Raw genomic sequence first — 60,948 nt, 5'->3', positions numbered from 1 at the left:
TGCACATATGTAGCAGACTGACCTTCCTATTTATTACAGAAAGAAAAAACTTTCATCAATGTAGAATTGCTTCCACCAAAAATACATTGACCCCAGTCCTCCATCGACATTCCTAAAAGGGCCGTGCACTTGTCCCTTGCGTTATAGTTTGAATCCTATAATAACACAACACTTCCATGGCATTTAAGACCCTTAATTTACGCCACATCTTTTAGGGTCATGGTGATCTCAAAAGAATCAATTTGGAATGTGTTTGTCTTATGATTTCACTTATTTACTAGGTGAGTCATGGTGTTCCAGCACGTTTCAAAATAATACTGGTCCAGAAGGCCGCCTAAATGCATATTTCATAATCGGTCCTTTTCATATTTACTCAACTGTCTATACCACGACAGAACTACAAGCCACTGACACCGCCCTCCTAGCTTTTCACCTGGTGCTCTACTTCTCTTCTGGCCTCCCTGTAACACAAAACAACATATTATTTATATAAATTATAAATTAGTCTCATTTGTACTTCTACACGTCATTGTACACAATAATCACTATAAATAATAATCGTTGCACATACGCTATCACAGTAATCGCTATACATAGTAATCACTATGACAGTAATCGCTATACAGAATCATACCTATAACAGTAAATCACAGTAATCGCTATACATAATAATCACTATCACAGTAATCACTATACATAATAATACATATCACAGTAAATCGTTCACAGTAATCACTATCACATTAATCGCTATACATAATAATTGCTATAACAAGAATACCTATCACAGTAAATCATGACATAATGATTGATTTGCGTACTTTTGTCACACTTTTCTCCTCTTCATCCCCTCCCTCCATCCTCTACCTTTCTTGTTACTCCGCCGCCTCCCTTTGCTTTTCCACTTCTTTCTTCCTTTGCCTCCCTCCTCTGCTTTTCAATTTCTTCCTTCCTTTCTATTTTCTTCTCTTCCTCTTCCAACTTTTTCCTTTCCCTTTCCTTCTTTTTCTCTTCCTGCTTTTTCCTTTCTTTTTCCTTCTCTTCCTCCTCCTCCTTCTTCCTTTTTCTTTCCTCATCTTCCTCGTCCTCATTCTCTTTCCTTCTCTTCCTTGTCCTCATTCTCCTTTATTTGCCTTTCCTTCTCTTCCTCATCTTGATGCTTCTTCATTTGCCTTTTCTCTTCCATCTTTATCATTTGCCTCTTTTCTCATTCATCTCCTTCTTCTTTAATTGCCTTTCCCTCTCTTCCTCCTTTTCTTTATTCTTTTTTTGCCTTTTTCTCTCCTCCGCCTCCTTCATTTGCCTTATATTTCTTTACTTTTCAAAATATTACTGCTTCATCATTTGCCTTTCCTTCTCTTCTTCCTCCTCCTTCTTCTTCAATTGCCTTTCACTCTCCTCCTCCTCCTTATTCTTTTTTTGCCTTTCCCTCTCTTCTTCCTCCTTCATTTGCCTTTTCTTCCTTTGCTTTTCACTCTCCTCCTCCTTCCTTTGCTTTTCCTTCTCCTCCACCTTCTTCCTTTGCCTTTGCTTTTCATTCTCCTCCTCCTTCTTCCTTTGCTTTTCCTTTTCTTCATCATCCTTCTTCTTCTTCTTCATCTTTAGTTCTTTCTCATTTTTCCTTTGCTCTTCAAGATGGATAATCCTCTGCATAATATAATTCTAACACTTTGTTCATGTTTTTATCATTCTCAATCTTCATTATATTTTGGTACCTTTCATAGCGCTCATATAGATGAGAGTGACAGATAACTTCTCTAATAATCATTCCATAAAACGGCGGGGGAGTTATTGTCTGACGAGCTTTAGACTTTACTAACTTGCACAACACATAAATTTAACCGCATCATTATATATTACAACCACCACCCCAAGTATATAATAATACAAATTATCCCATTCGTTAAATAATCACCAACATTACAAATCATCGCAATATTTGGCTTCATAAGTAAACATCATTTTAAGATTTAGCAAACTTAAGTACAAATCGATGTAACTTCATAAATACACTTCGCTAGTCCTTTAAATATATAAATCGTTGTTACTTGAAACTTACAAATCATTATATAAATCATAACCTTCACAAGTACATATCGTTGTAACGTTTGACTTCATACGTAAACATTGTTGTACGATTTATCAAACTTAAGTACAAATCATGGTAGTTTCATTAAATCATTATTGTTTCAAATGTATAAATCGTTGCTGCATCGAACGTACAAATCACTACTGATTTAAATGCATAATTCGTTGTAGAAATTTAGCCTTCATAAGTATATATCGTTGAAATGTTTGGCCTTTATAAGAACAAATCATGCTAACTGTTTTTCGACGCCCAAAAGATGGATATGTACAAATCGATTTGTTTCAGTATGAAAATATGTGTTATTTAGCATGAAGACGATCACCCAGTTGTAAGATTTAGCATTCAGAATTACAAATCGATTTATTTGCATAACGAAACCTTGATAATTCGATAATGGAGAAGAAACACCCAGAAGGTAGGCGCAGTCGATGGTGGCAATGATGCTGCCACTGTGCAGACGATGGCAAATGATGCTCCGACGACAACAGACGATGACAAATGGTGCTCCGGCGGCAGCGGATGACGACAAAGGGTGCTCCGGTGACAGCAGACGACGATAAAGGGTGCTCCAGTGCAGACGGCGACAAAGGATGCTCCGACGGTAGCAGACGATGGTAAAGGAGGGTCCGGTGGCAGCAAACGACGACAAAGAGTGCATCGTCAAAGGGAGTTCCTGTTACAACAGATGGTGCAAAAGTTTACTATTTAGGGCAAAAACGAAACATTTGGACTTTGAAGAGTTAACATCATTCTCGAACCGACGTTTCACTTTTCTAGATGAAGGATCTCGAACCGTCGTTTCTCTTTTTTGAATGGAGGATATTTTTGTCATTTTCTATAACCATCGTTTCACGACAAGAATGTTTTGAACCAGCGTTTCACTTTTCTAGATGGAGGATCTCGCACCGTCATTTCACTTTTTTAGATAAACATTTTTGTCCTTTTCTCGAACCGTCGTTTCATTTTTCTCGAACCATCGTTTCATGACAAGAATGACGAGAAAGGGTACTTAAGTCTTTGCAACCACACCAGATTCCGATACTAAGTGACACTGACACACACGGGAATACAATCCCCATGAGCTTTTATACATGGTGCTCACTGGGACCCGAAAACGCACTATAGCAAACAATGCGTCTTTCAAGGGAAACATATAACCTGCTTAGCTATATATATAAATAAAGTGAGAAAGTTTTTTAAAAAATGCAAACAAGACAATGGGCAAGAACAAGAACCACTTAGAAAATGTTATAGTTTTTGTAGTCTTATATTTTTATATGATTGTGCTTAGGCATGCACAACGAACCGAGCTGACTCGGGCTCGGCTAAGTTAAGTTCGGCCAAAGGCGTTTCTTTAAATGAGACGAGCTTTGACAGCCTACTGAGCTCGGGTAGGTTGGATAAGGCTCGATATCTGTACATGGTAATAATATAAAATATATACCCCCTTTACCCCTTCAGAGTTTCAGTTTAGGGTTTTTCGTTTTTTCCTTTCGATCTCCCCCTCGCTCCCTTCGTCATCAGTCGGCAGTCGCACCTTCGTGGCTTCGTCGCCTTCTTGGCGGCCTCGCCAGTCTTCCCTCGCACTTGGAGTTTACAATCGCCCCTCACCGCCTCACCCCCTTCTCCTTCCTCGCGGTCGCGGCCTCGCCAGTCGGGATTCCCTCTCCCTCCCACCTTCCTTCCTTCTCGTTTCGCCTCCAACTCCCTACTTCTTTTTTCCTTGTTCGTACCACACTCCGACGCGACGATGATGAGAAGGCCGAAGGGAATGAGCAGCGCACGGAGACTTTGATACCGGAGGGCCATGCGGTTGGTGGCACATACGTCGATGTCGACGGCTTTGAACAAGAAGAAGGTGCAGAAGAAGGAGAAGGAGAAGATGGTGGTGTTGAAAGAAGTAGAAGAGAAACACCCTCATCTGGAGCCCAAGGGACAAGGGGAGGGAGAGTCGTGTGGCGATGGCAGCATCCCTGGTATCCTGGAGTCTGTGGATCGCCTCCGCAGCCTCTCTTCCGTCCTCTCGACATTCATCCTCAGATGGGACGAGTTTCAGAAGCACCTGGACCTTATCGGCAGCAGCCTAGAGGGTTGGTCAAAACACACCGTCTCCGATTTCTCGAAGAATCAAAACCAGCCGCCCGAGCAATCGGAAGAGCGACCTATTGCTGCTGCTGAACTGGGTGCCCTCGCCCAAAACATGGATGCCCGAGGGTTCCGCAAGCACGTCAGCACCCATCTCTTGGACAAACCCGAGTTGGGTAGAGAAGTTGCTCTGTCTCTCAAGTCTGCTCCCGATCCCGCACGTCTCGTTTTGGAGTGCATGAGAGAGGTATGCCGCCACGGGAGCAAGGCACAAAGCAAGATGCCTCATCTTACCTTCGTGCAAAGGGCCTGCATCCTCATCCTGCAGATGTTCATCCAATCTGGCCTGGATGCCAAGCAGCAGCAGCCTCCCCTCATCCAACAGGAAGCTCAGAAGATTGCGGCCACTTGGAAGGATCGACTGGTGAACGAAGGTGGGCTGGGTAAGGCTCACCAGGAGGATGCTTTGGGTCTACTGCTTTTCCTTTCCGCCTTTGGTGTTCGGGAGCAGTTTGGGACGGATGACCTTTACGGCCTTATCTGCTCGAGCGACCTATCTAAAAACGCCCGGCTGCTTCGTTCATCGGCATTCCTCACAGAAAAGATCCCGGGTAACGTTTCCATCAATCCCATTTTTCTGCATACTTGTTCATTGCCCATGATTCCGTTGCTACTCCCGTGGGGGAGGGGGAGGGGGATGGGGAGGGGAGAAACTGCTATCTGTGCTGCGTAAGACAAGTTCTCTATCCATTAATCTAAATTCACTGATAAAACCTTTACTCTATAAACGTTTGTTCACCTTCGATTGGCTACTCACCTTTGCGTACCCTTTCTTCCTGCTTATTCGATCTGCATCATGTCTTTGTACTGTTGTTTCTTCATCTCTCTATGGTAACATGTGTACCACACCATTTGGATAGTCGTCCTTTTATTCCTTCTTTATCTGAACCAGGTTTTAGAATTTGCTAACATATTCATTCCTGAGTCGGTTGTTACTCCATATGACCACATTAGGATATGCATTAAATACCTTATTTTATCCCTCCCTTGTTGTTCGCGTTACGCGAGAGTCGTGCATGTCTTACCCCTATGCCATAAAGTTCTCCTTCAACTTGAGAGACACCAATTCATCATAGGTATCAGAATCCATCGCATACAAGCTGCGCTAGTCTTGTCCTCACACTCACAACAACAACAACGCCTTCATCCCAAACAATTGGGGTCGGAGATATGAACCAAAAAGAAGATCATTTTGGGTCCTCCACATGAATCCTTCTCCTCCAATCATTTCTATCCAATGTCATGTCCTCGGTGAGGTTCAAAGCATTCATATCCTTTCTTATCATCTCCATCCAAGTCTTCTTAGGCCTACCCCGACCTCTTTTAGCTAATAGATTTTCCCATTTCTCCATCCTTCTAACCGGAGCATCATTAGGCCTTCGCCGAATATGTTAAGGTGAAATTTGTGCTATCTGTGTTGATTTCCATTTTTATGTAATAATTCACTGACATAATAGTTCATCATCATGTGGATTTTTTGACTAGTGAGTGCGTTCAAGCACACATACATCTATCTAATGTTACAGAACCGCATGCATAAACTGAAATTATTGAAGTCTGATAATCGGCTTATTTAGTCTGGTTATTCTTATAGAAAATATACTCAGGAAGCAAGTATGTTGACTGTACATGTTAGAGTATAATGTCAGAGTGTATGCATGCATGTATTTTTTTTGGAAAATAATTGCAAGCACATTAGTAAATGTTCCATGAAGGCACGACACCAATATGGATACCCGTTGCAGACGGTTCATTTGTCACATTTTCATGTAAGTGGTTGGTGTGCATCTTCAAAAATAATGACAAATTTGTCGTTAATTCTTTTGCAGGCTTTCTGGGAACATTGTAAAAAATGCAGTGTGCATATTATAGTAGTGATACTATTCTCCTTCATTCATCTAGGTTTCATTTTATACATGTATGCTGTCTTTAATTAATGTGGCAATTCCTCCTGACCTACTTAATAGATCGTAGGTAGGTGAAACTTAAAGTAATCCTTAAGTCTCTAATCTAAATCCCACCGAAGTTGGTCCCACCAACCAACCCCTGGCTCATTTGAGTCCTTTTGTAATGCTATGTTTGGGAACTAACAGTCAGAGGCAGTTTATGCTGTCTTTAATTAATGTGGCAATACCTCCTGACCTACTTAATAGATCGTAGGTAGAGGAAACTTAAAGTAATCCTTAAGTCTCTAATCTAAATCCCACCGAAGTTGGTCCCACCAATCAACCCCTGGCTCATTTGAGTCCTTTTGTAAAGCTATGTTTGGGAACTAACAGTCGGAGGCAGTTTATGCATTTGGAAAAGTAGTAGCTGCTGGTTAATGGATTTGGCAGCTGCCAGTACCACTTCTAAAAGGTGCTACTTACCAAGTCCACTTTTGAGTGCAAATACAAATGGGGAACCATTTCACTTCCTTTCTGACTTCCATAAACTTCCTTTTGAACATCATTCTCTCAAACAATTGTGACCATAGTAGTTTGACGATATTCAAGCCCAAATTCTCGATTCCCATCCCAGCTACCAGTTCCCAAATTAAGCCTAATAGTTTCTGAAATAGTATGGAGTTTCCATCTAATTTAGAGCACCAAACTAAATAAATTTCTCAAAGAAAAGGTTTGACTTCATGACAAGTTGTTTCTACTATCTATTTAAGCCAGATATAGGCCTTATTATGACAACTTATGCTAGTTTTCCTATAAATCCAGGGAAATTGTCATGATTTTGCCCCAGAATTTCCAAATACTGGATCTTTTTGATGAGGTTGCAATCTGCTTATGGGAGAACTCATTATTCTTGAGGTTGTACTTCATGTTGGTCATGGCAGAATTTCTGTAGCCATTGTAGCCCCAAAGCAAATCATGCACAAAGACAGAGAGATATGGGTCTCACATTCCAAAATGGACATCTTGATATTAATCAATTATGAAAGTTGTGTTGTCTGAAAAGACACACAAGCTTGAGAAACCTTCCGCCATCTATGGCATGCCAACATGAAGCACAAGGTGGTTTATATTCAAAGAATCCCTAGGACAATCTTTTTTCCAATGAGGAACTGAGAAACCACCCCCGGAGTAAGAGACCTGGCCGTGCTGGACTATGCCTTTCAAACCTACCGACAGTTCTCCGATGGTGTAAGACCTTAGCACACCCCTCACCCTCAATGAGTCGCCTTGCTTCAGCTAATGTGCAAGTCTGACACCCTTATGATTTGAACCTAGACCATCTGTCTAGTGGCCTAGGCCTCCCATTATGCCAAACCCCTTTGAGGCATCCTTAGGACAATCTTGCTTATGCAATTTCACTGATGTAGGGCCTTCTATGAAATGAGTGGGATAAACCAATTAGACTGATGGCATTAATGCATTCTAATGGTTTCTATACGAGTCTTCACACATTAGAAAGAGCACACCAAATGGTAGGGGTGATCTTTGTTGCTAGATGTAATACATGTATCATTGTTGGTGTGCTACCCCTCTCTCTTGTACATTTTATTATTTATATAGGGTATTCTTATGCTTTTTCATTCTTTGTTGTAAAGTCACAGTTTTTGTTTGTTAGTGAGTAGGGGAGCCGGTTCCCTTAACCTTTCTTGTTTAGAGCGAATGAAGTTTCTTATTTTGAGTTCCTCTTCTAACTTTCTTGTGCCTTCTTCTCTTGTGATATGGCATCAGAGCCGTATTCACATTGAAGAGAGCTCGTGGGGACAAGATTGGGAAGCTTAGACTTCATTCTTGGTGCTTCAGAACACTACATGTTGTTCATCTTGAGTGGCTGATGTCAATACTTCCAGGTCATGTTTTGATTCTGCGTTTGTTGATATGGGGATTTGATAGAGGAGATTTTTAGAAGTTAACCCAATCAAGAATCGTGTACCATCAGTGCAATATTGGATTTACAGTGACTTTTCAAATATTTTCTGTTATTGGCCTCAAATACAGACCAGATTTGTGAAATCTGTTTGAATCAATGGTTTTTATGAGGGAAAACTGCACTGATTCTAGTCGTATTTGGGTAGAGACGCTGTTGATCATCATTTGGGAATGGAATCTTGCGATTTGATTGAGTTCTTGTGAGTTTTCAGGAGCATACTTCTGATTGTAACAGTGTGTTAATGCTGTCTACTGGAGTTGTGAGCTGATGATACGATGATATGGCTGTGCATTGTGATATTTGTTGTCTGATATTAGTCTTTGGCTATGAGTAATGTGTGCTATTATGTATTGTGGTCTCCTTGTACGGATTTGTAGTGTCTTTGAGCATTGATTTTCTATCAGCTATTGTTTTGAGAAACATTACATTTTGTGAGCATATTTTCTTGTGGACAAAAGTCTGTAGATAGCATATGTGTTCTCTTTGTTGCTGTGCTTCAGTTCTTGTGCAGGGCTTATACTGCAGTTGGGAGTTTGGTGAGTAATGAGAAAAAAAAAGTGCTCAGATCATTCCCACCAAGTTGGATGGGACAATAGAAATTACTCATATGGGGCTGAGTTTGTAAAGACTGTGGCCAAGGGGTATGGCTATGTGGGGTACCTAGATATTACCTAATTTAAATTAAAGAAGGCTGATTTAAACTATGATGTTGGCATCATGGAGTGGAGAAGGACAATGCCAAAGTGAAGTCATAGCTCTTGGGTTTTGTGGAGGAAAACATTGCAGTCAATATTATGAAGTATTAAACAGCCAATGATGCATGGAGATAGTTGAAACAAGTTTATGCGCAATCCAATTTTGGTTCGAAGCCATCAATTGGAACAAGAGCTTAAGGCATTGAGACAAGGAAATGGTTCAATTTAAGTGTTCTTTACCAGATTTCAGGAGTTCTCTGATGCTTTTTCCTTGATGGTGCCTTTCACTAAGTGCACCAAGTGTGATGAGTCCATAGAATGTAAGAATCATGATAGTGATGCAAGTGACTAGTAGCAGTGGCTTTCTGATGGCACTTCCTCTTGAGTTTCATAGCATTGTCCGCAGTATCCTATGTCACAAACATTTCATTTAGTATGCGTATACATGACACTTCATGGACACAGTCAAACTAGTTTCATACGCAGTCAATATTGTGCCATTAACTTTGTCTATTTCCTTTTATGATCTTATTTACTTATTTTGTATTCACCTGAGTTCTTTTTCTTTTAAAATTTGTCATCAATTATATCACGTTCCATTTTCAACCTAGTTTCATTGTTCTATGTTCCTAGCCATAGTGATTTAAGATTGTTTTTTATACACATACATACATCTATGTGAGTGTACAGTCGTGTCCTCATATCCTAATTTTTTAAAAATTATTGTGTCGTACTAAAAGTATCTGCTTCATGCACTGATCCCACATTTGTATCTATGTGACATAGGCGATATCCTTTATCGCCCATTTCTCCCTACACTAATTCAAACATTTGGCAGAGTTTCTTAGCTGACTCAACATTCAGTTTTTGATGGGACAGTACTTGTTGCCTCAGCTGGACGTGCAGGAGGCAGAGGAGATATGAGTTCTGTTTAGTGCCACTATTGTAGAGGATACAAACACATGAAGAACTCATACCCAGTGCTGAAGAAAAAAAGGGTGGAATGTATGTGGCTTCCACTAGAGAATAGATGATTGTAAGCCCAAAGATGTGCAACTTGATAGCAGTGGTAGTGGTGCTCCGTCTATTTCATCTTCTATAGTGATCCTTTCTGAGCATTATTGGTGGTTAGCTTCAGATCCCAGAGCAGATGCAATAGCAGATTCACCAGTTTCAGCTTTTGGCTCATTCTGTCACTTTTTCCTCTTTTGTTCCTATTTTCTCCTTTGGTACTACCTTTGCAGGTATCCCTGATAGTTCTCTTGGGTGGTTGATAGACTCAAGAGCATCATGTCACATGCTAGCTCATGAGTCTGTCTTGACCAATTGTCGTCCCTGCAATGGTATTTTTGCACTGGGGATGAGTCATCCAATTTTGTTTTAAAAGTTGGCTCCATTACTTCTAGTTAGTATCTCTAAAGTAAACTAAATATATCTCAAGTAGATCATGTGCATTCTCTTGATTTGAATCTTATTTTTGTTGGTGAAATTACTAAACTTAATTGCAATGTTACATTTTTTCCTGTTGATTGTGTTGTGTAGGATTAAATGTCATGGAAGAGGATTAGGATTGACCATAGGCGAGGAGATTTGTATTACCTAGATTGGTTGTGTACGAGTTTATATAGGAAATCTGAAGTCAGTCTAGGAGGAGTCAATTTTGTGGCACTAGACCGAGTCATATTTTCAGCTCTAGGTTGCTACATTTGGTATCTTCGGCTCTTCGTTCTAGTACAAGGAGGAGAGCACACTATTTAGAGGGCAAAACTCTAATATTTTATTGAAAATCACTAACTGATACATGTGATTTGACCCTCTTTATTGAGTCTATTCAAACAAATCAAAATAATGCCTAAAGTACCTCTAGCATTATAAGAAATAACAAAAAAGGCAACACTAAAGGTAGTATGTACAATATAATACACAACAAATAAAGTAATTTCAACTATGTCCCTAAGGCATGACCGACATTATTTTCCTACTCCCCCTTAAACTCGAGATCAATGTTGTGAAAAACATTGAGGCGTAGCAAGACTTTCCACCAAAAACTGAAGCGAGGCGGAAGCCTATAGGCGTAAAGCTTAAGCCTCATTTTTTTAAACTTAAAAAATATCTAAAAATATAAATTAATAAAAAATGCTTTATTCATGAAGTAACAACCAATAAGAAATAAAAAATATCAAATAAATGCCAAAAAAATGAAAATAACATGTAAAGTAACATTAATGCAATAACTTGATCTATATAAGTATCTAACAAGTAAAATATGAGCATTCAATGAAAAATTAAATAACAAAATCAATAACAATTAAATTCCTCAACATCATGTGATCAACATATGATGCATATTAACACAAACTAAAAGTCACAAATCACATTAACAATCTTTATATACAAAATTACAAACCTACACATACACAATAGATTACATGTACATACACAATCTTTATGTGAAGTTATGTACATGTACAAACCTACATATACACAATAAATTATTTGCATATCCACCTATCAAACATTTATTTTAAAATAATGACACAAACTAACATTCACAATTTGATATACACAATCTTTACAAAAACCAACACATACAGAGTCAATTACACGTACACACGTAATCATAAGTACAACCAATTAATTGCAAAAAGGAAGATGACCAGAGGAAGGAAAATAAGAAGAAAGGAAGAGGAAAGAAGAAGCGGCAACAAAGGAAGGGAAGAAGAAGAAGAAAAGGAGAGGAGGGAAGAAAAAGAAGAAGAATAGAGGAAGAAGGACAAAGAAAGAATGAGGAGGGAAGAAGTAAAAAAAGGAGGAAAGAAGAAGACTAAGTAGAGGAAGGGAAGAAGAAAAAGGAGGAGGGAAGAAAAAGAAGAAAAAAGAGAAAAGAAGGAGAAGAAAAAAGGAGGAAAGAAGAAGAAGAAGAAGAAGAAGAAGAAGAAGAGAAAGGGAAAAAGAAAGAGGAGGAAAAAAAAAGAACAAAGGAAGAAGAAGAAGAAAAAAAGAGGAAAGAAGAAGAAGAAACGACATCAGAGGAAGGGAAGAAGAAAAAAGAGGGATGAAGAGACAAAGGAGAGAGAAAGAGAGAAAAGTTTGTACCTACCGTCCGTGGTGAAGAGGGTGGGGTTGGGGAGCAAAAGGGAGGAGACGGGTGGCCTACCCTAACATTGAGCCTCCCTCCCCCCTTTTGTTTCATTTTTCATTTTTTTATTTAATATTGAGGCGTGCTCCTCACCCTGAGGCGCGCCTTTCCATGAGGCATGCACTTCAAGGCCTATGAGGCACACTCATTAGGCATAGTTGCACCTTAGGTCTGTGCCACAAGGCAAAAAGCCCCTCACCTTGAGGTGAAGCACAGTTTTTGCGCCTTGAGGCACGCTTTCAACAACACTGCTCGAGATGGTACAACTTTGGAGATAAAAGTGCAAAATTGATCCATTGGTTGTGCCTTAGTAAACACATCGACAATTTGACAAGCCGCTTGAACATAGACTAAAGAGATGGTGGATTCAAGATACTCCTGTCCCACAAGATAACAAACAATCTCTCTATGTTTTGTATTCTCATGAAACTATGGATCCTTTGCTATATAAATGGTATTCTGCTTATCACAAGGCAAAATCGTAGGCACTGACTGAAAAAGTCTATTTCTCTGTGTATTGCCTGTGTATTCTTTACTTGTATTTGTTATTTTGTATTCCAGGTCTGGATAATATATCATACCCAACCCATACTATAAACGAAGGATATATATACATGTTTTAGGTCACAATTTCATTATTGGAAATCGTGACAATCACAACTTCTCCTTTCTCTTTCATCTCTCTTTTCATGTGTGACAGATCCTAGTGAAATCTAATATGGTATCAGAGCAGAGATCCATCTAGGGCTTCAAAGCTGCTTCCTGAAGGTCTGACCTGAAAGATCGACCTGCATCCAATCAAGAGGTTTTCTTCTTCCACACTTTTTTTCCATCTTCTTTCTTTCATTTACTCCTTTTCTACTATTTTTCATGCTTGAGTATTCAGATTTGACGTGAATCTGCGTTAGACCTGAAAGGTTCCATTTCTTCTTTCTATTCTCGTCTCATGATTTGTCTTGAATAATCATATCTGATTATGTACATGCGTCAGATCTGAAATATTCAATCCTTGCGCCAGATTTCAAATTTTCTTGATCGTGCATATTCTCTTTCTCGCACTTCTTCATTCTGTCAGATCTGATCGTGAATACTCTTGGTCTCACAATTCCTATTTTTGCCAGATCATCCATCAGTATCTGATCTGGAATACCATATTTCTTGATTGCTGAATCACGCAAATCGTTGGGCCTACAAATCGTTATGTCTACACATCGTTGTATCTACAAATCGTTATGCCTACAAATCGCTGTGTCCATAAATCGCTGTGCCTACAAATCATTGTGCCTGTAAATCGTCGTGCCTACAAATTGTTGTGCCTACAAATCGTTGTGCATGAAATACACCTGATGTCAAATTCCATATTCACGAACCTCTTTGTTCCTGAACCATCATAGTTTCCATCTGCGATTTATTAAAGTCTGTTCAGCGTGAGCTGTTCTGCTCCCTTTCCTGCATCTATCACAATCGTAAAAAGAGGCAAGAAGGGACGATCAACAATTTTCTAAACAGTGGGCTGTGCATCTCGTGAATACCTTGTTAACTTTTAAGCTATAGACTCCCATTCTTCCCACTTTGGTCTCTCTTCGAGTTTTCTCACTCAGGTTGTTTCTGAAAAATTGACTACCTCAAACTTATTGATTTGGAAAAAACAGATCATTCCTTTTATAAGGAGTCAAGGTCTCTTAGGTCATCTGGATGGAACCGTTTCAACTCCATTGGAATTCGTTGCGCGAGAAGAGAATGATGATAAAGCGGCAATCTCAATTTTGTATGTCAAAAATGCAGAATATCTCAACTGGGAAAAGAAAGATCAGTCAATGGTCGCGTCAATGGTCGCGTACATTACCTCTACACTCTCTCAAGAGGTACTTATTGCAATTCTTGATAATTGCACAACCATGCAACTTTGGGAGAGACTAGTTCAGACATATTCACAAGTTTCTCAAGCAATAATGGTTTTTCCCAAGAGAGAATTTCAGCTATTGAAAAAAGACTCCATGTGTGGAGGAAGAGTACTTTGGTGCCTTTATATAAGAATAAGGGTGATATACAAGATTGCACAAACTATCGTGGTATAAAACTCATGAGTCATACTATGAAACTTTGGGAGAGGGTGATTGAGTCTAGGTTGAGGAAGGTTGTCATGATATCGGAGAATCAATTTGGTTTTATGCCTGGAAGATCAACTATGGAAGCTATACATCTTCTTAGACAACTTATTGAAAGATATAGAGAGAGGAACAAAGATTTGCATATGGTTTTTATTGATTTAGAGAAGGCATACGATAGAGTACCTAGGGACGTTCTCTGGTGGACAATGATGAAGAAAGGTGTTTCTCTCAAGTACATTAGTATAATTAAAGATATGTATGAAGGAGTAGTAACCAATGTCCGCACTTGTGGAGGGGTGACAACCAATTTTCCGATAACGGTTGGGTTACATCAAGGATCTTCTTTAAGCCCTTTCCTATTTGCGATTGTGATGGATGAGCTTACGAGATCAATTCAAGAAAATGTACCGTGGTGTATGTTGTTTGCTGATGATATTGTTTTGATTGATGAGTCTAGAGCTGGGGTTAATGCTAAGTTAGAATTATGGAGACAGACATTGGAAGCTAGAGGTTTTAAGTTGAGTAAGAGTAAGACTGAATATATGGAATGTCGGTTTAGTAAGCAACGAAGTAGTGATGGGAGTGTAGTGAAGCTTGGTGAGCAAGATATACCGGTGAATGATTATTTCAAATATTTGGGATCCATCATTCAAAAGTATGGAGAAATTGATGGAGATGTAAATCATAGGATAAAGGTTGGGTGGATGAAATGGAAAAGTGCTACTGGAGTGCTGTGCGATCGTAGAATGCCATTGCGGTTGAAGGGAAAGTTTTATAGGACGACTATTAGACCCGCTTTACTATATGGTACGGAATGTTGGGCTGCCAAGAGACATCATATTCAAAAAATGAGTGTAGCTGAGATGCGGATGCTTAGATGGATGTGTGGAAATACAATAAAAGATAAGATTCGGAACGAAGAGATACGTAAGAAGGTAGGTGTTGCACCCATTGAAAATAAGATGCGAGAGAATCGTTTACGGTGGTTTGGACATATTCGGCGAAGGCCTAATGATGCTCCAGTTAGAAGGTTGGAGAAATGGGAAAATATATTAGTTAAAAGAGGTCGGGGTAGGCCTAGGAAGACTTGGATGGAGATGATAGGAAAGGATATGAATGCTTTGAACCTCACCGAGGACATGGCGTTGGATAGAAATGATTGGAGGAAAAGGATTCATGTGGAAGACCCAAAATGAATTTCTTTTTTGGTTCATATCGCTGACCCCAATTGTTTTGGGATGAAGGCGTAGTTGTTGTTGTTGTTGTTGTTGAAAAAAGACTCCATGTCTATCATGGAATATCTAAACAAGATGAAGACCATCATAGATCAACTTGCGGTTATAGGATGTGCTGTGTGCGACAATGATATGGTGCAACAAACCTTGAGTGGATTGGGATCAGAATACAACATGATTGTTACTTCATTATTGTATTTGCCTGCTCTTCCCACCTTTGATGAGCTTCGGGCTAAATTAATTCAGTATGAAATGACCCTGAAAAGCTTTTCTGAGGATAGTCACACTCATACGAATACCCAAGAGGTCTTTGCCACAGGAATGACTTATGGTCGAGGACGAGGGTGAGGAGGACAAGGCAAAATGGACACAGGGAACGTGGATTACTTCCTACACCCACCATTACTCAGGGATCAAGACCCATTCTCACATGCTTCTTTTGCAACAAAAAGGGCGCATATCAAGGCGAATTGTTGGCATAATCATGAAAATAAAGAAAAGTCCCATCATGCAACATCCAAAAGGAAGTCCAGTAGTACCAAAGACAGTGGAGAGATTAAAGAGTTGTTAATATCTGTCTTGTCGGGGTTGAATCTAAAGCAAAATGAACAAAGAACTTGGTTCGTTGACTCTGGGCAGCAACTCACGTGATCAGTGATGCAGGTAAACTTTTTCAAACCTATTCTTTATTTTGGAAAAAGTAAGATTGTCACTGGAGATGGATCTTCCCACCTTGTTACTTACATTGGAAAGTCTATCATCCCCATGTCACATTCTACTATTGAACTCTCCAATGTCCTTTATGCTCTCAATATCAAGAAAAATATTGTCTCTGTTTCTAAACTTGTTGATGATAATGATGCTTCAGTCAAATTTACTCCCTTCTCTGTGCAGGTCGAGGACCTTCGCACGAGTGAAACATTTGCTGAAGGAAAGAGACTAGGCAATATGTATGTCTTTCAAGAAGACCCATGTCATTCGGCCTGTCCTGCTCACCCGAATTTGAAGTCTCCATTAGAGTTATGTCTTTCTGAAAATGTTTTTAGTATTTATGAATGTAATAAGCCTTCTGTATGGCACGGTCGTTTAGGACATTATGAGAGCCATTTTATTGAGAAACTTGTTTCTAATAATCTCATTCCAAAAGAAAGTCTCAATGTGGAAGAGAGAAGTCAAAAGTGTTCCAATTGTCTTTTATGCAAGAATCATGTATTACCCTTTCGTTCCATTAATAAGAGAGCTTCAAAGCCTTTTGAGATAATATGTTCTGATGTATGGGGGCCTGCTCCAGTCATCTCTGGATCTGGAAGCAAGTAGTATCTAATTTTTGTTGACAGTTACTCTCGATACACCTGGATATACTTCATGAAAAATAAGTCTGAAGTTTTTCTTTTGTTTCAGAACTTCCTGTCCTTAGTAAAAAAATCAATTCTCCGAGTCCATTCAATTTTTCCAATGTGATGGAGGCGGGGAGTTCACATCCAGTGACTTCATTTCTTTTCTTCAAAATAATGGGATAGGAAGAAGAGTGTCATGCCCACTCACGCCACAATAGAATGGAATTGTTGAGCGCAAACATAGACATATTGTTGAAAGTGCGATCAGTATGCTTCATGCCAGTCATTTTCTCATCAATCTGTGGATAAAAGCTTTTCATTCTGCTGTACATGTGATAAATAGACTGCCTATGGTTGTTTTATAAAACAAGTCTCCTTATCACTGCCTTCTTGGAATTCATCCTGATTATCATGACTTACGTGTTTTTGGATGTGTTTGTTATATCCATATTGATCAGTACTTCAAAATCAAGTTTCAGAATAAGGCTCAGAAGTGTAGATTTGTGGAATATGCGGTGAGTACAAAGGATACATATGTTATGATCCCATGACATCTCGAAAAATGTTTTTGACGAGCTGAACTTCAATCATAAAATTGACACAGGTGACATGTCCTCTACCTTCGTTGAAGTTTATTACCTTTGGCTGAATTTAAAGCTCTTTGATAGTTCGAATGAAGAATGCCATTCAGACTGTGTGCAACACGAAGAAGAGAGTCTCAAGATCGTTGGTACATCGGAATCACAGAGCTGTGAAGCACCACCACCATTGGAATCGGGAAGGTATAAGGGCATTTCCTACACCAGACAAAGAACGGCTGCTTCAGGACTCCTAAATCGGGCTCAAGAGGCTGCACCTACCTCATCACACACCCTTGACGTCAGGAGGTCCAGTCGCATGCGGCATCCTATTGATAGGTGGGTTAGCTACAACAATTTCTCCATGGATTTTCAACTCTTTTTGATTGCTCTCAACAAGGAGGATGAACCTATTATGTACTACCAGGCAGACACTTCTAAGAAATGGGTACAAGCCATGAATGATGAAATGCAAGCCTTTCATGAATGTGGAACCTGGGAAATTGTTCCCAGACTGCCTGACAGAAATATGGTAGGATGTAAATGGGTCTACAAAATAAAATATAAACCAGATGGGACCATTGAACGATACAAGACAAGACTCGTAGCAAAGGGTTTTACATAAGTAGGACAAGACTATGATGAGACCTTTAGTCTAGTGGTGAGAATGAGAACAATTCAAATCATTCTTTCCTTAGCTGTTGAACATAGATGAACACTGAGTCAACTTGATGTTAAGAATGCATTTTTGCATGGAGATTTCAAGAAGAAAGTTTATTTACATGGAACAATCACCAGGATACTATGAGGAAGATTGTAAGACAAATGTATGCAGACTAAAAAGGGCTATCTATGGTCTAAAGCAAGCATCTCGCTCTTGGTTTGACAACTTCTCTCTTGAGATTCAGAAGCATGACTTTGCTCACTCCCTACTAGATTACTCATTGTTCATCTTTAGAGGGCAAAATGTGATCACCTTATTGCTAATTTATGTTGATGACATTGTCATCACAGAAAACTCTGAGGATCATATCAAAGAAGCAAAGAAACTACTGAGTCATAGATTTAAAATGAAAGACCTTGGAGCCCTGCGTTATTTTCTTGGAGTTGAAGTTGATAGCCGTGCTGATGGGTTGACTCTCACCCAACACAAGTATACGATGGACGTTCTAACCAAAGCAGGTACGAAGGATTGTAAACCTCTAGGGACTCCAAGTATTCTTCACAAAAAACTGAGTGCCCTTGATGGAGACTTGTGTGAGGATCCCACCAGGTACCACAACCTAATAGGGATGTTACAATATCTCACATTCACTCGACTTGATATTGTTTATTCAGTCAATCAGGTGTCCCAGTTCATGCATGAACCGCGTATTGGGCATATGGAGGTTGTTAAAAGGATACTTAGATATCTGAAATGCATAGTTGGGGATGGATTGATATACTCTCCAAAACCATCTGGCAAGGACATGCGTGAGATTACTATATATTGTGATAGATCCAGATGAACGAAGGTCTACATCGGGATATTGCATTTTCATCGGAAGAAACTTAGTATCCTGGAGCAGTAAAAAAACAAAAGGCCATTGCTAGATCAAGTACTGAGGCTGAGTACAGATCCATGGCTGCCGCTACTGCTGAAGTCACATGGGTCCGACATTTGCTAACTGAAGTGGGAGAAGTGATATCTCGGTCTATCTTGCTGTGCGACAGTCAAAGTGCTCTCAACATGTCATTCAATCCGGTTCATCACAGTCGTGCCAAGCACATTGAAATAGATCAACCTTTTGTGAGACAAAAGGTTGAAGAAAAGGAGATTGGACCCGAATTTGTTAACACTGAAAGACAAGTTGCAGATATATTCACAAAAGGCTTGACCAAGGATCGTTTTTGGACACTTAAAGGCCAGTTGTTCATGGTTCAAAACCATGATCAACTTGAGGAGGGGGGGGGGTGAAAAAGTCTATTTGTCGTGTATTGTCTGTATATTCTTTACTTGTATTTGTTATTTTGTATTCCGGGTCTGGATAATATATCATACCCGACCCATACTCTAAACGAAGGATATATATATACATGTTTTAGGTCACAATTTCATTATTGGAAATCGTGACAGCTGCAACTCCTCCTTTCTCTTTTCACGCGTGACAAATCCTAGTGAAATCTAACACTGACAAGGTAACACCCATATCTTGAAGTTGTCGTAACCAAACAATCTCAGCTATAGTTTGCGCCATTGCTCGATACTTAGCTTCTATTGTAGACAATGCATCCCTTTGTTGTTTCTTACTTTTCCAATCTTACTCTTCCAAGCGATCAAGGAGCTTCCAAGAAAAATGGAAAAACTAGTAATGGGATGAGTCCTAATACATCCCCAAAATCAGAATCACAATATGCACTTAGCTCGACTGAAGATGATGACGAAAAGAACACATAATGCATAGTGTCTCTAATATAACGAATAATCCTCAATATTGTTGCAAAGTGAACTGTACACAGCAGTTTGCCATAATTACTAAACTTTGGTAAATTTCCATGGCTTGACTTATTGGTCTACACAATGAACCCTAACTTAGCCCCATCTATGAACCATGTATTTAAAAGAACATACATCCATATCATAGTTAATATTGCTTCATTGAAAGCAACAATTACCTTACCAAATCAATGCAACCATAAAAGCAACTAGATTAATAATCAGATGGACAATGTCATAATAATTTTGTTTGTTAGCTGAAATAACCAGCTTCAACATGATAGTAAGAAAAATTCTAATATCATTATAGATATTAACTAGGCATTACCTCAGTTTCACAAGCTTATTTAGCCACATGGACTTAATCAAATATCAAGGTAATCACATCTTAGAATTACTAGCTAGTTAGAACACCACAAGAGGCCTTATATATTTTTGAAAAAAATTGAAGTGCATTTAAACTGCATTTGTAGCGTATCTTAAGATGCACTCTGTATCATAGTGTATCGTAAGATACAAGGGTGTATAGTACGATACACACCCTTATTGAGATACATGTGTGTATTGTATCGGAACACCCCATAGTAACGATACACATCGTACCATAACATACGATGCAGACAACCTTGGAACCATCTGTATCATACATGAGTCTATCAAAAAATGTGACACTATCAGAACCTATGATCTACAAGTGTATTTTTGAAGTGGTATGCTCTCTTTGTCTGTTTCAATATGATTTTCTTCAAGAGGGACGGGAACAAGTAATGAACATGTTGAATCATCACTTTTCTCCCTAGTAGAAGCAAAATAAGGGAGATGCTAAAAAAAGCTGATAGGCCTAGAGGTGAATGACTTCTTTGACACTTTATCATAACAATGATATGCTTTTTGACTGTTTGGATAACCAATAAAGCAACACTTAGCAAACTTGGGTGACAATTTGCCCCTTTCATGTTCAAGCAACAACACATAACAAGTATAACCAAAGACTCACATGGTCGTATAGTCAGGGACATGACCATATAACATAAAAATGGTGTCTTCAACTAGAGCTTTAGAAGGCATGCAATTAATTTGGTATACAGCAACACAAGCCGCTTGATCCCAAAATATCCTAGGGACGACCAAAAAACAAAAGTGCCCACGTTGTTTCAAGAATGTGCCTATTCGTGCGTTTAGCTACTTCATTTTGCTCTGGAGTATAAGGACATGATTTCTGATGTATTATTCCTTTTTCAACTAAAAACTGTTGTACTAATATACTCACCACCTGAATCAAAGCACAAAATTTTCAACTGAGTCGAGAATTGAGTCTCAACCATAGCATAAAATTGTTTGAAAATGTAAAAAAAACTCATTATGCCTTTTCATGAAGTAAATCCAAATGAATCTTATGAAATCATCAGTAAAAAACTGGGGAAGGCCCCCATAAGTCAGAATTCACAACATATACTGAAGTCTAGAATTAGACACATGACCTAGACGCTGATGCCACAACACTGACAAGTCTAAGGCTGCAGTACCACACCCAGAAATAGCCTGTGACTGAAGTCTCAAATCTAATGAATCAAGATAATACAGATGTCCTCTTCTATGTCCAGCCCCAAGTGTCCTCTCAGACTGCCGATCCTGTGCAGCACAATCATTAGGAGAAAATATGGCATCACAGTTATGATGAGTTATTTCTCTAACATAAATCAAGTTCATAGTAAGATGGAACATGTTATACGTCAGAGATATGCAAATGATGTTTAGAATGAAACTGCGATGGGATAGATCCCACCTGAAAGACACAGTGGCACCATTCGAACCATGACAAGGAATACAATTGGTTAATATATATTCATTTGCTTTCATATGACATGATGCTCCTGAATCTATCAACCAACTAGAGTAAAGTTTGGATATACCTGCGGGGCAGTACAAGATAAAGGTGGGGACATATGAGCAACTGTTTGAGCAAAGGAATGATGGGTCTGCTCTAACTCCTGAGTATACACATCAACCTTTGCATTGTTGGATATAGCCGCACTAGATTGAGATGATCTAAAGCCACCCTCTTCTTATCTAGCTTAGGACAAATGAACTTCATGTGACCAAAGGTTTTGTAATAATTGAACCTCGTTACACTCCAGCTTCTACCTTTCTCGATCATCCTTGACAGTCACACAGGTCCAACTAACAACCCAAGAATTCAAACACAAGATATAGTTTTTTTTTCAGATGCACACTTGAACAATTCCACAAAATCAGAGTCAGCCAACAAGGAACTCCTTAACGCTGACCTTTAGGGCTGATATCTAATCACACAAACAGATCATCAAACACATAATATGCAGAAAAATATCAGCCCATCCTACAAGTGTTGGACAACAGCCTACTTCAAACCCCATTATAGTTTTCATCATCCGCGTCAAAGAAAATCAGTAACCATCACTTGGGCATTTTATCAAACACTTTACATATGCCAGATAACCAACCAAGTTTAATTTCAATCCTTCATCTCAATCAAAGGGGATTCCAACAAACCCTTACCACTCAATCAGAACAAACAACTCTTACAATTTGCTTTCACTTCCAAGTATCAACCAAGTTCAGTAATGTTGCTCAAATTGAAGGCCTCAACTCATATAAAAACTTCACAAAATAGACTGCTGCCTCTTCGTCTTCTGCAAAGAAGGCCTCAATATCCAACACAGTCGATAGGGTGCTGTACACATGCCAAATCCTTACCAAACAACAGTCACAAACAACACAAAACAACTAGTGATCTGAAAATCACTTTTAATGACGAATATAGGCTGCTGCCAGTCTATTCCCAACAAAAACTTTACTAAAACGCAGCCAAAACTGATCAAATACCCAGGACAAGTTATTCAAATTTCCATTTCAAAAAGGACCCTAGAGGAATAAACTCAAGGTGAATAAATCCTCAAATCTAATAAAAAGTTGAGAAATCCCAAATCTGGTCAGAAAGGTCAAGAAAAACCTTAAATTCTTGGAAAAATCACAACTCCCTCCATACTGCTCTGAAAACTTTGGGATTTTGCTCTAAAATCTTCTAAAACAAAGTACTAGTGGATGCCAAATGTATCAAAACCAAAACTTGAACCCAAATTCCAGTTGTTATTTTATAGGGTGACACCAAGTGGGCCCCACGTTTCACACTGTAGCTGCCTTGTATCTCATCAAGGAGAGCTCCCTTTGCCTTCAAATGAAACTTCCTTCTCTCCTGTTAATGCTTACCTTGCTCTGATACCATCTTCGGTCTGGTACAAGGAGAGCACAGAATTTGGAGGGTAATTAAAAAGCACTGACAAACACATGAGATTCGACCCTCTTTGTTGAGTCTCTACAAACAAATCAAAACAATATCTAAAGTACCCCTAGCATTATAAGAAATAACAAAAAGACAACACACAACAAATAAAGTAAGTCCGACTATGTGCCCAAGGCATGACTAACATATTATTCACATTTGGTGAGTTTAGAAGGGTGCAAGATGTTTTTGTCAAGTCATCTACATGAGTATGAGAGTTGTAGGTTGGGGTCATGTTTGCCATTTGGGTCTATATCGTAGTTGGAAGCATGAAAAAAGAACACCGTCTTCTTGGCAGTGTTAGTCTTGAATTTACAAGTCTCTCTTGGAATCCCCGAGGGAAAAGAAAAGATCCCTTGAATCCACAAGGGCTTCCTTAAGTCCACAAGGACAAGGAAAGGGAATAGCTCAAAGGATTCCTTGAATCCACAACAGAAGAAGCAAATAGCTCAATAGAACTCTCAATTCATTAGGATAAGTTGATTACAATAGCAAATAAGACCTTTATTTATAGGGTCCCAAAACACCCGAAGCCTAAACTTGTTAAGAATTCTAAGAGACTTATCCATATCTAAGATAACTCTGGAAACTAAAATCCTACTTAAATTCACCTACCTTCTAGATTCTTGAACTTATGTGGAGTTATAGAATAGTTGCCAACACGCATCCATTTAATCAATTAGGCTGAGTTGGCTCTCTTGTGTGCCTGACCATGTGGGTGTAATAAGACTCGATTTAGTACTCAAATCAACCCATCAAACATCTCAGATTACCCTGAATAGTCAACCTAAGGAGAAAGAAGAGGAAGGGTGGGGAGGGGGAGGTGGCTATATCGATTAGCGTAGCGTAACTGTTGTGTGTGCTGTGCCTCTTACGATGATCTTATATGTGTCACAGGGGGTGGAGTGGCTACATGAGTCACTGAGCAGACTAGTCCTGTCACCCCATAGTATGGGTTAAATTACACATTTGTTGTCAGCATTTGTAGGCCATGCCATCATGTAGACTAAGTCATGGTTAGGGGAGTTGGCTATTTGTGGACTTATGCTAGATCTTGACACATAGTGGAATGCAGCTCTGGCTATGAGAGCCATGGGATTTGTCATGTCCCGGAAAACTCAGAGATCAAATGATAATGTCAAAACATTGCTAACCAAAAGCAGTGTATCAAGCTCTTGCTCAAGCATATGAAATTACTAAAGTATTCTTGACTGCAAAGGCTGAATTGGAATAACATAACGACTATGCTCCATGTAAGCTAATCTAATTGTAGTTTAGCTTTGGCAGTTTCTTGCCCAAGACTGGGGAAAGTCGATAAATATCTACAGGACAAGGGAAGCAAGATGGGTTATGAATAGTTGAATTTTCTCAAGCTTGCCATGAACACTATAAAACCCAACTGGGTTATGCATGTTGCGTTCCCCTCAACAATCATTTAGCTGATAGTAGGCGAGTCTGTTAACCATGGGTAGAAACTTATTTTTTGCTCTGTTTAGTGTTTCTGTATGGTGGAGGGATGCGAGATGTCCCGTTTCTCATCTTTGGAATCTGGGTTCTTTGTTTTTGGCTATCGTTTCACTGCATTGCAATGGTCAACCTAAGGAGAAAGAAGAGGAAGGGTGGGGAGGGGGAGGTGGCTATATCGATTAGCGTAGCCTAACTGTCGTGTGTGCTGTGCCTCTTACGATGATCTTATATGTGTCACAGGGGGTGGAGTGGCTACATGAGTCACTGAGCAGACTAGTCCTGTCACCCCATAGTATGGGTTAAATTACACATTTGTTGTCAGCATTTGTAGGCCATGCCATCATGTAGACTAAGTCATGGTTAGGGGAGTTGGCTATTTGTGGACTTATGCTAGATCTTGACACATAGTGGAATGCAGCTCTGGCTATGAGAGCCATGGGATTTGTCATGTCCCGGAAAACTCAGAGATCAAATGATAATGTCAAAACATTGCTAACCAAAAGCAGTGTATCAAGCTCTTGCTCAAGCATATGAAATTACTAAAGTATTCTTGACTGCAAAGGCTGAATTGGAATAACATAACGACTATGCTACATGTAAGCTAATCTAATTGTAGTTTAGCTTTGGCAGTTTCTTTCCCAAGACTGGGGAAAGTCGATAAATATCTACAGGACAAGGGAAGCAAGATGGGTTATGAATAGTTGAATTTTCTCAAGCTTGCCATGAACACTATAAAACCCAACTGGGTTATGCATGTTGCGTTCCCCTCAACAATCATTTAGCTGATAGTAGGCGAGTCTGTTAACCATGGGTAGAAACTTATTTTTTGCTCTGTTTAGTGTTTCTGTATGGTGGAGGGATGCGAGATGTCCCGTTTCTCATCTTTGGAATCTGGGTTCTTTGTTTTTTGCTATCGTTTCACTGCATTGCAATGGTCAACCTAAGGAGAAAGAAGAGGAAGGGTGGGGAGGGGAAGGTGGCTATATCGATTAGCGTACCCTAACTGTCGTGTGTGCTGTGCCTCTTACGATGATCTTATATGTGTCACAGGGGGTGGAGTGGCTACATGAGTCACTGAGCAGACTAGTCCTGTCACCCCATAGTATGGGTTAAATTACACATTTGTTGTCAGCATTTGTAGGCCATGCCATCATGTAGACTAAGTCATGGTTAGGGGAGTTGGCTATTTGTGGACTTATGCTAGATCTTGACACATAGTGGAATGCAGCTCTGGCTATGAGAGCCATGGGATTTGTCATGTCCCGGAAAACTCAGAGATCAAATGATAATGTCAAAACATTGCTAACCAAAAGCAGTGTATCAAGCTCTTGCTCAAGCATATGAAATTACTAAAGTATTCTTGACTGCAAAGGCTGAATTGGAATAACATAACGACTATGCTCCATGTAAGCTAATCTAATTGTAGTTTAGCTTTGGCAGTTTCTTGCCCAAGACTGGGGAAAGTCGATAAATATCTACAGGACAAGGGAAGCAAGATGGGTTATGAATAGTTGAATTTTCTCAAGCTTGCCATGAACACTATAAAACCCAACTGGGTTATGCATGTTGCGTTCCCCTCAACAATCATTTAGCTGATAGTAGGCGAGTCTGTTAACCATGGGTAGAAACTTATTTTTTGCTCTGTTTAGTGTTTCTGTATGGTGGAGGGATGCGAGATGTCCCGTTTCTCATCTTTGGAATCTGGGTTCTTTGTTTTTGGCTATCGTTTCACTGCATTGCAATGGTCAACCTAAGGAGAAAGAAGAGGAAGGGTGGGGAGGGGGAGGTGGCTATATCGATTAGCGTAGCGTAACTGTTGTGTGTGCTGTGCCTCTTACGATGATCTTATATGTGTCACAGGGGGTGGAGTGGCTACATGAGTCACTGAGCAGACTAGTCCTGTCACCCCATAGTATGGGTTAAATTACACATTTGTTGTCAGCATTTGTAGGCCATGCCATCATGTAGACTAAGTCATGGTTAGGGGAGTTGGCTATTTGTGGACTTATGCTAGATCTTGACACATAGTGGAATGCAGCTCTGGCTATGAGAGCCATGGGATTTGTCATGTCCCGGAAAACTCAGAGATCAAATGATAATGTCAAAACATTGCTAACCAAAAGCAGTGTATCAAGCTCTTGCTCAAGCATATGAAATTACTAAAGTATTCTTGACTGCAAAGGCTGAATTGGAATAACATAACGACTATGCTCCATGTAAGCTAATCTAATTGTAGTTTAGCTTTGGCAGTTTCTTGCCCAAGAATGGGGAAAGTCGATAAATATCTACAGGACAAGGGAAGCAAGATGGGTTATGAATAGTTGAATTTTCTCAAGCTTGCCATGAACACTATAAAACCCAACTGGGTTATGCATGTTGCGTTCCCCTCAACAATCATTTAGCTGATAGTAGGCGAGTCTGTTAACCATGGGTAGAAACTTATTTTTTGCTCTGTTTAGTGTTTCTGTATGGTGGAGGGATGCGAGATGTCCCGTTTCTCATCTTTGGAATCTGGGTTCTTTGTTTTTGGCTATCGTTTCACTGCATTGCAATGGTCAACCTAAGGAGAAAGAAGAGGAAGGGTGGGGAGGGGGAGGTGGCTATATCGATTAGCGTAGCCTAACTGTCGTGTGTGCTGTGCCTCTTACGATGATCTTATATGTGTCACAGGGGGTGGAGTGGCTACATGAGTCACTGAGCAGACTAGTCCTGTCACCCCATAGTATGGGTTAAATTACACATTTGTTGTCAGCATTTGTAGGCCATGCCATCATGTAGACTAAGTCATGGTTAGGGGAGTTGGCTATTTGTGGACTTATGCTAGATCTTGACACATAGTGGAATGCAGCTCTGGCTATGAGAGCCATGGGATTTGTCATGTCCCGGAAAACTCAGAGATCAAATGATAATGTCAAAACATTGCTAACCAAAAGCAGTGTATCAAGCTCTTGCTCAAGCATATGAAATTACTAAAGTATTCTTGACTGCAAAGGCTGAATTGGAATAACATAACGACTATGCTACATGTAAGCTAATCTAATTGTAGTTTAGCTTTGGCAGTTTCTTTCCCAAGACTGGGGAAAGTCGATAAATATCTACAGGACAAGGGAAGCAAGATGGGTTATGAATAGTTGAATTTTCTCAAGCTTGCCATGAACACTATAAAACCCAACTGGGTTATGCATGTTGCGTTCCCCTCAACAATCATTTAGCTGATAGTAGGCGAGTCTGTTAACCATGGGTAGAAACTTATTTTTTGCTCTGTTTAGTGTTTCTGTATGGTGGAGGGATGCGAGATGTCCCGTTTCTCATCTTTGGAATCTGGGTTCTTTGTTTTTTGCTATCGTTTCACTGCATTGCAATGGTCAACCTAAGGAGAAAGAAGAGGAAGGGTGGGGAGGGGAAGGTGGCTATATCGATTAGCGTACCCTAACTGTCGTGTGTGCTGTGCCTCTTACGATGATCTTATATGTGTCACAGGGGGTGGAGTGGCTACATGAGTCACTGAGCAGACTAGTCCTGTCACCCCATAGTATGGGTTAAATTACACATTTGTTGTCAGCATTTGTAGGCCATGCCATCATGTAGACTAAGTCATGGTTAGGGGAGTTGGCTATTTGTGGACTTATGCTAGATCTTGACACATAGTGGAATGCAGCTCTGGCTATGAGAGCCATGGGATTTGTCATGTCCCGGAAAACTCAGAGATCAAATGATAATGTCAAAACATTGCTAACCAAAAGCAGTGTATCAAGCTCTTGCTCAAGCATATGAAATTACTGAAGTATTCTTGACTGCAAAGGCTGAATTGGAATAACATAACGACTATGCTCCATGTAAGCTAATCTAATTGTAGTTTAGCTTTGGCAGTTTCTTGCCCAAGACTGGGGAAAGTCGATAAATATCTACAGGACAAGGGAAGCAAGATGGGTTATGAATAGTTGAATTTTCTCAAGCTTGCCATGAACATTATAAAACCCAACTGGGTTATGCATGTTGCGTTCCCCTCAACAATCATTTAGCTGATAGTAGGCGAGTCTGTTAACCATGGGTACAAACTTATTTTTTGCTCTGTTTAGTGTTTCTGTATGGTGGAGGGATGCGAGATGTCCCGTTTCTCATCTTTGGAATCTGGGTTCTTTGTTTTTGGCTATCGTTTCACTGCATTGCAATGGTCAACCTAAGGAGAAAGAAGAGGAAGGGTGGGGAGGGGGAGGGGGAGGTGGCTATATCGATTAGCGTAGCCTAACTGTCGTGTGTGCTGTGCCTCTTATGATGATCTTATATGTGACACAGGGGGTGGAGTGGCTACATGAGTCACTGAGCAGACTAGTCCTGTCACCCCATAGTATGGGTTAAATTACACATTTGTTGTCAGCATTTTAGGCCATGCCATCATGTAGACTAAGTCATGGTTAGGGGAGTTGGCTATTTGTGGACTTATGCTAGATCTTGACACATAGTGGAATGCAGCTCTGGCTATGAGAGCCATGGGATTTGTCATGTCCCGGAAAACTCAGAGATCAAATGATAATGTCAAAACATTGCTAACCAAAAGCAGTGTATCAAGCTCTTGCTCAAGCATATGAAATTACTAAAGTATTCTTGACTGCAAAGGCTGAATTGGAATAACATAACGACTATGCTCCATGTAAGCTAATCTAATTGTAGTTTAGCTTTGGCAGTTTCTTGCCCAAGACTGGGGAAAGTCTATAAATATCTACAGGACAAGGGAAGCAAGATGGGTTATGAATAGTTGAATTTTCTCAAGCTTGCCATGAACACTATAAAACCCAACTGGGTTATGCATGTTGCGTTCCCCTCAACAATCATTTAGCTGATAGTAGGCGAGTCTGTTAACCATGGGTAGAAACTTATTTTTTGCTCTGTTTAGTGTTTCTGTATGGTGGAGGGATGCGAGATGTCCGTTTCTCATCTTTGGAATCTGGGTTCTTTGTTTTTGGCTATCGTTTCACTGCATTGCAATGGTAGAGATCTAATTACAAATGTTCTTTTGTATTTGTTTCAAGCTTTTGTGCTAATGCTCTTCTCTAAATGCATAATTCCCTGTAGATGTTATCAATTGGCTGAAAAATGGCATGAAGCAGATAGAGGCTGTTGACTTGGCCTATGCCTTTGGGTACGAGGATATGATTCAACCGCTAGGTCTTCTGCAGGAATACTTGGCTGGTACAAAAACTGCCTTGAGAAATTTCAGGAGGGATGGAAACAATACGTCTGCCATTCAGGTAAATTGATTCTTGTTTAGGATTACAGATCACCATTGTTTGTGTTTTAGGTTGCAGCCATTTATCATGATTTTCTGTTGCAGGTTGAAGCGAATGAGAGGCAACTAGCCGCTCTAAGAGCTGTAATCAAGTGCTTGGAAGATCACAATCTTGAATCGGAGGCATCAGAGTGGAATCTAAAGGATAGAACTGTCAACATAGAGAAACTTTTGCGAAAGAGAAAAGCTCCAGAATTTGGGTCCCAGGACAAGGGAGAAGCAGTAGCTGATCGTGCTGAAGTCTGGTATAGGGGAGCCCCATCATCATTGATAGGTGCTGCAGTTGGGGCATCGTCTTCTTTTGGGCATATTGGTGATCTTGCTATGTTATCAAATGGTGTTGGTGTTGCGCCTCAAATAAACTTGCTGGGACAAGCTTTGTTAGGAGGTTCTTCCCTGGCACTAGGACAAAGCTGTCTGAGCCAGTCGGAATATCTAGCCCCAAGCCTTTTTCAGCCTTTGTCGAACGGACTCTTGGGAAGTGTTCCGGGCTCTAGCGTTACTCCATATAACCCAGTCCTTGGAAGCAACAGCTTGCTACAGTACAACGATACTGCTCCTTGGAAAACTTTTGCTGATACCAGCCGCTTTGTGTAGCTCACTTGCACTCGCTAGATATTAATCTTTCCCGGAAACATGTTGTGCAGGCCTCGCTTGTACTGCTGTTGTTGGAAACTCACTCTTTCCCCACCAAAGCCATCCGTTGGGCTGGACTTAGAACATTTTGATAATTTGGATATTTGCAGGAGTTGCTTTCCTCTGATGCCTTTTCCTAGTCATCTGTGTACTCTTGGAATCAATTGCTTTCATCACATTGTCAAGGCACGATGTTTATGTTCAAATGTTCGTTATAAAAATATCCGTTCAACTTGACTGCTGATAACTCGTAAGCATCAAATCCTGCATATGTGATGTCTACCCGGTTCTCCTTAATAAAAGCTGGCAAACACAACAGAAAATGGTTGGAGTCCGTATCCAGGTGACTTCAGGTTTTGTCAGGAGACTCGGGACAAAGGATGCTCAGCGGGTGTCCTTATGGCCGCTAAAAAAAAGGGTTTTACATGTGTTTACAATGTTTTAGACTGTTTGATGAACAATCCATTAGAATAGTTTGATTTTCATAATGAACAAGTAATATGGTATAACCAAGTTAAAAGAAACTAGTAACAGATCTTATCCAAAACCCTTATAATAAAAGTTTTTCAATATTTAAACGCACTTCTATAATTGTTTGTATGTGTAAATTGCGGCAATTTCTGTTTTTTTTTAACAAATCTAACCCCATCGGCGTGATCTACATGCTCCCTTTATTGGGGATTAGTGTTTGTATCGTTGGAGAGAGAGAGAGAGACATCCACGAAGGAAGCTTCAAAGTCTACAACGGATACCAATTGTAGAAATTCTGTATATTTAAAAGGACATTTTAGATGTATTTATTTGTTTCAACACAAAAACATTTTTTTTATGTGAAATGCTGGTGCATAGTAGGCTGTTGATTTTTAATGTTATTAGAAAATGTCTAAATATTAAACATCATAATTTAAGACGTGTTTTTACTTGAATTTTTAGATACCGCCTATATAATGTTTGATCTCCAAGTAGATAGGATGTTACCAACGGGTGCTCAGCTTGTCTGGTATGAGCAACTAGTGCACGTCACCTTTTGTTGGGACGTTGCAGGTTCAAAACCCAATTGTATAGTTGTATAACTGGTGGGGGTCTGCCTAACCCCAGCTTATGTCGCAAGTTCAAAATCTACTAAGGGTGTCCTTTCCTAGAAGGTCAAAGCTGGGTGTATTCTCCAGTGATCTGGTGGGACCTAAGGGGTTTTACCATTTAGAGACCTGCCAACGTGTGGTCAGTGACGGGGGTGTTTTACCTTGGCATTTGCGAAAAAAAGGGCGGCATGCTGGCTAGTGTCAACATGCTAGTTTTGGCGAATTGAACCATGGAATGGTGAGAGCCAAAAAGATGCTTCAATTCTTGTCAAATTGGGTATGTAATCAACCCAAGGGCATTCATGTTATAAACATCCTATCCCAGTGTATACAATCGACTTCCTACACGCATGCGCACAGATTTTCTAATGAAACTAAGGATGATGACCTCAGAATAGAAGGTATTAATTCTTCCGTAGTTGTGTTCCTAGAGTCCATAACAAAATGAGACTAGAATGCCAGGAAGAAAGACATACTCCATAACACTCTCTCGTTTTTTCATCTAAAGCCTTAACTTCTCTCTTGTTTGACCAAACCACTCTCTGGTCAATTAATCTCATGATGGTTCTACTCAAGATTATCAGAATGATCAACGAGATCCAGCATTTGAGGCCGAGGGAGGAAACCTTAGAAACGGCTTAGGCATATAGAGTGGCCGAATGAGGTTGTAACTGCAAAAAATAAAGTTCTTGTGTGTAATGAAATTTGGACTTGCTTTTTGATTAAGAACTTGTCTCTTTTCGAAAGATGTATTACGCCTTCAATTCGGAGTTTTTCTTCCTCCTGAGTAGGAATCTGCCTCAATAGAAACTTCAGCATCTTGATTTGGTTTTTAGCACGCAGAGGATCGTACCTCAAATCTCAAATATAAAAAAAGGTTTACTTGATAATGTAAACACCATTGGTGGCTCGAAAACAAAGGCAAGATATTGGGAAAATCCAAACGTTTTCAATGAACTAACAATTATAACAATAAACCATAATAAAAACCAAATTTCACCTCAAGCTTAGGTAGTCCTTACTGGGTTGATGGTAAGTACTGTAGAATTTTGGCAGAGCTCTAAATACAATCAAAATTCTGAAAGGTTATGTCTAAGAATTCAGACCTAGCTGGTGCATGGGCTAAACAATCTCGTGGTAGAAACACTACGCTCAAAACTCACAATGAGAGCACCGTTACACACATATATAGATGGCTGAACTAGGTTGTGGACGCCAAATAATAAGCTTTCATGGTGGATACCTGGGTCCAAAACCCACACTGAGCCACTACACAAAAGGTTTCTACTAATTGGCAGCTCTCACATTGGCTGATTGGATAGCTTCAGGGAAGAAATTAAGCTCTGAAAGGTTTAGGAATAACTTAGAGATGAAAAAGTTTGAGTTTTTGAGTACTTTCAAGGTTTTAGAAGGTGATTAACTGCAAAATGCATAGTTTTGGAAAGTTCGTTTGGGTAAAACCTCCTTTATTGGATGAAACAGAGTAAAAATGGCAAGAAAATAGGGGCAACAACCTAGGTTGGCACCACCACACAGATAATGGCCTAAAAATATGTTGGCAACAACCTAAATTGTTTATGGCAGGCATGGTGACAACTAGGGGGTCGGATCTAGGATGGAGATTTTGCAACTGTTTTAGATCCAACCTGGATCCAAATCTTCATATATTTAGCTGTTCCGGATCCCACCTGTTTGCATCCCTAGTAACAACTTGGACCATCAGCCAAAGAACATTTGATTGGAACCTGTAATTCATCATTTACCTTGTTTCTGTATTTTCATAATTTTCATGTTTTTTCTTAATTTGTTTTTTATGTCTTTGTAGTTGCAAAATTATGAGAATTTTGAAAAGGTCGATTCAAAACAGTTCACTCGATTCAGTTCAAGCCGATTTCTCTGAATCGTTTTGAAAAAATTCGATTCAGATCCTGACAAACATTGCACGGGGGTACGTTTAGGTATCACTGTGGCAGACTAAAATTGTGACCGCAAATGTGAGTTCGAAACTCACAACATGATTTTCTCACGATTTGCTTACATCCCAGAAATGGGGCAAATGAGAATGGCTCTCATTTGGGGCCAAACAAACGTGTCCAAAGTTAGCATTGCGTCTTAGTTTTCAAGTAACATCCTTTATAGGCTTGATCTGGTTTTAGGAGCTATCTGCAAACGCATCTAATAATCAGGCATAAAGTGACAAAATTCGACAAAGGATTTGGCACAGGGTACAGTGTGGCACACCTTAGCCATGGTTTTAACTGTGTTCTAATAAACCTCGATAGATCAAATCGAACATGGTCAAAACCACGTCCAAGCACTAAATTCATCATTAACTTAGAGTTCTTGGGCATCCAAGAAACCTTGGAGGACTGTTTTCCGTCCAAGGTTCCTTGGCCCTAATTCACACTCATCGTCCAAACACACATTACGGTTTGCTGTTAGCACATTCAGCGCTCAGGCTAAAACCGAAGATAATGAGGTTTGCGAGAACAAATGCTATATTAAGGGAGGGAGGTTGGCTAATGGTTTGCCACAAATGCTATATTAAAGTGGGATAGGATGGGATGGAGCGGAGGGCCATCCACTAGGTTGGTTGGCACTTGGCACCTCGCACCACCAGCTTGTCAACACGGTTGTGGAGGAAGAGATGCATGCTAGATGGATGGACTGGTCTTCGGGTGGATTGGCTTCAAAGAGCAGCCAGGCTGTAGCAGGGAGTCCCTCGCTCCTACCCAACAGAGCACGTGCTTTGGTGACGACTCTAATCAATTGCCTTGATAGATTGTTGAGAGTGCATTGGATGGGTCGGGTCGTTGACAACCAGGACAAGAACAAAATAAATCAGCAAGCACAGGGCCACCGTCGCACTACATGTTACAGAATACAGTATACAGAGAGAGAGAGAGAGAGAGAGAGAGAGAGAGAGAGAGAGAGAGAGAGAGAGAGAGAGAGAGACGACACCCATGGCTCTCAAATCAATTATTACGGATTTAGGAGCGACGTATTGCTTTAGACTTTGCTAAAGCGACCCTATCAGCAAAAAGGAAGCAATAGATAAAGACACGGTCATAAGTCTTGCAGACTTTCCCAAAATGTAATCCATCTCTTATGACAATCTCTCTCTCTCTCTCATGAACAAAGAACAAATAGGCCTTTCAAACTAGCAGCCAACTCAGGTTTTGAAGGAAACCCCAAGTCTGTGAATCAATCGTCTTCGGACGATATCACAAAATAAAGAATGGGAACAAGCAGCCATAATTAAAACGAGAGAAAAGGTTGATCGGCCCGGAAAGTAGATAGCAGTCAAACGAGCACTCCATGGTGACCCGTGGGGAGTAAAGAATCGGAAGAGGTGATGGCATTGACAGCACAAAGCCCCCTCTGATGAATCAATCATGTATTGCTCATGGTAGATAGTAGATACAGTAGAATACAGTCTAATTCAAGGAAAGCAAAAGTCACGAAAAAAGATAAAAAAACCCCAAGGATGAAAAAAATAAACACCAATCCAACACATCACCTCCAACCACCATTAAAAGAAATCAGCAAAAAAATCTGCTCACCATGAAGAAGAAGAGGGACTAGCCTCCGACAGGCACCATCGAAGGAGGAACAGCATCGTTGACGATGGACACAGGAGCCTTGTTGTTGCTGCTGCTGCGGTTGTGATTGTTGGGATGGCCATCTTCACCTTCCTTGTCGGTGATGGGGGCCCTCGATGGTCTGAATGCTCTCATGGGACTGGCGAACGCCCAACTCCAACTCTTGTTCTTACCATGAGGAGCGGGCGGAGGAGCACCTGAACAAGAAGAAAGCCGACCGCCATTCGCATCTTTGAGATCTTCGGAGAGCCAATAGGAGGAGGAAGAAAAAGAAGAAGAAGAATAGATGCCAAAGCCACCAAAAAGGCCGCCGCACTTGACGCTCTCCTTGATCCTACCCGCCGCTGCTGCCGCTGCCGTCGAGGTCCCGTGCAAAACGATCCTATTATTAGAAGCTTTGGCTTCTCTGTGTGATTCCACCCTTCTCAGTGTGCAATCCACGAACCCGTTGGAGATTCTCTCCAAGAAATCCCCCGAGAAGCTCCTGCTACCGCAACCGACCGATCTGGATCTCGCCACTTTCCGTCCGAAAGACGACGAGGAGCCGTTGCTGTTGGGGCTCTCATTCTCTTTCCCGGGGGCACCACCTAAACCCCATGCCTTCTCGTTTTGTTGATGAAACAGCGCATCGCCAACACCCTTTCTCCTGGTGGTTACTCCTTCCACTTCTTCGTCTTGGGCGCCCACCACACCGTCGTCCCACCGCCTCCTGCATCCGCGATCCCTCCCTCTCTTCCTGGCGAAATAGAGGAAGGACCAGAAGCTCTTGCTCCTTCTGGGGCTATTCTCTACCGCGCAGGACGAGCCATCAAGGACTCGCCTGGCAGCCACCGATTTGCTTCGTTTCAAGGCCAGGACGGCGTTGCCATGTGAGGCGGAGGATGCGGCGTCGCTGGTGGAGGAAGCGGCTCCCACCTTCTTCTCGGACGAAGACGGGCAGGTGGTCCTCTCGAGATGATGATGATGGCCCGGATGAGAAGGGATAGCCATGGAAAGCTTCTTGTTGTAAGCAGCAGCAGAGGAGGACGAGGAGGCGAGGTGCTTGAGGCGAGGGAGATGTGGTATCGGCGCTACCGCTGCCATCCCGGTTTCGATGGGGAAGGAAGGGGAGGACGAAGATGAGTGATGCAGGTGGGAGGGAGACGGATCCGAGGAGAGACGGTGGTTGTTGTTGCTGAAATCGAAGCTGAGGGTTGAGGAGGAAACGAGCTTGCCCAGTTTCTCTTGAAGGCAAAAACCGCAGATCCCTCCGCTGTTGGTGAAAGGGTGGTTGTTGCACTGCATCCCATCTTGCACATCGTCAATCACTTTGTCCCCCATCTCTGTGTTTTCTACTGTCATACATACACTGCGAGTCAAGAGCGAGCGAGCGCGAGCGAGCGAGAGAGAGCAATCACTCTTTTTAACTCACAGGCGCATCTGGTGGTTGATTGGAGTGAAAGAGTACCTCCAGGGAGAACCGTAAAACCCATCCATCATAATTCCTCCCACAGTTTTTTTTTTTTAATGTTGCCTTTACTATTATCTTATCACAATTATTTTGATGATTGTTATGGACGGACTGATGCGACTGTTATTTAGGTTATTATATATTTTATTTTTGTTGTTGTCTATGGGTGTGTGAACGTGATCGATCTGGCCTCACATATACGCTCGTTGGATCTACCGGTTTCGACGTTAAAGCTTAAAATTTTTCCATCGCAAAATTTTAGTGCATTATACACCGTTGATTTTTGAAGCTTTTAAATAATCGACTTATACATCACAATCGAGCGGTGCCAAACGTGTCTTTGACTAAACCAAACATGTAATTTATATCATAGGACTCAAATTTGTATGTCAAGAATATATTAAAAAAGGATGGTTTAGTGTAGCTAATTTTTTCTTTCTTTCTCAGAGATTAAACCCTACTGGTATGATCTATAAAGTTTTTAGTTCAAATACGCTTTATTGTGCAATTAATGCTTTTAAGAGTTAAAAAATATCAATGGTTTACATTGCAAAAAAATTATGTCTTTTATGCCAAAATTCAAAACTACTGAATCCGAAAAAAAAACTTAGTGGTTCCGAATGAACCAACTATACTGGATGCATCTGCGAGGTCAAATCAAATTGATCCGATAAAGTTTGCATCATGTGTTTTCATAAAGGATGCGGTACAATCGGGTTAGAGAAAATTGGGAGAAAAAATAGAAACTATGGTAAATGATTTCAACGACATGAGAAGGAAGAGAGGGGAACGGTAGAAAGAAAGGGAAACAGGCCAAGGTGGAGAAATGAGAGTGTGGTAAGAGAGAGAGAGAGAGGGGCTTTGCACACCTCGATGTCAGGTCAGTGAGACGTGTGCTCGACCACGTGGGTGGACGGGTTGCCTGCTTTCACTCCCATTCAACTTTAAACTTCGAGGCAGACAGCCAGGGATTCCAAGTGGAACTGCTGCAGGGGGGAAGTGGGATACCGACAAAAGCTACGGATGTAATTTTTTAAAAGTTGAGAAATTAAAATTGCCCACCCCTCAAGGGAAGAAAATTAAATAATCTCCCGGTAAGTAAATTATTTTCATTATTAACGTTTTCAATAAATCCCATCTCTCCCGTCGCTGTAGGTAGGGTATTCTTCCAAGCAGGTTACATGTTCCAAAAAACAAGTAGGTGCGTGTTTGGGGGGTTCTGAATGAGCACAGTGTATATAAGCACTTGGGGTTCATATCTTCGTGTATGTCGGCATCACTTAGCATCGGAGTTCAGTGCAGTTGCAAAGACTTAAGTACTCTTTCCTATCATTTTTGTCATGAAATGATGATTCAAGAAAATGACAAAAATGTTCTTCATCTAGAAAAAAGAGGATGATCTTAACTCTTCAAAGTTCAAACATTCTATTTTGGCCCTAAACAGTAAACTCCTATGATGTCGCTGAATTACTTTTTGATGATACACCATCTGTTGTAACAAGAGCTCCATTTGACGATACACCCTTTGCCATCGTCTATTGTTGTCGGAGCACTCTTTGCCATCATCTATTGCCACCGGATCACCGTTTATCATCGTCTGCTGGCGTCAGAGTAACCTTTGCCATCGTCTGCTATCGCCAGAGTACCCTTTATCGTCGTCTGCACAGTGAAAGCATCATTGCCACCATCGATTGCATCTACCTTCTGAGACTTTCTCCTCCACTGTTGGATTACCAAAACTCCTGTCATTTCGGTAAGTTTTGTTGAAGGTTTTGTTATATAAACAAATTGATTTGTAAATCTAAATGCTAAATCTTACAACTGGTTGTACTATTCATGCTAAATAACACCTATTTTCATACTGAAATAAATCGATTTATACCTATCTACCTTCTAGGCATCAAAAAATAGTTAGCACGATTTGTTCTTATGAAGGCCAAAATTACAACAATATGTACTTATGAAGGCTAAATTTTTACAACGATTTGTACTTTTGAATGCAATAATGATTTATACATTTAATATAGTAGCGATTTGTACGTTCGATGCAAGAACGATTTATACGTTTGAAGCAGTAGCAATGTGTATTTATGATTTATGAAGTTACTACAATTTGTACTTAAGTTTGCTAAATCGTACAACGATGTTTACTTATGAAGCCCAAACGTTATAATGATATGTACTTATGAAGGGTGCAATTTCTATAATGATTTTTATGTTTGAAGCATGAACGATTTATACATTTAAATCAGTAGCGATTTATATGTTTGAAGCAACAACGATTTATACGTTTGATGCAGTAACGATGTGTATTTATGAAGTTACCTCGATTTATACTTAAGTTTACTAAATCTTACAATGATGTTTACTTATGAAGCCAAATATTGTGATGATTTGTAATGTTGATGAGTGTTTAACGAATGTGATAATTTGTAATAATATATACTTGAAAAGGCGATTGTAACATATAAATTTATATGTTGTGCAGGTTAGCAATGGCTAAACTTCGTAAGACAAAAAAGCCCCCGTCGTTCGAGGAGATGACTACTGGAGAAGTGATCTGTCAGTCCGATATATATGAGCGTTATGAAACATACCAAAATATAATGAAGATTGAGAATGATAAAGACAAGGACAAAGTGTTGAAATTTTATAGAGTGGAGCCTAATCCACCAGATATTGAGGATGAAAAGCAAATGAAGAAGGATGAGGAAAAACTAAAGATGAAGAAAAAGAAGGATGACAAAGAGAAGGAAAAGGCAAATGATGAAGAAGGAAGAGGAAAGGCAAATGAAGAAGAATCAGGACAAGTGAGAGAAAGAAAGGTAAAGAAAGGAGAAGGAGGACAAGGAAGAGAAGGAAAGACAAATGAAGGAGAAGGAGGACGAGGAAGAGAAGGAAAAAGCAAAGGAAGAAAAGGCAAAGGAAGAAGGAGGATGAGGAAAAGAAGAAGGAAAGGCAAAGGAAGAATAAAAAGGAGGAAAAGAAGGAAAAACAATTAAAGAAGAAGGACAAGGAGAAAGAGAAGGAAAGGCAAATGAAGGAGAATGAGGATGAAGAAGAGAAAGAAAGGCAAAGGAAGGATGTTATCATCACAAAATTTTACTTTTGCAAGTCAAACCGACATTTGAAAAAGATTTTGAAAACAACTCACATTCGTTTTAAAAATGCGAGAAAATTCCGTAGAATGGGACTCGCCTGTCGATACGAGGTTCAACCGTTCTTGACGCCTTTACCAGGGGTAATTGAACCAAGGATCAATTGTGTGCTAAGCTTTGCTCAACTTGTCTAAATCGTGTTCTATTTCCTAAATGCACAAAGAATTAGGCATGTGCTATGAATTTTCTGAAAATGCAGATTTAAAAACATGATGTTTGCTTCTGAGATTTGAAATACTTGGAAAATTCTTGAAAAAGATGTCGCTTGGAAAATCGTGAATCACGGTGAAAGAATATTTCTGGAGAAAATGAAAATCGATTTCTGAGGAATTTCAAGTAACTTTGGAAAAACTTGATTTTTTCTGAATTCAAACTTTGAAATCGAATATATAACTTAGAAAATTATGATTTGAACTTGATAAATACTTAAAATACCATTTGGAAGCTCAGAGTTTTAAGAAAATCAATTTCTAAGAAAGACTTGAGAAATTTTAAGAAAATTGATTTCTCTGAATTGGAATTGGGATTTGTAAATGAATGAAATGAATGAATATGGATTTGAAAGACTTGATTTTGAGGAATTGAGAAAATCCTTTTGTATTTTTGAGAAATACAGTGCATTTTGAAGTTAGCTTAAGAGTGTAGGCTGAATGTGGCTAATACGAAGATCACAAATCTAGGTCTCATTCGTATTCTGACTATGACCATAAATACGAATTCCATCGAATTTGTTAACTCCCTAAAAGCTTGTGCATGTGCCATTCGTGTAGACCATGGTGGATTTGTAAAAAATATGCATAAATGATGCATTCATCAAATATTAAAATTTGCAGAATTAAACTATATGCAATGCAAATCCTAATCTAAGCAGAAATTGAAATTCTTATTCCAAAGTTTACATTTAATTTACATCACTAATTGAATTTAAATACAAGAAAATAAAGTCTTCAATATCTCTGCAAAACTAAAAACTTGTTAGTGAAGATATGTTGACTTTTCTAGATTTATCTAGTAATATCTGGAAATTACTGAATTTTGCTAGATATAAGCCTTTTTCCATGATTCACTAAGATAAACATAATGAAATATGAAATAAAATAGAAGAAATAATGGAAATGATATTTGAAAATTCGAAATTGGGGTGAAAATGACCAAAATATCCCTGATAGCAAGACTATGGCCTTGAAATCAGGGTTTTTAGAAAGATATTTTGTAAAATACAACTTTTGAAATTAAGATGAGGATAAATCAAACCAAATATGATGTTATATGATAGAAAATGATAAAATCTAAGTTAGGGATTTCAAAATTGAGGTCAAATGACGAAAATGCCCCTGATAGCAAGACTATGGCCATAAAATCAGTGTTTTTTGAAACAAATTTTGGTAAAAACTTTGGATTTATGATTGAAATAAACATAAAATCGACCATGAAGCATCCTAATATGATTCTAAACACAAACAAACCCTAAAACATGAACTTATACACGAAAATCAAGAAATATCATGAAAATCATGATTTTAGCAGTGTTTCGGGATCCTACGGGTACCCTTTTTCGCAATTTGATTGATTCAAGCACCAAACGATATCTAAAATTCATAAAAATCGACATGTGCAATCCTTGTAACCCTAGAATTGAATTGTAAATAGAAAGATTCAATTTTGACAAAAATTTTAATTCAAAATTTGCATAAAACCCTAAAATTTGCTATTTTTGCCAATGGATCTGTACCTGTCTCAGTGTTAGACCCGAATCAGGAATCAAAACACCATGAAAATTCATAAAATTTTACAGAGGTAAACTAGACAAAAAAAAAAGAATCTCCCTTTTACATATTGGAAAAATCATCTCCGATGAGGGAGATACCCTTCCGACAATCTGGACTTAAATATAACGAATATAAAATTGATTAAAACAGGTACTTCCAGTTACAAATACAGAAATGAATAGCAGATCTCATCAAAATTTTCTAAAACTTTAATAGTGAACAGTAGACAGATAAATAATGAACTTCTTTTTTTACAGATTACGAATTAAATCTGCGGTTAAAGATCTATGATCAGCACAAGTCGGATTAAGGTTTTAATAAATCATAACAAGTTTTAAAAGATGAATCCGACTTTCTGACAGAGAAAAAATACCAAACAGAGGCAAAAAATTATAAAACTTTTACAGTAAATATCCTACATCAACACAAAGCCACTGCATTTTACGGATCTTGAATCGAATATCGGATGAAAGAAATAACGCATCTGCAAGTTATGCTTGAAATTAAACAACGATTTTAATCAATAGAAATCCCGATTTGACTTTGTATTTTATTAACAAAGTTTTTGAATCCCAAAATGTCTGATTTTTTTACATAAACTTAATGACATATCCGTGTATCACATATTAAAAACTCAACAATTTCCAATAAAGATTTCAATATGAACTAACATGCTTTCTAATGATCTGAAATTAAAATATACATAAATCTAAGAAACACTTAAAAAATATGACTTGACCATGAAAAACCATAAAAATTATCTAAACAGCAAAACAAAATTAATTTTGATGATGAAACACATGTAATAAACATTAATATACTACAAAAATAATTAAAACACAAGGAATCCATGGTTGAAATTTATTTTCGCCTTTGAAATCATGGATTTAATCCATTTAACGGGTAAATTTCATGTTTTCTTGGTTAAGAACATGAAAAACAATGTAATAAACGATTCTAACGGATTAGAATCCCTGAAAAAATAGTAAAACAGGGTTAGATCATCTTTTTGGACCGATCTTGAGGTTCTTGATGGTGATTCCATAATTTATTCTATGAAAGGGAAGGCATTAATGGTGGAATTCATGTTAAAAATCAAATAAAGCATAAAAAATTATGAAAAACCATACCTAGAAGTTGCAACAACGGAGGAAGCAGCTGGGAGGAGAGAGAGAGTCCAAGGAAGAGGTGAGAGAGAGCCTTAGGGGTCGACCTCCCCATGAGCATCTATTTATATTTTTTTTTAGGTTTTTTTTAATTTAAGAGTTTTAAAAATTTTGGACTCTAAAGGGGGGGGGGGGGATTTTTCCTAATTGGGTATGGCTTGTTGACTTTCTTAATTAGGCCCTAACTAACCTAACACTCCTAACTAAACCCCAAAAGCTCCAAATGTGGCACCACCTAGTGTGGGCCCACATTGGTTTTTAAAGCTTTAATTAAAACCTTTAAAAACAATAGTTTAAAAACCAAAGTTAAAATGGATTTTCAAAATAGATTTTGACTCTTCTAAACTTCTAAACTAACTAGGGTACTGATTAACCTTAATCTAACCCTGACCTCCTCAAATGTGGCGCCACCCAGAGTGGGCCCCACTTGAATTTTCAAAAACAATTTTAAAACTTGAAATCGATAGGTTTTCCAAAAGGTATTAAAAAGCGAACTTAGAATTGAAGGTTTTGAAATGGTACAAAGTCCTGACTGGGTCAAAACTCCTCTAGATATGACGCCAACTGAGTGGGACCCACATTGAAGTTTTGAAAAACTTGAAACAAAGACTGAAAATAATTTTGAAAAGGGGTTAAAATCATAGTTGAAATTCAAAGTTATGAAAATAAAGTTCCAGGCGAATTGGGACTCTGTGCTAGAGTTTTGAAATTTTAGGTCTCTGAGATTTTAGATTTTAAAAGCCAAATGAAGGAGTTTTTGAAAGATTTTATCAAATAAGTCAGAAAATATAGTCAGGGTTAGAGTCCTGACTCAATCAGGACTCTGAAATAGAGTTTTGAATAAACTAGGCTCTGTAAAATGACCTAAATTTTGAAAAAACAAATGAAAATGAATGAAAATGAAAGTAAAAACAGACTTCAGAACAAACTCCTAACTGGATTAGTACGCTGGGACAGAGTCCTGATCGGACTAAAACTCTAAATTTTTTTGGTATTTTCTGAAAAATAGATAAAAGAACTTGTGAAAACAGTGAAAATAATAACAAATTTTGAAATAAAATAGAGTTCTGATTCAACTGAGACTCTGAGGACATAATCCTAATTAAACTAAGACTCTCAATTTTTTGGTTTTTCTCAGAAAACAAATGAGAGAATTTTGAAAAACAGTTAAAAACAGGATAAAATTGAAGTTTTGGTTCAGAGTCCTGATCTGATTAAAACTCTGAGAAAGGGTCCTGATTTGATCAGAACTCTAAGAATTTTTGGTTTTTTGATAAGAAAATGATGAAATTTAAACATAAATTTTGAAAATAAGTGAAAATGGAGTGAGAAAATAAACTTTGGATAGAGTCCTGATTCGATCAGGACTCCGGGGTAGAGTATGAGGACTCTGGGATAAAATCCCAGAATTTTGAAATTCTTTGATAAAAGTGTAACAGTTTTGATAGATGGAAAGATTTTTGAAAGATTCTCTCAAAATTGAAATTAGGATCAGAGTCCTGATCCAACTAGGAGTCTTTGAACAGAGTCCTGTTTTGACTGAAATTCTGTGTTTTTGACTCATTTTGAAAGATTTGGTTAAAAACAGGTAAAAATAGTGACAAAAGACAGAGTCCTAATCCGATTGAAACTCTGAAGAAGAGTCTTAATCCGACTGAGATTATTGAAGAAGAGTCCTAATCCAACTAGGACTCTGGGATTTTGGCCAGAACGGAAGATTTTGAAAGGTTTTCTCCAAAAACAGGTAGAAAAGATAGTAAAAAGTAGAGTTCTGATCTGACTGAGACTCTGGAAAAAGAGTCCTGATCCAACTAAGACTCTAAGATTTTGGCCAAAATGGAGAAAATGGACAAAGGATATGACCATAACTGGTTTAAAATCAAAATGGAGTTTTGAAAATGTTTTAAAAGGATAAAAAGATAGAGTCCTGATCCAACTAAGACTCTGAAAATTTTGAGAAATTTGATAAATGAAGGAATCCAGAAGCGACACCACCTAAATGGGTCTTATCTGAGAATTGAAATCCGTTGAAAATTGAGTTTAAAACGAATCCAGATTGTTTTATGAGAAAAACATTTCAAAATATAAGGTACTGGGGGTTGGCAAATGACAAAATGTTGATTAAAAACCCAGGTTTTAAAGTTGATTTTAAAAGAAAAGTTTTAAAACTCGAATCTGGATTAAATATTTTGAAAACAGAAGTGCTGGATCTCGAAAATGAGATGTAATGACATGCAATGCAATGGTATGCCGAATGCATGCAATGATATGCAATGACACATGAAATATATAAACACTGAATGAGGGTGAAAATTTGGAGTGTTTACAAAGGAGGAGGACGAGAAAGAGAATGAAAGGCAAATAAAGAAAAAAGAGGACAAGGAAGAGAAAGAAAGGCAAATAAAGGAGAACGATGATGGGAAAATAAGAAAAAGGAAAGGAAGAAGGAGGAGGAAAAAAAGAAAAGGGAAAGGAAAGAAGTATAAAAGAAGAGGAGGGAGGCGAAGGAACAAAAGAAGGAAGAAGTAGAAAAATAGATGAGGGAGGCGACAAAGCTAAGGAGCAACAAAAACGGCAGAGAAGGAGAGGAGAATGAGAAAATGAATGGAGAACAAGAAAGACAGAAGAGGGAGGAGGAGGAGCGAATGATAGAGCAACAAGAAAGGCAAATGAAGGAGGGAGGGGATGGAGAAGAGAAAAGTGTAACCAAGGTATTACAGTGATAGCGAATGTACAATGATTATTATATTTAGCGATTATGGTGTACAATGACGTGTAAAAGTATAAATGAGACTAATTGTGATTTGATACAAATAATATGCTATTTTGTGTTACAGGGAGGTCAGAAAAGAAGTAGAGCACCAAGTGAAAAGCTCAAAGGGCAGTGTCAGTGGCCTGTAGTTCTGTCGTGGTTTGAACAACTGAGTGAATATCAAAAGGATCGATTATGAAATATGCACTTCGGCGACCTTCTGGACCACCATTATTTTGAAACGGGCTGAAACACCATGACCCACCTGGTCAATAAGTGAAATCATAAGATAAACACATTCTACTTAGATGGTTTTGAGATCACCATGACCCTAGAAGATGTGACACAAATTACGAGTCTTAAGTGCCATGGTGTTATCATCGCAAAATTTTTACTTTTGCAAGTCAAACTGACCTTTGAGAAAGATTTTGAAAATAACTCACCTCCGTTTTTAAAATGCGGGATAATTCCGAGGAATGGGACTTGCCTGTCGGTACGAGGTTCAACCGTTCCTGGCGCCTTTACCAGGGGTAATTGAACCAAGGCTCAAAAGTGTGCTTAACTTTACTCAACTTGTCTAAATCGTGTTCTATTTCCTAAATGCACAAAGAATCAGGCATGTGCTATGAATTTTCTCAAAATGCAGATTTGAAAACATGATGTTTGCTTCTGAGACTTGAAATACTTGGAAAATTATTGGAAAATAAACTCTTTGAAAATTGTGAATCATGATTGAGAGAATGTTTCTGGGAAAGTGAAAATCGATTTCTGAAGAAATATAAGGGTTTTGTGAAAATCGATTCTGAGAAATTTGAAATGACTTTGGAAAATTGGATTTCTCTGAATTAACGCTTGGAAATAAAGGATATAACTTGGAAAATCGTGATTTGAAGTTGAGAAATACTTGAAATATCACTTGAAAACTCAGAGTTTTGAGAAAATCGATTTCTGAGTAAGACTTAGAAAATTTTGAGAAAATTGATTTCTCTGATTTGAATTTGGAATTTGCAAATGAATGAAATGAATGAATATGGATTTGAAAGACATGGTTTTGAGGAATTGAGAAAATCTTTTTGTATTTTTGAAAAATGCAGTGCATTTTAAAGTTAGCCTAAGAGTGTAGGCTGAATGTGGCTAATACGAACATCACAAATCTCGGTCTCATTCGTATTCTTACTATGGCCATAAACACGAATTCCACCGAGTTTGTCAACTCCCTAAGAGCTTGTGCATGTGCCATTCGTGTAGACCATGGTGAATTTGCAAATATGTGCATGAATGACAAACATAACAATTATATATCAAAGTTGAAACTATATGCAATGCAATCCTATTCTAAGAAAAAATTGAAATTCTTATTCCAAAGTTTACATTTAATTTACATCACTAATTGAATTTAAATACAAGAAATTAACGGAAAGTAAAGTCTTCAATATCCCTGCAAAACTAGAAAACTTGTTAGTGAAGATATGTTGGCTTTTCTAGATTTATCCAATAATATCTAGAAATTACTGGATTTTGCTAGATATAAGCCTTTTTCCATGATTCTCTGATATAAACTTAATAAAATATGAAATAAAACTAAATAAATATGAAAATGGGATTTAAAAATTCAAAATTGGGGTCAAAATGATCAAAATACCCCTGATAGCAAGACTATGACCTTGAAACTAGGGTTTTCAGAAAGATATTTTGTAAAATGCAAGTTTTGAAATTCAAATGAGGATGAATTAAACCAAATATGACATGACATGACATGATTAAAAACATGAAAATTAGGGTTTAGAATTTCGAAATTGAGGTCAAATGACAAAATTGCCTCTCATAGCAAGACTACGACCTTGAAATTAGGGTTTTCAGAAATTAATTTTGGAAAAAACATTAGGTTTAGGGTTTAAATGAAGTCAAAAAACATAAAATTAATCATGAAACATCCTAATATGATTTTAAACATGAAAAAACCCTAAAATTGTAAGCCTATACACGAAAATCAAGAAATATCACAAATATCACGATTTTGGCCGTGTTTCAGGATCCTATAGGCACCCTGTTTTGCAATTTGATTGATTCAAGCATCAAATGAATTCCAAAATTCATAAAAATTGGTACCTGCACTTATTATAACCCTAAAATCAGATTGAAATCGTAAAAATATATTTTTATAATTATTCCAACTCGAAAATTGCATTAAAACCCTAAAATAAGCTATTTTTACCCATGTTCACATACCAGTTTCAGTGTTAGACCCGGATCAGAAGTCAAATCACTATAGAAAATTTTGAATTTTTACATAGGTAAACTAGACAGAAAAAAAAGAAGTTTCCCATTTTACAGATCAAAAAAACCATCTTCGATGAGGGAGAAACTCTTCCGAGAATCCAGACTTAAATATAACAAATATAACATTGGTTAAAACAGATACTTCTTGTTGAAAATACAGAAACAAATAAAAACTTCTTTAAAAGTTATTGAAATTTCAGTAGTGAACAGTAGACATAAAAATAATGTACCTCTTTTTTACAGATCATGAATCAGATCTACGGTTTGAGATCTATGATCAGTACAAGTCAGATTAAGGTTTTGGTAGATCCTAACGAGTTTTAAATTTTAAATTTGATTCTTTGACAGAATAAAAATACCAAACGGAGACAAAAAATTATCAAAATTTTATAGCAAATATCTCATATCAACATGAAGCTACTGCACTTTACGGATCTTGAATCAAATATCGGATGAGATAAATAACACATCTGCAAGTTAGGCTTAAAATTAAACAACGATTTTAATCAACAGAAATCCCGATTTGACTTTGTATTTTATTAACAGGGTTTCTGAATCCAAAAATGTCTGATTTTTTTACAGTAGCTCACTTACATATCCGTGGACAACATATAAAAAATAAAGATTTTGTAATGAATATTTCAATACGAACAAACATGCTTTCTACTGATCTGAAATTAAAATATGCAGAAATCTAAGAAACACTAAAAAAATATGATTTATCCATGAAAACCATAAAATTTTTTCTAAACAACAAATCAAATTTGATTTTTATGATGAAACACATGTAATAAACATTAATATGCTAAAAAAATAAATAAAACACAGGGAATCCATGGCTGAAATAGCTTTTACCCTTGAAACCATGGATTTAATCAATTTAATCGGATAAATTTCATGTTTTCTTGGTTAAGAATATAAAAAACAATGCAATAAATGATTCTAATGGATTAGAATAATGGAAAACAGCATGAAATAGGGTTAGATCATCTTCTTGAATTGAACTTGAGGTTCTTGAGGTTGAATCTATGGTTGAATCCATGAAATGGGAGGTGCCAATGGTGAAATCTAATATAAAATCATAAAAAACTAATAAAAAAATAAAAAAATAATATTAAATAACTCACCTTGGGGCTGAAGATTCAATGGAGGAAGGTGGAGGTGCTGGAGAGGAGAGAGAAGCCACGAAAATTTGAGAAAAAATAGAGCAACGATTTTCCTAGAGGTTTTCAAAAAGTCACTTAATTAGGGTTAATTAAGAGGTTTTTCTTTTTCTTCAGGACTCTTTCTAATAAATCCTCTAAGGGCAACGATTTTCCTAGAGGATTCTAACCTAAATGGACTCTAATTAATCCCTAATTAACACCTAATTAAACCCTAAAAAGTCCAAATGTGGTGCCACCTAGTGAGGACCCATATTTGATTTTTTAAAACTTGAATTTAAAACCTTTAAAAACCAATGGTTTAAAACTTAAATAAAATGGATTTTTAAAATTGATTTTGACTACTTAAAACCCCTAACCTAACTAGGACAATGACTAACCCTAGTGTAGCCTTGACTTCTTCAAATGTGGCGCCACCCTGAGTGGGCCCCACTTGAATTTTCAAAAACGATTTTAAAACTTGAAAATGAGAGGTTTTTCATAAGAGATTCAAAAGTAGACTTTGAGATTGAAAGTTTTGAAATGGTACAGAGTCTTAACTGAGTCAGAACTCCTCTAGATATGGTGCCAACTGAGTGGGCCCCCACATCGAAGTTTGGAAAAATTTGAAACAAAGACTGAAAATGATTTGGAAAAGGGGTTAAAGTTACAGTTGAAATTCAAAGTTTTGAAAATAGAGTTCTAAGCAAACTGGAACTCTGGACCAGAGTCTTGAACCAATTAGGACTCTGAGATTTTGGATTTTATAAGCCAATTGAAGGAGTTTTTTGAAAGATTTTATCAAAAAATGGTAAAATAAAGCAGAAAATGCAGTCAGGGTTAGAGTCCTAACTCAACCGAAACTCTGAAATAGAGTTCTGAATCAACTGAGACTCTACAAAATAACCTAATTTTTGAAAAACAAATGAAAAAGAGTAAAACTGGACGCAAAAACAAACTCTAAAACAGACTCTTGACTGGATTAGGACTTTGGGACGGAGTCCTGATCGGGCTAAAACTCTAGATTTTTTTGGTATTTTCTGAAAAACAAACGAAAGAACTTGTGAAAAAAGTAAAAATAATGACAAATATTGAAATAAAACAGAGTTTTGATTCAACTGATACTCTGAGGACAGAGTCCTAATTGGATTAGGACTCTCAGATTTTTGGATTTTCTAAGAAAACAAATGAGAGAATTTTGAAAGACAGTTAAAAACAGGATAAAATCAAAGTTTTGGTTCAGAGTCCTGATCTGATTAGGACTCTGAGAAAGAGTTCTGATTCGATCAGAACTCTAAATGTTTTTGGTTTTCTGATAAGCAAATGCTGAAATTTAAACAAAACTTTTGAAAACCAGTGAAAATGAAGTGAGAAAACCAACTTTGGATAGAGTCCTGATTCGATCAGGACTCTGGGGCAGAGTCCTGATTCTATAAGGACTTTGAGATAAAATCCCAGAATTTTGAAATTCTTTGATAAAAGTGTGACAATTTTGATAGATGGAAAGATTTTTGAAAGATTCTCTCAAAAATGAAATCAAGATCAGAGTCCTGATCCAACTAGAACTCTCTGAACAGAGTCTTGTTTTGACTGAAACTTTGAGTTTTTTGACTCATTTTGAAAGATTTGGTTAAAAACAGGTAAAAATAGTGACAAAAGACAGAGTCCTAATCCGACTGAAACTCTAAAGAAGAGTCTTAATCCGATTGAGATTCTTGAAGAAGAGTCCTAATCCAACTAGGACTCTGGGATTTTGGCCAAAATGGAAGATTTTGAAAGGTTTTCTCTAAAAACAGGTAGAAAAGATAATAAAAAGTAGAGTTCTGATCTGACTGGGACTCTAGAAAAAGAGTCCTGATCCAACTAGGACTCTAAAATTTTGGCCAAAATGGTGGAAATGGACAAGGGATATGACCATAACTGGTTTAAAATCAGAATGGTGTTTTAAAAAGGTTCAAAAAGATTCAAACAGATGAAAATACAGAGTCTTGATCCAACTAAAACTCTAAATTTTTTGAGTTTTTTAATAAATAAAGGAATCCAATAGCGACACCACCTAAATGGGTCTCATCTAAGAATTGAAATCAGTTGAAAATTGAGTTTAAAATGAATCCAGATTGTTTTCTGAGAAAATATTTCAAAATATAAGATCCTGGGGAATGGCAAATGACAGAATGTTGATTAAAAACCTAGGTTTTAAAATTGATTTCGAAAGAAAAGTTTTTAAAACTCAAATTTGGATTAATATTTTGAAAACATGAGTGTTGGATCTCGAAAATGGGATGTAATGACATGCAATGCTATGCAATGCAATAAAATGGTATGCCGAATGCATGCAATGATATGCAATGACACATGAAATCTATAAATACTGGATGAGAGTGAAAATTTGGGGTGTTTACAGATGCCCCTCTTTGCTACTAAGCCAGTATAGGGCCGAGGTTAGTGGCAAAAAAAAATACACCAAATTTGGGCTATAAAAATGCCTCAGTTAGAAGGATCTGACTGGATATGAAAAAATTAGCCCTGATGAAAATGGTATATATGAAATGAAGAATAAAGAAGAAAGATTTTACTTCAACAGAAGTGAGATTCAGGTTTTGCCCTTAACCTGGATGAGACGGGAAATACCTCGTGTAGAAACGAAGCTCAGGTTTGACCCTTAACCTGACCGGTAAATAAAATACCTCATCAGAATGAGGCTCAGGCTTGTACCCTTAACCTGATTGGGTGGAAAATGAAATACCTCATCAAATGAGGCTCAGGTTTGTACCCTTAACCCGATTGGGTGAAAATGAACAGAATCATCAAAAGAAGAGACCCTGATGAAACCTTCGGATTTTGCACAATAAATCCGACAGAGGTTTTGCAAAAGGATGAAATTGGGGTCCCTAAAGCTTGAAAAGGGGTTTGATTTTGGGCGCCTCATTGCTGAGACTAAATTACTTTTGAAATTGATGACCTTTTGCAAGAAAATGATTGGTGGCTTAACCTCAAGCCGAAATTGGACTGTCTATGGTGGGACAGTGGGGACACAGGGAAATGTGCGAATCTGAGAGCCCAGACGCTCAGATTATACTAAAGAAGGGAAGGAATCTTGAAAACTTCCGTTATCAAGCCCTAAAAGGGATAACAACTGATGTGAGGAGGCGCCAAAGATGAACCTCTAGCTCTCGCTTCACGCTAGGATAGCTAGAAAATATTGTCAAAATGTTGAAAATTATTGTTGATTTGAAATAATTGAAAGTGACGCATATTGTTTTGAAAATATTCCCTCTTTTCTACGTGAAATATTACCTCCGACTGGGCTTGACTTTGTAGAATCAAGATTCGAATTCAAATTGCTTGCTATTGACTTTCTTTCAAGGAAGCTATCAATTTCTCTGATATGAACAAAAAAGAGAGTATTCTTAATATTATGAAAGCAACCAGTGAAAGAATATTGATAATAGAATTTCACAAATTTTAAAGAAGATTCTTGACAGATTTGGCAGTCTGATATCCTTGGATTCTTTTCTCATGATAATCTTTCTGCACTCTTTTTCTTTTCTTTTCTTGGTAGAATTGGAGCTCTCTTGGGTTTTTTTGGGGATTACATCATCCTTCATTTTAGAGATGCCCAGACTTTTCTCTCTCTCTCTTTTTTTTTGGAAAGGTACATCACAAACTCCTTCATCTCAGAGATGTTCCGATCCTTCTTTTCTCTCAGGGATTATTTTGACGGTTATTGGTTCTTTGGTTGGAAATCTTTTGATGATAGCAGAAATTAAATATCCTTTAGGGTTTGTCGGGAGGCTCATCGCAGTCGCCTTCATCTTGACGGTGCTCTGAACTTTCCCTGGAAGGATCCGTCACAAACTCGTTCATCTCGAAGATGATCCAAATCTTCTTTGGCTCTGGGAATCTAACTCGCATAATTCGTCTTCATCTTGACGACAATTGAGAGATCCCTTTTGCAGATATTTAATTGCAACTTGGGTGATTGAGGAGATATGAAAATTGAATGGATTTTTCTGTATCACCTAGAATATTTTGACTGCCTTATTTTTCATAAATAATCTTTGAAAATGTGCCATTGACTGCGATCAATATCAATCACTTATGGCTTTGCAACAATATTGAATTTTCTTTGCTGGCCATATCACGGATTTATTATGCATCTCTTTGGTTGGCCAATAGAATGATTTTGATGTTTGAATCCTCTTTCGCAAAAGCTTTGTCCTTTCAGAAATAATACTGGAGGTATTCTGAAGTAATGTTTTTGTGCAATAAAGATTTTTTGAAATATTTAATGACAAATTGACAAAATTTTCTTTTAATCCTTTGTGGAAGCGAGCATCTGAAGCACGACTCAACGCATTCATGATAGAAATTTTCTTCTCCTTTCCCCAAAGGAGAAGATTCAAAAATTGGAAATAAGAATTACTCCTCTCTTCCCTGAAGAGGAGGTGTTTGCAACATGAACTTTCGAAGAGAAATTAAGCTTTCGTCAAAACTTCCTAACATTGGGCTTCTCTTATGGAAAGGGGGCCGATAATGGTGAGGTCGGTGAATTGTTCATGAAAAAACGAGTCCATCACACTCTCCCTAAAAAGAGGGTCCTTCATGATGAAATGGCCTAGTATGTAATTGGGGTAACAAGGAAAGCGAACTTCCGTCGAAGTTCTCCCTGAACTAAGGGTTCCTTATATGAAATTGGAAATTTGTTTTGCAAACGGTTCACAAAGACACGAGTCCCTTCAAACTCTCCGTGAAAAGAGGCTAGGTGAACAAAGGATAGCATGCGAAAAGAACAAGCTCCCTTGAACTCTCCCTGTACAAAGGGTCTCTCGCAAGAGGAAATGATTGAAATTGGTATTGGGTGACCAAAAGGTCGAAATTGGAATTTGAAAATTTGAAATTTGAAATTTGAAATTTGATATTTGAAATTAGAAATTTAGAAATTTAGAAATTTGGAAATTTGGAAATTGATATTTGGAAATTGGAAATTGATTGACCCGAAGGTCGAAATTGGAAGGTAGAATTTGAAAATTGGAATTTGGAATTTAGAAATGAAAAATTGGAAATTGATTGACCCAAAGGTCAAAATTGGAAATTGATTGACCCAAAGGTCAAACTTGGAAATTTGGAAATTGGTTGACCCGAAGGTCGAAATTGGAAATTTGAAAATTGGAATTTTGAATTTAGTTGAATGATCAGTACAAAAACTGAACCTAAAAGGTCGACTGACATGGCCAACCAGTGAGACACTAACAAGAGTGCTCAATTTTGAAAGAATACCAGTATGATTACCGGTTTTTGAAAATGTGTCAATATAGACATCAGATTTTGAAAATATACCAGTTCGAGCACTGGGTTTTAAAAGACTACCAGTACGAGCAATGGTTTTTGAAAGATTACTAATACGAGCATTGGATTTCAAAAGATTTACCAGTACGAGCACTATATTTAAAAAGATTACCAGTACGAGTACCAGATTTTAAAAGATTACCAATACGAGATTTGGTAAGACAACCAAGGCGAGGTTGAATTTCATAAAAGGACCAATTTGAAAATTGGATTTAACCGGACCGATTTAAGACTGGGTTCGGTCTGAAGGTTTGAATCAGAATTCAAATCTTCAAGGAAAGACTAGATGGATTGGATTTTGAAAGAAAATTTGGATCGGAACTCAGATTTTCTAGACCAATTTACAGGATAGTTTGAGTAGAAGTTCAAACCATTATAGGAACACTAAGCGAATTGGATTTGAAAGAAAATTCAAGTCGAAACTTTGATTTTTCTAGACCAATTCTGAATTGGATTTGGAAGAAGCTTCGAATCGGAACTCGGATTTTCTAGACCAATTCTAGAATCTGGAGGAAAGAAAATTAGATGAACTGGATTTGGAAGAAAATTTGAGTCGGGACTCAGATTTTCTAGACCAATTCTGAATTGGATTTAAAAGAAGATTCGAATCGAAACTCGAATCTTCTAGACCAATTCAAGACATTTGAAGGAAAAAAAATTAGATGGATTGGATTTGGAAGAAAATTCGAGTCGAAACTCGGATTTTCTAGACCAATTCTGAATTGGATTTGGAAGAAGATTCGAATCGAAACTCAAATCTTCTAGACCAATTCAAGACATTTGAAGAAAAGAAAACTAGATGAATTGGATTTGGAAAAAAATTCGAGTCAGAACTTGGATTTTCTAGACCAATTCTAAATTGGATTTGGAAGAAGATTCGAATCGGAACTCGAATCTTCTAGACCAATTCAAGACATTTGAAGGAAAGAAAACTAGATGAATTGGATTTGGAAGAAAATTTGAGTCGGAACTCAGATTTTCTAGACCAATTCTAGACATTTGAATTGGATTTGGAAGAAAACTCGAGTTAGAACTCTAATTTTCTAGACCAATTCTAGACATTTGAATTGGATTTGAAAGAAAATTCGAGTCGAAACTCTAATTTTCTAGACCAATTCTAGACATTTGAATTAGATTTGGAAGAAAACTCGAGTCGGAACTCTAATTTTCTAGACCAATTCTAGGATCTGAAGGAAGGAAAAATTAGACCAATATAAATTGGATTTGGAAACATTGACTAGGAAGAAAATTAAAATCAGATTTAAGAGATTCAACCAGAAAAACAAGATTTAGAAAAAAATACCAGCATGAGCACCGAATTTTGAAAGAGTACCAGCAGGAGCACTGGATTTTGGAAAAGTACCAGCCCAGATACTGGATTTCAAAAAATTACCAGCAGGAACACTGGTTTTTTGAAAAATTACCAATTGATTTTGATAGAAGATTTTTAGTCTTCACCCTCGCGATGTCTTGGACAACTGTCGGGGTCTCAAGTATTTATCCCTTATCCTGAATGGGTGTTTGATACAGATGCGAAATGGATGCATGCGAATGCAAATGAATGCAAATGTATGTAAATGAATCCAAAATGATGTAATGGATACACATGCATGCAAAATGAGAGATTTATTTGATCTTGCCTGCATACAGAAAGTTTTGAAGACAATTTTCAGAATAATGCCTCAGTGTAATGGGGAGTGAGAGATTGGATGAAAGGATAAGTAATTGATATTTGAAGAATGCTTTCTGACTTTTGATTGATTTTGGAGGGACTTTGAAGAGGTCATTCCTTGTGAAAGATATCTTGCAAGAGAAACAAGGCAAATTGATGTTTTATTGATGTACTAAAAAAATAAACTGATATAAGAATTGGGGCTACATCTTCTTTTCAAAATGACAAAAGTAAGATGGAAAGGATGAGAGCATTAGTATCATCATTCTTCTTTGGGTTCAAGTAAGATAGCTGATTGATCTTCTGACTCAGCCCTTACAAGCAATCCTTTGTCGATGCAATCTTGCACGATGTTCTTGAAGTCAAAGCAATGTTCTATGTCATGCCCCAATGCTCGGTGATATTTGGAGAATTTATTCTTCCATTTCCCCGAAGTGAGTGCAGGATCGACAGCCTTTGGAAGTCTGACCATATTTTTGGGCAACATATACTCGAGCATGCTCTCGAGTGTCTGATCTAATGGGGTAAATTGGCGGTCATATCTCCAACCTTCATGTTTTGGCTTCTTTTGAGTGTTTGCCTTCTGCGAGAGCTCTAATTCTACCAATAAAAAAAAAGTGGGCGGAAAGATCATCATGAGAAAAGAATCTCAGGATATCAGACTGCCAAATATGCCAAGAATCCTCTTTAAAATTTATGAAATTCTATTATCAATGTTGTTTCACCAATTGCTTTCACAATATCAAGAATGCTCTCTTTCCTGCTCATATCAAAGAAATTGATAGCTTCCTTAAAAGAAAGCCAATCGCAAGCAATTTGAATTTGAATCTTGATTCTACGAAGTTAAGCCCAATCAGAGGTAATACTTCAGGTAGAAAAGAGGGAATATTTTCGCACCATTGTGCATCACTTTCAATCATTTTGAATCAACAACTTTTCAACATTTTGACAATATTTTCTATCCTGACGTGAAGCGAGAGCTTGAGGTTCATCTTTGGTGCATCCTGACATCAGTTCTTATCCCTTTTAGGACTTGATAATGGGAGTTTTCAAGATTCCTGCCCTTCTGTTGGTATAATCTGAGTGCATGGGCTCTCAGATTCACACACTTCCCTGTGTCCCCACTGTCCTACCATAGACAGTTCAATTTCGGCTTGAGGTTAAGCCACCAATCATTTTCTCGCAAAAGTTTATCAATTTCAAAAGTTATTTAGTCTCAGCAATGAGACACCCAAAATCAAACCCCTTTTCAAGCTTTAGGGACCCCAATTTCATCCTTTTGCAAAACCCCTATCGGATTCATTGTGCGGAAGTCTGAAGGCTCCATCATGGGTTCTTCTTTCGAGAATCCCGTCATTTTCATTTCTCAATCAGGTTAAGGGTTAAACCTGAGCCTCATTTTGATGAGGTATTTCATTTCCCGGTCAGGTTAAGGGTCAAACCTGAGCTTCGTTTCTACACAAGGTATTTTCCGTCCCATCCAGGTTAAGGGCAAAACCTGAATCTCACTTCTTTGAAGTAAATTTTTCTTCTTCATTATCCATTTCATATCTACCATTTTCATCAGGGTTAATTTCTTCATATCCAGTCAGATCCTTCTAACTGGGGCATTTTTATAGCCCAAATTTGGTGTGTTTTTCTTTGCCACTAAGCTTGTCTTCAAGCCGACTTAGTAGCAAAGAGGAGCATCTGTAAACACCCCAAATTTTCCTCATCCATGCTCAAATAACCCTCCTCGTGCAATGCCAACCCTATTAGGTCAGTGTAGGAGTCAAACCCCGAGTCAGTTTCAGAAAATCACCACTTTACCCATTTTTATTAGGAAAATTACCATTTTACCCCTAGGTCATCCCGGACCCCAGTCAGTCGGAGTCAACCAAGCTCATTGGTTAGTTCAGGACAATTAGAATATCAGTCATTTCAAGCTCATCTGAGCATACAATGAACAAACCATTTCCATTTCTGACCATTCCTGCCAAAATGGGATCATTTCTTTAGAAATGAGCTCATTTCTCACTCAAATCCAAGCCAATTGTCTCTAAGTCAGTCATTCACAGTTAGTCATATTCTTCAGAGTCTAACTTGAGCTCATCAGAAGTTTAAGTGCTCCAGTTTCAGTTTAAATACACTTCAAAGTGTCTAGGAGCCCATTTTAGCCTGTTTTAGCTCTTTCAGCTGAAATTGAGCTGAGTTCAGTCAATTGAGCTAGTGTTCGAGCTTTTATTTTAGTTCATGTCAGTATTACTGATCTTTTTTCTAGCTCAAACCCAGCTCAGATTTGTAATTCACTTCACTCCAGTGACCATTCCGTATCATTTCTCTTAAAATGACAGCTTTTCTTGAAAATTTAATCGGAAAGGTCAGTTGAGTCAGTGCCTTGTCAGTCCAGTTGAGTTCTGAAACCCTAAAACCCAGCTCAATCCAGTTTATTTTACTTTAAATTAGTTTAAACCCAATTTTTCAGTGTCACTCTAGCTCGGTAGGGCCTGAAAACCATTTCTTCAACCATTTTACAAATTTTATCAATTTTAATGCTTTTTAAACTGGTACGACTGTCAATCGGGGTCTAACATCCAAAATTCTTCATTCAGGGTCTGCATTTCGCATAACATTTCATGTTATTTCTCATCATTTTATATCATTTCTCAGCATTTCATAACATTTCATCACATTTCATTTCATTTTCGAAGTCCAAAACTCCAGTTTTATAAATTTCAATCCAGATCGAGTTTTAAAAGTTTTCAGAAATCAATTTCAAACCCTAGGTTTCCAAAATTGACATTTTTACCACCGAAAGTCTAAATTTGGAAATATTTTCTCGAGAAAAATAATTTGGATTTATTTCAAACTCTAATTTTCAAATTCTATACTGGATTTGCTTCGCAATGGGGTATTGAACTTCAAAATCCAAGCTCGTTTCAAAAACTGCCAAAAAATCGCTCGTTTCATCTGAGATTTTTTTTGAAAAGATTATTTTACCCTTCTAATCGTCAAAATGAATTTCAAAAGTGGAATTGGGACCTGCTCTGAGATGGCCCATCCATTTGTATTTGCCTTTTTAATTTATATATAAAAAAGAAAAAAATTACAATTTCCTTATTTCCTTTGTTTTTATTATTTATTTATTTTACCTAAGGTGGGACCCGCAAGGGGGTCGCCCAAACCTCCAGCCCCCTCTCCCTTTTTTCCCTTTTTCTTTTTTTCCTTTCTTTTTCCCTTTCTTTCTTTTTTTTTTCCTTTTTTTTCTTTTCTTTCCTTTCTTTTCTTTCCTTCTTCCCTTCCTTCCTTCCTTCCTTTCCCTCTTGCCCAGTCATTCACATAAAGGCTTCTCTCCCTCTTTCATTGTCTCATTAAACCCTAGGTAGAGGCCAATTAAAACCTAAGTTATAAAACCAAAAAAAAAAATAAAAAGGGAAAAGGGGCTTTTGACGGTGGATGATCTCTCTCTCTCTCTCTTCACCTCTTCTACACAACAGCCTTCAACCAAGTTTTCAGCAGCTACCTTCACCCTCCAACAAGGTGCCGACTCCCTCTTGCAGCCCCTTCATCACCAACCTCCAGCATAGCAGTGGTTTCTTCCTTGCTCCATCACCATTGCAGCCTTGGAGAAGCTTCTCCTTGGTGACAGCTACAACTGCAATCTCAGCCACCTCCACAGCATTCCTTCCTTCAACTATTGCAACTTCATCCTTCCGGCTACTCCAACTAAGGCAGCAGCAATACCTTCCAGCTGGTGCATCCAAGCTCCTCTAGTCAGCGCCCCTTTTGTAGCCACTTCCTACCGGTGTCTAGCTCCAGCCATCCTTCTTCCTTCAAATCCCCTCTCCAGCCCCAGCCAACTCAAGTTAATTGAAGGTAAGCCCAAGTTACTCCATTAGGCTATGTAGATTTTAGTTGAAATAATATTGTTATTATTATTTTTTTTACATGGTTGAAAGCATTTGCATCTCATGATCCAAGCTATATAGGAAAGAGGATCCACCCGATACATGAGTAAGAACTCTCCTTCCTTTGGCCACATTAAAATAAGGTTCATACCCCCGTCGGTTTGCTTTTATTTTATTGATTTCCATGCTAGATACAAGTTTTAGGTTTTATATTTAGTCTATATTATCACTTTAGTATCATAATGCATGTTCAATTAGATAGGTCTTGATTTTGTGCAGAGTCCCATCATTGTTTCGTGCATAATTTTTTATTCATAAAATTTTAAAAAAATTAGGATAGTTATATTTACTCGTCTGTGATTCTCTGCCAAAAACCTAGATTCGTTTGGATTTTGTAACTCTTTCTAATAAATCAAATCCTAAACTAGGATTTCTCATTTCCCGAAATTTCAAGTCCAGTTTTAGCAGACAAAAACCTCCGAAATCACCCCCATGAAAGATCCAAATATCCCCCTAAAAATTAGGGTAGATTCACGGTAGAATCTACTAAGTATATGGAAATTTTGAGATCTTTACAAGCAGATTTGACCTCTGTTAAAAATCAATTTTCCCAAACCTTTGGGAAAATCTCGATTTTTCCTTGTCAGGGTATAGACAGACCCTAACGTGCTGTGTCCACTAAACCCGTAGCCCAAATGCAAAAACTTTAAACACGAAAGTTGTTACTGACCACTTTTTCTGTCATTTCACAAAATTTGGAGATTTTTAGGATTATTCCAGTATTTTTCCCAGATTTATCTTTTTTGTCTAACAGATTCCAATATCCAGAAATTTCAGAGATTTAGGTCTCTGATAACAGTGTGCCATTTTCCAAACCGTAACCTGAATCCCAATACTGTAAAAAATTAAATTTACCTCTATTTGTCAGAGACATTTTTCCACAATTTCAGCCATTTTTCCATCTGTCTGATATTTTCCCCACATTTTCTTCCGAAACATGTCTGTTTGCCTTAAATCCTAGAGTTGCCAGATTCCGATCCGACTTGCCAGAGCTGTACAACTCCGACCATAGGTGAAAACCAGAATATGTAAAAGGTAAAAATCTTTTCCTAACTGTCCTTTGTCATCTCATAAAATTTGGGACATTTTTATGGAAGTTTGATATCTGAAATCCCATTTAGAATCAGCATTTTAGGCAAATTTTTGTTTTTTTTAGAATTTTAGCTATTTTCCATATTAAGAAAATACA

General features: G+C 38.1%; 2 protein-coding genes across 2 annotated transcripts; one reads left to right on the top strand and one right to left on the bottom strand.

The window, feature by feature from the left end:
- Positions 1-3,549: 3,549 nt before the first annotated feature.
- On the top strand, positions 3,550-30,634 carry LOC149811279 (protein FRIGIDA-like). The gene is made up of 3 exons (XM_089993487.1): positions 3,550-4,785; positions 29,541-29,716; positions 29,800-30,634. Exons 1-3 carry the CDS (start codon positions 3,897-3,899, stop codon positions 30,349-30,351), a joined length of 1,617 nt encoding a protein of 538 aa, XP_089849613.1. The 5' UTR covers positions 3,550-3,896; the 3' UTR covers positions 30,352-30,634.
- Positions 30,635-34,854: 4,220 nt separating this feature from the next.
- Positions 34,855-36,440, bottom strand: LOC149811278 (uncharacterized). Its single transcript, XM_089993462.1, has one exon. It carries the CDS (start codon positions 36,413-36,415, stop codon positions 35,054-35,056), a length of 1,362 nt encoding a protein of 453 aa, XP_089849588.1. The 5' UTR covers positions 36,416-36,440; the 3' UTR covers positions 34,855-35,053.
- Between the last annotated feature and the right edge of the window lie 24,508 nt (positions 36,441-60,948).

Source organism: Nuphar pumila, chromosome 17, assembly GCF_984573655.1.
Source record: "Nuphar pumila chromosome 17, dmNupPumi1.hap1.1, whole genome shotgun sequence".
In the NCBI taxonomy this organism is placed as follows: Eukaryota; Viridiplantae; Streptophyta; class Magnoliopsida; order Nymphaeales; family Nymphaeaceae; genus Nuphar; species Nuphar pumila.
Note: the sequence above shows the minus strand (reverse complement) of the source record. Positions and strands in the feature narration are given on the sequence as shown.

Excerpts from the sequence above, each read along its gene's own strand:
- LOC149811279 (XM_089993487.1), top strand. The coding sequence starts at position 3,897 with ATGCGGTTGGTGGCACATACGTCGATGTCGACGGCTTTGAACAAGAAG. Across the intron at positions 4,786-29,540 it reads CCTCACAGAAAAGATCCCGG|ATGTTATCAATTGGCTGAAA; the intron begins GTAACGTTTCCA and ends AATTCCCTGTAG. Across the intron at positions 29,717-29,799 it reads ACAATACGTCTGCCATTCAG|GTTGAAGCGAATGAGAGGCA; the intron begins GTAAATTGATTC and ends TTTCTGTTGCAG.
- LOC149811278 (XM_089993462.1), bottom strand. The coding sequence starts at position 36,415 with ATGACAGTAGAAAACACAGAGATGGGGGACAAAGTGATTGACGATGTG.